The 71,340-nt window shown below is 45.4% G+C and overlaps 2 protein-coding genes, 5 non-coding genes and 1 pseudogene across 9 annotated transcripts; 2 read left to right on the forward strand and 6 right to left on the reverse strand.

The window, feature by feature from the left end:
* The first annotated feature begins 9,282 nt into the window (after positions 1-9,282).
* On the forward strand, positions 9,283-12,255 carry LOC123148317 (triacylglycerol lipase 2). The gene is made up of 9 exons (XM_044567701.1): positions 9,283-9,940; positions 10,052-10,174; positions 10,248-10,388; positions 10,465-10,578; positions 10,670-10,813; positions 10,909-10,949; positions 11,253-11,332; positions 11,433-11,528; positions 11,619-12,255. Exons 1-9 carry the CDS (start codon positions 9,734-9,736, stop codon positions 11,939-11,941), a joined length of 1,269 nt encoding a protein of 422 aa, XP_044423636.1. The 5' UTR covers positions 9,283-9,733; the 3' UTR covers positions 11,942-12,255.
* A 6,351-nt stretch (positions 12,256-18,606) lies between these two features.
* Positions 18,607-23,070, forward strand: LOC123148319 (triacylglycerol lipase 2). Of its 3 annotated transcripts, XM_044567704.1 has the most exons (12): positions 18,607-18,871; positions 18,971-19,018; positions 19,216-19,634; positions 19,746-19,859; positions 19,935-20,075; positions 20,152-20,265; positions 20,355-20,498; positions 20,594-20,634; positions 20,958-21,037; positions 21,155-21,250; positions 21,344-21,564; positions 22,707-23,070. In XM_044567704.1, the coding sequence occupies exons 3-12, from the start codon at positions 19,428-19,430 to the stop codon at positions 22,791-22,793; spliced, it is 1,245 nt and encodes a 414-aa protein (XP_044423639.1). In that variant the 5' UTR covers positions 18,607-18,871; positions 18,971-19,018; positions 19,216-19,427; the 3' UTR covers positions 22,794-23,070. The 3 variants fall into 3 exon arrangements, with proteins under 3 accessions (XP_044423639.1, XP_044423637.1, XP_044423638.1); XM_044567702.1 differs by lacking the exon at positions 22,707-23,070 and having other exon boundaries at positions 18,609-18,871; positions 21,344-21,983; XM_044567703.1 differs by lacking the exons at positions 18,607-18,871; positions 18,971-19,018; positions 22,707-23,070 and having other exon boundaries at positions 19,192-19,634; positions 21,344-21,983.
* Positions 22,703-22,863, reverse strand: LOC123155277 (U1 spliceosomal RNA). The gene has a single exon (XR_006477328.1). It is a non-coding gene; the product is annotated as a U1 spliceosomal RNA (small nuclear RNA).
* A 1,509-nt stretch (positions 23,071-24,579) lies between the features above and the next one.
* On the reverse strand, positions 24,580-24,740 carry LOC123155276 (U1 spliceosomal RNA). Its single transcript, XR_006477327.1, has one exon. It is a non-coding gene; the product is annotated as a U1 spliceosomal RNA (small nuclear RNA).
* Positions 24,741-27,358: 2,618 nt separating this feature from the next.
* Positions 27,359-27,518, reverse strand: LOC123155280 (U1 spliceosomal RNA). The gene has a single exon (XR_006477331.1). It is a non-coding gene; the product is annotated as a U1 spliceosomal RNA (small nuclear RNA).
* A 1,838-nt stretch (positions 27,519-29,356) lies between these two features.
* On the reverse strand, positions 29,357-29,516 carry LOC123155278 (U1 spliceosomal RNA). The gene has a single exon (XR_006477329.1). It is a non-coding gene; the product is annotated as a U1 spliceosomal RNA (small nuclear RNA).
* Positions 29,517-32,143: 2,627 nt separating this feature from the next.
* On the reverse strand, positions 32,144-37,516 carry LOC123153494 (uncharacterized; annotated as a pseudogene).
* Positions 37,517-63,257: 25,741 nt separating this feature from the next.
* On the reverse strand, positions 63,258-63,423 carry LOC123155048 (U1 spliceosomal RNA). Its single transcript, XR_006477181.1, has one exon. It is a non-coding gene; the product is annotated as a U1 spliceosomal RNA (small nuclear RNA).
* Positions 63,424-71,340: the final 7,917 nt, after the last annotated feature.

A 71,340-nucleotide genomic window follows, 5' to 3' on the forward strand; every position in this document is an offset into this window, starting at 1 on the left:
CCATGGTTAGGAAACCTTAACCATCTTTCATCAATGAGCTAGTCAAGTAGAGGCTCACTAGGGACACAGTGTTTGTCTATGTATTCACGCATGTATTTAGGTTTCCAATCAATACAATTCTAGCATGAATAATAAACATTTATCATGAATAAGGAAATATAAAATGACAACTTTATTATTTCATCTAGGGCATATTTCCTTCAAGTGTGAGTTGGACTTCAAACCTCATACTTACCCTTTGGAAGTTACGATGCTTCTTGGGAGATTCTCCAGTTTCAAAAAATGTAGCACTAACTATTCTGAAGTTGTTAGAAATTAAAAAAAACACTTGAGATCATTTTATGACACTATACCAAATTTAATAATTTTTGGATTTTATATTTTTCAATAGTAGAGAAACATGTAACCTATACTTAAGTGTTTGTAGTTTCACGCATAAATGTTTGAATTTTCCATACATTTCTTTGATAACATAATAAAAGTAAAGGGTAACTAAAATGTGATTTTTCTTCTAAACTGTTAGTATATTTTGTTATGCCAGTAGTTCAATGTTTGATTATATGCAGTTGAAAACTAGAAATTCACTAAATGTCTTAAAAGTAGCAAATGGATTCAAAAAATGTGAAATTTGGACCTAAATAATTTAATGTGGTACTATCAATTGAGAATAAATTTGGAGAACTTTTGACCAATAATTTGTTAACATACTTAACATGGTGCCTTAAACTGAAATTTTAGTAAAAGAAAATCCAAATATTCCAAAAAATATGGAAGAATAAGGGTATGTTACTATAAAATAATGTAATATCAAGTTATAGTATGAACTACAAGTTGAAATGAAGAGGTGCCTCATGCTTTCACTTTGAAAGTTACGTTGCTTCGTGGGAGATGATTAACAACAAAGTTATCAAACTCTTCTAGCATTGAGTAGGAGACTTATTATAAGGAATATCCCATTCATCAAATTTATTCCTACACGGAGGGGCACAACCGCACAAGCGACCACAACAGGAAGGGGCAGGCGAGGAAATGGTGTTTTCCTCCACCCTTCTCCATTTTTATCTATGTTTTTAGTTGCATGTAGTATGAATTTGCACTGACTACTGATGAACTTTGATCCTTTTGTCCAGCGATGAACTATGGTCCGGCTGTATCGAATTTTAGCTTGTTCGTTGTGTTTATCAACATAGCATTGTATGGGCTAAATGGATTTTGGGGTTCGGATAAGACGGATGTAGATGTGGGAGCAGACAAATTAGGTGTGTGATAAATGATAACCCACAAGTATAGGTATAGGGGATCAATTGTAGATTTTTTGATAAATAAGAGTGTTGAACCCAATGAGGAGCTAAAGATGGAATTTATATTCTCTTCAAGTTCTATCGACCACCGATACAACTGTATGCACACTTAAAGTTCGCTTTACTTAGAACAAGTATAAAACTATTTTGTGGGGATAAAACTAGAACTACTTTGCAAGAATAAAACTAGGAGCAATTAGCGAGAATAAAATTAGGAGTAATTTTCAAGATAATAAAAGTTAGTTGTTTAGTAGAAAGCTTTTTGTAGAATGATGAGAAAGATTGTTCATAGGCAATTGAATATAACACAACAGATACTTATCATATGCAATGAGGGAGAGGCATGCGCTGATGCTCTCTCTGGACTTGGATCATATGCACTTATGATTCGAACTCTAGCAAGAATCCGCAACTACTAAATATCATTAAGGTAAAACCCAACCATAGCATTAAGTAACAAGTCCTCTTTACTCCCATACGCAACAACCCATTACTCGGGTATAACCCTCTGTCACTCTAGCCACCCACTATAAGCTAATCATGAAGGTATTGCAAAACCCTACAACTGTACTCCCACACGCTTGCGCGACGCGGAGGACACCATAGGACATCACCAGTTTAACATACAACTTATATCAATCACACCATACCACAATTAACCCGTAGGACAAAAAGAATCTACTCAAACATCATAGGATTGCCACACATCCTTGGATAATAATATATAGCGTTAATCATCATGTTTAAGTAGAGATTACAACGCAGAGAAGAGGTGTTACACCGTTGCATAGACGGGGAGAGAGTTGGAGTTGACGGCGGCGAAGTTGTTGGTGTAGATCGCCGTCATGATGGTTGCCCCGGCAGCGTTCCGGCGCCACTGGGAGAGAGGGGGAGAGAGCCCCCTCCTTCTTCTTCCTTGGTCTCCCGCAAGATGGGAGGAGAGTTTACCCTCTAGTTCATGGCGGCCATGGCTCCCGGAGGGCAGGAGCCCCTTCAAGATTGGATTTCTCTCTCTCTCTCTCTCTCTCTCTCTCTCTCTCTCTCTCTCTCTTCGGAGATCCACAACTCCGATTGGGATGAAATTTTGAGGAGATTTTTATCCAGATTTTAGCTTTCTTGCGGCTGAAGGACACCTCGAACTGATTTACAGAGGCGCTACAAGCCCTCTAGGCGCGCCCAAGGTAGGAGGGCGCGTCCCTTGAGCTTGTGGGCTCCTCGAGTATCGTCTCGTGGTGATTCTTTTTAGCAAAAATCACACATATTCCAAAATAAATCTCCGTAAATTTTTATCGTGTTTGGACTTCGTTTGATATGGATTTTCTGCGAAACAAAAAACATGCAACAAACAGGAACTGGCTCTGGGCACCGGATCAATATGTTAGTCCCAATTTTTTTATAAAATGTTGCCAAAAGTATATAAAAGTTGTAGAATATTGGCATAAAATAATCATAAATTATAGATACAATGGAGACGTATCAGGGTGCCCGGTCACTGCCCAATGATGCGCCGTTTGCAGACGTTTGAGGGTCCGAATTTGGTGTTTTGTGGTCGTAGATGCTCTTACATGCTAACAAAAAGCATTTCAAGCTTTCAATAGGGACAAATAAAAAACATTTACACCAGGGATTTTCTTATGACATGCTTCCACTGAGATTTAAACCAAATAGAACTTAAATGTTTACTAAAATTAAGAGATGACATAATAAGAACCATAGAAACTAAATTATAGTATGAGTAACAAGATTTATGACATGATGAAACAATGTATTTGGAATTGTGTTCTTTTTACTCCCTCTATTCCATAATATAAGGCACATAAGTGTTTGTGAGTACTCAACGTCTTAAAGTTTGACAACAAATAATTATCAATGTATATGAATTTAGCATGTAACAATAGCATTGTTCTAATTGTCTTGTAAAGTACTTTTTTGTCATCTATTTTTTTAATACTTGTGTATGAGATTTGCAGTCAAAGTTGTACATTGGGCTTTGAAGAATCAAAGGTACACTATATTTTGGAACCAAGGAGTAACATGGTTTTAGTGCCATCTTGGTCTTTGTTTGATTTGATGTCACTTTTGTGACCCACAGAGACCTCCTATATGACGCCTCCTATGGCGTCAAGTAGTCGAGACTTCACACAGGTGTCTCCGACCGGGACTAGCCCAATAAGTTTGTGAACATTGTTTCTGTAGTGATTGAGTCCTCTTGCGGTACTTTTTTTGTCTTATCTGTTTCGCTTTGGTTTTCTATTTTTCTGTTTTTCATAAATCCACGAAATTTTAAATACAAAAAAAGAATGTGTATTTTTTAAAGTGTTCAATGTATTTTTAAAATTTGTTCACTGTAGATAAAAATGTTGGGTATGTATTTAAATTTTTTTGGCTCTGCATTAAATAAGTTCATGTATATTTAATACATGTCCACTCTGAATTAAAAATGTTTACGTGTATTAAAAAGTGGTTTTCATGTTTAATGAAAATGCATAAGTGTATTAATAATGTCATGATGCTTAAACAATTGTTCAGCGTGTATTTAGAAAAAATAAAAAGGGGAAACAGAAAAATAATCTAATAAATACAGAATGAAAAGGAGAACCAAAACATATAATCGGAAATAAAACAAAAACACCACAAAAATGAAAAAATGCTTCAGGAAACGGAGCAAACGAAACCAGCAGAAACCTGAATTTGGGCTGACCCAATTCACGTCGCACGTGAGCGTTGACGTCCAATAAGATTTGCCTGCTCCACTAGGCCCAGTAAGCACTCATGTTTTCTACATTTTTACTATTGGAGCCAGTAATAAGATTTGCTTGCTCAGTAGGACTTTTGTGTGCTTTTCAATTAGACCCAGTAATATGTTATTGTGTTTGGCTCATTTGATATGATCTTCCTGAAAATCCAATATTGGTTGGCCCTGAGCCCTCGTTCATGTTAGTCCAAACCTGTGGGGCTATATCTCGCGTATTATGAGACATAGCCCCACCTCGCCTTTAGCACTCTGTGTTGCGTAGCCTTAGTGGGCTAATATAGTCAAACGGTTTTCGTAAGGTTGGTTTGTGAAACCATCCACTATCTTTGGAAAGGTACCATCTATTATTCTGTGTTTTATCTTTATAGTTTTTATTATTTTTTCTATATGATTTCCATTTTTTCAAATACATGTCGATTTTTTAATACAAATTATAGATTTTTCTGTATACACGCAGAAAATTTTCTTTAGTACACTTTGAACATTTTTGTGAATACATGATGAGCATTTTTAATAACCCTTTTGAATGTATATTTCATATTTCATATTCTTCTGAATGGTATGAAATATTTTTAAATTACGTGAACATTATTGTTGTTTCCTAAACAGTTTTTAAAGTCACTAACATACTTGAACATTTGTTTAAGGGTCAATACATTATTTTGAATGGTATGAGACATCTTCGAAATTATGTCAATATATTTTTTCATTGCACACAGATTTTTTTCTAAATGTCACAAACATATTTTTGAAATGCGTGGATATTTTTACGACATGTCACAATCATTTCTTTGAATGGTACAACGCATTTTTTTAAAATTGCACAAATACCTTTTTAGATTGCACAAACATTTTCTTAAATGTCACAAACATACTTCTGTTAAATGCTCTAGCATGATTTAAATTACATCAACTTTTTAAAATGGTATGATTTTCTAAAATATATCACATACATTTTATAGAATATCATTAACATTATGACTGAAATGCGTGAAGATTTTTGGAATATCAAGACTTCTTTGAAGGCAATAAACATTTTTAAAAGTTTCCCAAATATTTACATTGTATAAACATTTTATAACGTGTGGTGTATATTTGTTAAAACTGACTAAGTAACTTTTGTAAAACATATTAACTAAAACTATTACACTCATTTTGGAATGGAGGGACTATATTTTAAGATTTTTTGAAATATTATAAAAAATCGAAATATATATTTTTTGAGACAAATATTCGGAATATATAAAAAGAAACAAATAAACTTATATTTTTTAATGAAGCTACATGCAATTAACTTTTGACTTGGCCGGCCAATTTAGTTCGGTCTCGCTACGGGCGATACAACGTGAGAGCTATGTCGCGCTTATAGCAATAGAGAGAATTCCTTATTTAACACCGTGCTTAAATTTTATGTCTTATTTGACATCGATAAATAATTTTTTCCCTATTTAGCAAGAAGTCTAAATTTTATGCCTTTTATAACACTTCTATCCATTTTTAGTTTAAATGGCTTCTAAAAAGACCATTTTGCCCCTCATGTAATATGTTTGTGCGTGAGCGGGTGCGTGCTGCCGTGCGCGTGCACACATTTGTGCTACTGATGTGCGCGTGTGCGTGCATGTGTTGCTGCGTGTTTGTGGGTGCGTGCGTGTGTGCACGCCCGTGCTGCTGTGTGCGCGCACGCGTGTGCGTTGTTGCGTGTGTTGCTCGATGTGTGCTGCCACGTACATTGTGCTGCTGTGTGTGCTGCGTGCGTGCATCTGCTTGCGGTGGTCACTCAGCGGCTCGCCGGACGGCCGGAGATGGTCGTGCCTCACATCTCACGGCCAGATCAGAGGCCAGATTGGAGATCGCCAGCACTGGCCAAAGGATGGGAATACGCTGCGGTGCGGCGGTTGTACCCGGCCATTGGAAAGGCATGTAGGAGATCACGTGATTTAGGCCTTCTTCTTACTGTATGGCCCCGTGGCCCAACTAATTACAAGCAGAATAACAGATGATGCATGAGCCTTTTCTAAAAAAAAAGATGATGCATGAGCCTGTGTAGTCAAATTCCAATTTTCGTTCGTTCACTAGCGTGGTATGCGGGAACGACGTACCAAAATCCTGTGTAGTCAAGCCACTACACGTATAATGTGGCTTCTCCACTGTGTGCTGTTGTGTGTGCGCGCATGCGTGTGTGTTGTTGTGCGTGTATGTGCTACTGCGTGTGTGTGCGTGATACTGCCCCGTACTGATGTTGTGTTTGCTATTGTCCCGCACACGCACATATTACATGAGGGGTAAAAGGGTCTTTTCAAATGTCTTTTATGCTCAAAATAGACGAAAGTATCATAAAGGACATAAAATTTAGACTTGTTGTTATATAGGGAAGAAAAATGTTTTCAGTGTCAAATAAGGAAACAAAATTTAAAGTAGTGTTAAATAAGAAATTCTTTCATAGCAATATGATGGCTGCTGTCTCTTGCCTGAAGGAACTTTGCTCTGGCGTATGGATCGGGCCGGCTCTTTTCCTTCTCCTACTGCCTTGCTCGGATCGATCTGTCCCTACTCGCTCGTTTGTTTGGTCTGTTTTTTTTTCATTTTTTACCGGTTTTCTATTTTCTTGCTTTTCAATTATGTTTTTAACCCGGTTTTTACTGGTTTTTTTGCTTCTTTATGCTTTTCTTTGATTTTTTGTTTTCTCTGTTTTCCATTGATTTTCTTCATTTATTTCTTGGTTTTCACTATTTTTTTCATTTTCTTCTTCTTTTCTTCTATTTTTTATATAATTTTCTTCGGGTTTTCTTGTTCTTTATTTATTTTTTTGTTTTGCGCTGGTTTTTACGGATTTCTTGTTTTCTTTTCTATTTTTCTTTGTTTCCTCATGGACTTTCCCGGTTTTCTTTGGGGTTCCCTTTTTCCTTGTTTCCGAGGCGTTTCTTTTTCTTCCTTCAGCTTTTTGGTTTTCACCGTTTTTTCTTCTGTTATGTTTCTTCTTTCTCATTTTTATTGGGTATTTTCTCTTTGTTTTCACTGTTTTTATACACATTTTTGGTACATATATCTAGTACATTTTTCTAATACAAGTTTAAGGTTTTTCAAATAAAAGATCAAAAAAATTGAATGCATGGTCAACATTTTTTATACATATTTAATATTTTTTGAATACATGGTCAACATTTTTTCTATACACATTTAAAATTTTCAAATGCTTAACTAACATTTTTTCAAATACAAGTTTAACATTATTTGAATACTTGGTCAAAAAAATTATATACACATTTAACAGTTTTCAAATGCTAGATTAATATTTTTCAAATACAGGTTTAGCATTTTAAAAACTTGGTCAACGTTTTTCCTATAGACATTTAAAACATTTTTCAAATGCTCGATTAACATTTTTCAAATACAAGATTAACATGTTTTTGGTATATGGTTAAGATTTTTTCTATATGATTTTAACAATTTCAAATGCTTGATAAACATATTTCAAATACAAGTTTAACATTTTTAATACATTGTCAACATTGTTCTATACAGATTTAACATTTTCAAATACAAGTTTGATATTTTTTAATACATGGTTAACATTTTTTTTCTATACACATTTAAAAAACTTCAAATGCTTGATTAACATTTTTCAAATACAAGTTTGGCATTTTTAAAACATGGTCAACATATTTTCTATACACATTTAAAACATTTTTCAAATACAAGATTAATATGTTTTTAGTACATAATCAAGATTTTTTCTTTATGATTTTAAGAGCTTCAAATGCTTGATTAACATATTTCAAATATAAGTTTAACATTTTTAATACATTGTCAATATTTTTTCTATACACATTTAACATTTTTAAATATAAGGTTGACATTTTTTAATACATGGTTAACATTTTTCTCTATACACATTTAACATTTTTGAAATGCTTGATTAAAATTTAAAATAATTTTTTATTTTTTTTTCAAATGCTTGATTAATATTTTTTAAATACATGATCAACATTTTTATACATATTGTACAGTTTTTGTATACATTTTTCATACACACGATAAGCATTTTGTTTATACACATTTTTTTAAATGCTTGGTAGTTTTTTCAAATGTTTTATGTTAAGTTTTTTTGTAATATATTTATTAAGAATATTTGGAACTATAAACGAAAGTAAGAAAAAAGAAAAAAACGAACAAAAAACATGAAAAACAAAAACAAAAACGAGGCTGTGGCCTCCCGCACGACCAGTCCATTTAGGGAGCCGCCAGACGCGAGAGCAAGCGAGACCTAGCGCTGCCCGGCTTTTGCCGCCTGCGCATTGGCGTCAGCGACCAAGGCCGACCTCGTGCTCAGCACAGCACAGGCAGCAAGCCGTCAACCGGCACCCACCACACAGGCGAACACCTCCCGCGCAGGGCAGGGAAGCAATACTGGAGTTGGAGGGAGCTGGCGAGACGTCCTACTCGACTCCGACGCAGACGCGCGCCATGTGCTCGGCCAAATGCTTCTTCAGACTGCGGGCACAAGCGCGCTTGTCAGTAGAACTTCTTTATTCTCAGAAGCAAATTGAATCGCTCTCGTGATGGCCATTCTCTGTAGATGATGAATATATGAGAACGATACGTCACTGATATCCTGAAATCAGCTGTCCGGTTTGATTTTTGAGGCCTTGATGATAGATGTTCTCTTGTGCGAAGAGGGAAATAGTCTCGATTGTGATGCCCAGGCCTGTCTGCCGCAATTGTGTGTTCATTGCTGCTGAGGTTAGAAAATCATACATCAGTTTTGTCTTCCTCAATTGTACGGTAGTTTCTGCTTTTAGTTTAGAAAAGCATAAAACTGAGTTCTTTTTGCTGTTGACAGACAGTCATCCTACTTCGTAGTAATCCTGTGCCTTTCATATTTGCATACTAATCGCGACCCTTACCTTCAGAATGCTAAATTTTGAATTGCTTTGGCTCTGTAATTTGTTTGAACTGATCATTTAAGAATTTCAGATAAGCGCAACCAGATCTTTTGACCCTTCCGCTAAAAGGTGTAACGTGGTAAATTTGTGGCAACAAGCAGCATGACATTCTTGTGCTTTTCTTGATGAATCCGGTGTATTTGAATGACATGGATCACCCTCTCGGCTGATGTGAACCACATGTTTTGCTGCTTATAAATATATTAAATACAAGTGCGTCCAGATACTTCTTAATGAAGGTTGTCTTTTCTTCTCAGGCATTCCTTTCCTGGTGGTTAGGCGGACTTTGGGGACACAGATTTGGTGTGAAGTGAACCATAGGGCCTTCATTTCTGATCATCAAGATGGCATGGCTGATTTACGTCAGTCATCCTTCTGTTTTACTTAGTTAGTATATGCTCGTGCAATCATACACTTTCGCATATAATAAGGTCACAGGTTTTTCTCCTGTAATAATGCAGCATGTTCATGCTTCTGTCGAGCAAGAACTATTTCCTACCAACAGAGAGAGAAATCCAAAGCACTCTTTTTGGTAATTTTTGTTACATTAGTGTTGAAGAATAGCAACGGCGTCTTGTTAAGAGACCATTTGTCTGGTATTTATACCTGTACACCAGCCACGCAAAGCATCACTGTTCTCTGAAAAGAGAGACTGCACTTTGTATTAACACTATCCTTTGCACCCCTGCAGAAAATTTCACTATTCACGGAAACTATCAGAACAATAGAAACATATGATTCTACATAATTCGATGGCTACGAGTTTATTTCTAATGAGTTTGTTGATGCTTTTGCTTGACTCTAACCCCTGCACAGCTCTCTCATGGAGGAACAATAGTTTAGTGGATGATATTGGTATACCATGTCCAGTTTCTCCGCATCCATTTACTATGTGCAAGTCAGAGGCAGAAGCTTACGGCTATCCATGTGAAGATCACAAGGTATTGGAGCTCTTATGAATGTATTCCTAGACATCATTTTCGCATTTGAATTTATGCTTCCGTGATAAAATGCTGCCCTCTTGTGAAGTATATTGTCTAAATCTATGGCAGGTCACAACTGAAGATGGATATATTCTTAGCTTAAAAAGGATTCCTCATGGTCATGATACTGATAACTCAACCGGGGATCAGAAGACAAGGCAACCAATACTGCTATTCCACGGGCTTTTTGTGGTAAGGGCGTTGTTTGAGAAATCTTGGTCCTCTGAGATTTATGCATAGCTGAATCAAATGTCTGGATTGACAGGATGGCGTTTCTTGGCTACTGGGTACACCAGAACAATCACTTGGCTTTATTTTGGCAGATGGTGGGTTTGATGTTTGGCTAGCGAACACTCGTGGAACTAATACCAGCCGCAAACATACATCGCTGTCCCCAAAAAATCCGGTTTTTGTCTCAAACCTAATAAAGAACTCATATGTCGTTAGATTTTCACCTATAGTATATTGACTAATATTTTTAGGCTTTCTGGGATTGGTCGTGGGACCAAATTGCTGAATATGATCTTCCAGCCGTGCTTGAGTTTGTTTATCACCACACAGGACGTCAAAAAGTCCACTATATCGGTCACTCACTGGTGAGCTCAGATGCCCCTCTTAATATTTTTTGATAGGTTTACACTTGGGACTTGAGAAGTATACTGAAGCAGTTTTTGCTTTACTTTCTAGGGAACCTTGATTATTCTTGCAGCCTTCTCTGAGCACAAGTTACTACACTTAGTCCGATCAGCTGTGTTGCTCTGCCCAATTGCTTATCTGAGCAGAACTAGATCCGATCTCACCCGGCTTGCTGCTCAAATGTTCCTGGCAGAAGTAAAATACTGTTCAGGCTACTAGTGCTTATTGGAAATCACCACATTTGTAAACTATATGGGACTGATTTATCTCTTCCTTTTTGTCTTCCGCAGGCAGTTTACCGTATAGGTATTCATGAGTTCAATCCTGTTGGGTAGGTACCTTTACTACGACTGCTAATGTGTTTAAGTAGGAACAAAAGGCAGTATGTGCGCTTGATTACCAAGTTTGTGCTTGTGGTTTTGCATCTTGCGGCAACTTATTGATTATGAGTAGAGGTGCACATGTTTAAGATTTTCTACGAGGTTGTCGCTGTATGAATTTCAATGTGATATCAATGTTGACAAGTAAGAATCACATGTTTTTAGACTTGCCATTCCGGTAACCAGTCACAGCTCCTAATGTGCTGATTCCAGCCTCAAGTATTGACTGCTACAAATGTGCTGCTACATGACAGAAAAGTTGCAGCTCAACTTCTAGCCAAAGTATGTGGCGACCCTAAAATTGACTGCCACGATGTATTTTCTGCTCTTGCAGGTTTTTCCTTTCATAAAATTTTCTAGATTCCAAACAATATTTTACGTTCAGCTGAAGTTGGCCTTGTATCCTACTAACTGTGATTTGCTGACGGTTGAAGGACCGGACTGTTGCCTCAATAAATCAACTACATGTGCCTTCATGCTGCATGCTCCACAGCCTACGTCTATGAGAAACCTTATTCACTTGTCGCAGAGTAAGAATCGCAATCAGAAGCTTAAGTTTTCGCTTGTTCAAAGCTCAGGAACGATGTTAACTTTTCTCATCCCGATTTGCATGCAACCAGTGGTCAGGAGCGAAGGGGTCAGAAGGTACGACTATGGCAACGCCAAGGAAAACATGAAGCATTACAAGCAGGCACACCCTCCGCTGTACAACCTCTCATCCATTCCGACCCATGTCCCCATGCTCCTGACGCATGGCGGCCAAGACTTCCTCGGCGATGTCCCTGACACCAGGCACCTCCTGAAGACACTGGTCAGAAACCATGACTCCGATAACATCGAGGTGCAATACTTGCCCGACTATGCTCATGCTGACTTTGTGATAGCCTATAATGCTCCACGCCTCGTATATGAACCGATGGTCGACTTCTTTCAACGTCACTGAGGGTTACTACTTCACGTCTCTTCATGATCAGCTTCAGCTGTAATTTGGTTCCAGCCTATGCAACCGAAACTTCAACTTGCAAGTTGTCCATGTATATGGCTAGTCAAGCCATAGTATGTACCTATATTTGTCAGGCTGATCATGCTAGAGAGTAAACTACGATCAAATAGCCAGTTTCATGTAACCAATTTATCCAGCATATCCTATGGAGCAAGTACCAAAAATGTTATATCAGACAATTATTGGAAGATCTCAAACTTCTGAAGAAAATGCTGTTGAACCTTCTCAGCTAATATCTTATTGTTTCCTATTTACACTGGGTTTTGTGGATGCTTATGTCGTCTTTATATCTGAAGGCTTAAAGCTGTTGTGAAAAAAGTACATTACTCTGTTTGGCAAATCATGCTGTAGTGAAAGGCTGTTATAGAGCTGTCAAAAATATAATAAAGTTAGATAGATTACCGTTATACTAATAGGTATGATTTGTATGCTTCTTGAACCCTAGTGCCCTGTGGGCCCACCCCGCGGCGTGGTGAGGCTAACAATGGCCAGTGGGAAGGCTCTTAGGTAGACGCAACGTGCGATGATTATGTCCTTCGTTCTGCCCGGTTAGGATTTACTATGGCACGCTTGTGTCCCTAGCTGCTTGGGTTCTCCCTATCCCATTCTTGGCATTTTATCGGTTGTGGAGATGTGCTCTATGCCTCATTGGCAGATATAGCTACTTTGTTCGACGAAGTGGGCTTTGATTGTACACATTGTGTGCCTTGTGGCAGCGATGCACCGTGCATGTGTGGTATACTATAATCAACATGGTGATTTTACTCCCCAAAAAATCAACATGATGATTAGTCCGATTTTTCCATCCGAAGTTGGTTTAGCGAGCACTGTCACCCTCGAATCTTCTTGTTCTCCACTCCCCTTTCATGGGGATCAAGGGGTTCTGAACTATCTAGGAGACCTCCTACGCTGGATCTGAAGTTTGCAAGACCAGTTATTTGACTTTTTGTCAAATCTCTTTCTGTTTCTAATTATAAGGTAAATGTTTGCTTGTACGACATAAGAAAGAAATGTATGGTGAAATTAGATTGATCAAAAAATTATTTGTTTTGTAAACGCAAATAATGTTTGTAGTTTCCAAGCACATTGCCACAAAAAGTGGCATCCTTCTCATGTCTCATTCTGGTTTCCTTCGACCAAACGAAGTGTCCCTCTTGTTGGGAAATGTTGCACGGAAAACAAAAATATATATTCTACGCACACGCAAAATCTATCCATGAAGATGCATAGCAATGAGAGGGGAGAATGTGTCTACGTACCCTTGTAGACCGTAAGCAGAAGCGTTTATTAACGCGGTTGATGTAGTCAAATTTCTTCGCGATCCAACCGATCGAGTATCAAACGTACGGCACCTCTGTTGGGGAACGTAGTAATTTCAAAAAAAATTCTATGCACACGCAAGATCATGGTGATGCATAGCAACGAGAGGGGAGAGTGTGTCCACGTACCCTCATAGACTGAAAGCGGAAGCGTTAGCACAACGCGGTTGATGTAGTCGTACGTCTTCACGATTCGACCGATCAAGCACCGAACGCACGGCACCTCCGAGTTCTGCACACGTTCAACTCGATGACGTCCCTCGAACTCCGATCCAGCCGAGCTTTGAGGGAGAGTTCTGTCAGCACGACGGCGTGATGACGATGATGATTTTCTACCGACGCAGGGCTTCGCCTAAGCACTGCTATGATATGACCGAGGTGGATTATGGTGTAGGGGGCCACCGCACACGGCTAAAAGATCCAAGAGATCAATTGTTGTGTCTATGGGGTGCCCCCTCCTCCGTATATAAAGGGGGGGAGGAGGAGGGGGCCGGCCAAGAGGAGGAGGCGCGCCCAAGGGGGGGCAATCCTACTCCAAGTAGGTTTTGCCCCCCTTTCCTATTCCAACTAGGAGAAGGGGGAAGGAGGAGGTGGAGAGAAGGAAGGAGAAGGGGGGCCGCCGCCCCCTTCCCTTTCCCAATTCGGATTGGGGCAAGGGGGGCCGCGCGCCACCTCCTGCTGCCTCTCCTCTTCCACCACTTTGGGCCCATGAGGCCCAATAACCCCCGGGGGTTCCGGCAACCCCCCGGTACTCCGGTATATATCCGATAACCCCCGAAACCATTCCGGTGTTCGAATATAGTTGTCCAATATATCAATCTTCATGTCTCGACCATTTCGAGACTCCTCGTCATGTCTGTGATCACATCCGGGACTCTGAACTACCTTCGGTACATCAAAACACATAAACTCGAATGTTAAGCGTGCGGACCCTACGGGTTCGAGAACTATGTAGACATGACCGAGACACGTCTCCGGTCAATAACCAATAGCGGAACCTGGATGCTCGTATTGGCTCCTACATATTCTACGAAGATCTTTTATCGGTCAAACCGCATAACAACATACATTGTTCCTTTTGTCATCGGTATGTTACTTGCCCGAGATTCGATCGTAGGTATCTCAATACCTAGTTCAATCTCGTTATCGACAAGTCTCTTTACTCGTTCCGTAACACATCATCCCACAACTAACTCATTAGTTGTAATCCTTGCAAGGCTTAAGTGATGTGTATTACCGAGTGGGCCCAGAGATACCTCTTCGACAATCGGAGTGACAAATCCTAATCTCGAAATACGCCAACCCAACAAGTACCTTCGGAGACACCTATAGAGCATATTTATAATCACCCAGTTACGTTGTGACGTTTGGTAGCACACAAAGTGTTCCTCCGATAAACGGGAGTTGCATAATCTCATAGTCACAGGAACATGTATAAGTCATGAAGAAAGCAATAGCAACAAACTTAAACGATCAAGTGCTAAGCTAACGGAATGGGTCAAGTCAATCACATCATTCTCCTAATAATGTGATCCCGTTAGTCAAATGACAACTCTTTGTCTATGGCTAGGAAACATAACCATCTTTGATTAACGAGCTAGTCAAGTAGAGGCATACTAGTGACGCTCTGTTTGTCTATGTATTCACACATGTATCACGTTTCCGGTTAATACAATTCTAGCATGAATAATAAACATTTATCATGATATAAGGAAATAGATAATAACTTTATTATTGCCTCCAGGGCATATTTCCTTCAACCTCCGCGTTTAGTACACGTTCAGCTCGGTGACGTCCTGGCCTTCTTGATCCAGCAAGACGGTGAAGTGATGGATGAGTTCCGGCAGCACAAGGGCGTGGTGACGGCGGTGGTCATGCTATCTCCGCAGGGCTTCACCTAAGCACTACGAAAATATGACCAGGGATGAAACAATGGAGGGGGGCACACGGCTAAGAGATTGTCGTGGTCTATGTGTGGCGCCCCCTCCCACATATATATAGGTGGGGGAGAAGGAAGGCAGCCAGGAGGCACCCCAAGTGGGGCTGAATCCCACTTGGCCTCCTGCCCCTAGCTGCGCCCCCTGCCATGTATGTGTGCGGGAGGAAGGCAGGGGGAGGTGGCGCCCCTCCCCCCTTCCTTTCTCATATGAGGAAAGGCGGGAGGGGCCAACCCTCCCCTTTCCTTCTCCTAAGGCAGGCCGGCCAGGGAGAGGGGCGCACCAGCCCCCTTGTGGGATGATGTGTCTCTCCCTTGGCCCATTAGGCCAATAGACCTCCCGGGGGTGTTCGGAACCCCTTCCGGCGATCCGATGACTACCAGGTGCACTCTGAAACTCTTCCGGTGTCCGAATAGTATCGTCCTATATATCAATCTCTACCTCTGGACTATTCTGGAGCTCCTCGTCATGTCAGTAATCTCATCCGGGACTCCGAGCAACATTCAGTCACCAAAACATATAACTCATGTAACACTATATCGTCAACAAACGTTAAGCGTGCGGACCCTACGGATTCGAGAACTATGTAGACATGACCGCGACACCTCTCCGGTCAATAACCAATAGCGGAACCTGGATGCCCATATTGGCTCATACATATTCTATGAAGATCTCTATCGGTCGAACCTTATGACAACATACGTAATTCCCTTTGTCTGTTGGTATGTTACTTGCCTGAGATTCGATCATCGGTATCTTCATACCTAGTTAAATCTCGTTACCGGCAAGTCTCTTTACTCGTTAATAATACACCATCTTGTAACTAACTCCTTAGTCATTTTGCTTGCAGGGCTTCTTATGATGTGTATTACGCAGAGGGCTCAGAGATACCTCTCCGATTCACAGAGTGACAAATCCTAATCTTGATCTATGCCAACTCAACAAACACCTTCGAAGATACCTGTAGAGCATCTTTATGATCACCCAGTTACGTTGTGATGTTTGATAGCACACAAGGTATTCCTTCGGTATCCGGGAGTTGCATAATCTCATAGTCAAAGAAATATGTATTTGGCAATAAGAAAGCAATAGCAATAAAGTGAACGATCAAATGCTAAGCTAACGGATGAGTTTTGTCCATCACAATATTCTCCTAATGATGTGATCCCGTATCAAGTGACAATACATGTCTATGGTTAGGAAACCTTAACCATCTTTGATCAACGAGCTAGTCAAGTAGAGGCTCACTAGGGACACAGTATTTGTTTATGTATTTACATATGTATTTAAGTTTTCGATTAATACAATTCTAGCATGAATAATAAACCTTTATCATGAATAGGGAAATATAAAATAACAACTTTATTATTGCCTCTAGGGCATATTTCCTTCACCTCTCTGTATCTTCAACTTGCAAGTAGACAACTCTTTGTCTTCCTTTCCCTTTTTGCTCATCGTTTGGCAGCATCACTATTGAGACATTGTGTTCGGGATCTTTTCCATCTTTTGTGTCTCCTACGCATGGTTCTAGGAAAAGAAGGATGGCGATGCACTATAATGACGATGAAAAACTTTGTCCCACATGCACTCAAGAATGACGAAAAAGTAACAACCATATGGCTTCGCCTCCACTCTAGCACGAAATCTTCCTATGAACTTTGTATTAATATAGAAGATAAGACTACCCCGTCTCCATTAGTTTTTTCATAGCCTGACGTCTCCTCCCTCATCACAAACTTGCAAGAAGGCAGGGTGGTGTCATCTTTCCCCACAATTTCAGCTTGTCGCTTAGCCCTACTAATGCACACGTGGTCTTCTCCCCATCTATGGAATCTCTATTATGCTCTTGATGATAGAAAAAGGTAGTGTATTGCATGTGCTCTATGGCTTCGCATCTGATTGCACTCAATTGTCGACCATGTGCACACCAGTCTTAGCCGATGGTCTCTAGGATCCAATTATCCTCGCATATGTAAGTATGACAACCTATTTTGGTTCTTCGAATTAATCCCTGTTTGAGCACCTCCTTCCCTTCAGACAAGGCTTGCCAGATTTGGGAAGGATGAGCCTCCTATGATGCATATTTTCCGTCAATATGGGCTAGTGCAATAGTAAGGTTAGGCTGAATATCTCCATGCCCTGAAACCCTAGACCCCTACATTGCCTTCAGTGTTGTCATCATCATTCTTGCCACTCACATTCCTCAATAGCGAATGTATATGCTGGCAGATTCTGTGGATAAGTTTCAAATAAGCCATACAATAAGTAGGTATGACTTATGCAGCTAAATGTTTTCCCTTGACCAACAAAGAGTGCTACATCCTTCCTAGAACGTTTTTCCAAACACAATCACCGAGGCATGTGATATTGCCTTTTTTCTAACTTTGAAGGCATGCCCAAATATCCATTTGAATCTCCAAAATCACCCTGATCTAGTGATCTCTTCCCGCGTAGCACTTGAGCAACTCTTGCCAAAGAAAAGGGGATGAAGACTTCAGAAGATTAGTGTGCTTGCCAGAAGCATCACAATCAAAATTGCAGTGTCTACTTGATACGATCGGCTCTCTCCCCACTTGCTTTCAAAAATAGCAACTATCTTCTGTAGATGATTCACCTATTTAACTTAAAAATGTGTTCCCTAAAACTTAGCAAAATTCATACTTTTATGTTTAAAAAAATTCATGTAGGCAGGTACTTCATTTGTTCCAAAATAATGAAGATTTAGAATAATCCTCGGGGCCGGTCCTGAGATTTTAGGGGCCCAGGGCTAAACTAAACTTTGGGCCTATTAATATTAGTAATAGTATGTGGCTTGCTAGGATTTTTTTTTTCATAATCTGTGTGCTATGGGCTAGTGTGTATATGGCTGGGGAGGGGGGTCCCCTTCCCCCGGCCGACCGTGATTATTCTTTTTGACCAAGTCTATAAAAATATCTACAAAGATCTGCAACTTAAAAATATATAATATGAAAATATGTTTCATAATGCATCTAATGAAGCAAAATTGGTGTTGTAGATGAAGTTTGACTTAGGGCAAATCTATAACTTCAATTATTTTGAAACAGAGAGGGTATTGGACATAAACTTAGCCTTGTACTCACTCCGTAAACAAATATAAAAGCGTTTAGATCACTACTTTATAGTGATCTAAATGCTCTTATTAGCTTACAAGGGGAGTATTTTTTTCATAAAAATAATATGGCAGTGTGACATGTGCGAAAATCATAAATGATTTTTTTTGCGGATTTTTTACACTTTTCGTAAAGCTTTACTGTTTTCGCCAAGACCCAAGTTTTAAAATTAGTTCTTAGGAGCTCCGGTTCCCCAAAACCGCTCTCACAATCCCACGATTTTGGTTGCAGGCTCGTTCATCGCAGGCCAGTCCCGCTTGCCGCCTACGCCTAGCCCCGGCGTCCGCGACCAAGGCCGGCCAGCCGCCGACGGCGTCCACACTGTCGGATGCCCCCCGCTCACGGCAGGCATGGTCGTACGGGAGCATCATTTGAGGTGGAGGGAACCAGGCAACCAGCGGGGCATCCTCCTCGTCTCGGCGGCAGACGCTTGCAATGTGTTCGTGCAAATGCTTCTGTAGGTGTATGCGCTCCGATCTGTCGGTAAGCATTTCTATCTCGGAACGGTCTGAGGTTATGTCGTCAATCTTTCATTTTTCTTGGCGAACTGATGAATGCCGTTGTATCTGAATCCATCTTCAGAAATGAATCATCGGTCCGGGTACATGCTGCTGGTGCTTCAAAAAGAAGGTTGTCTTTCCTTCTCAAGCATTCTTAGTAGTCAAACAGACTTTGGGATCACACTATTGGCGTGAAGTGAACCATAGGGATCTTCATATCTGATCATCAAGATGGCATGATTGACTTTACCTTTTATGTCAGTCGTTCTTCTGTTTTACTTACTCAGCTACCTCGCTTATGCACGTGCAATCTACACTTTTTGACAGAATAAGGATCCAGTAAGTTACGGTTCAAGACAGGACACCGTTTCTTATTTGGAGACCGTTCCTCCAGTATTTATGCCAATACACCAGCGAGGCAGAGACGCAAAAGCAGCGCTGTTCTCTGAAAAGAGAGGCTGCAATTTGTGTCAACACTATTCTTGCTCTTCCGCAGAAAATTGTACCACTTGCAGAAACTATCAGAATCATAGTAACATATGATTCTACATCATCTGATGGCCAGGAATTTATTTGTAGTTAGTTTGTTGATTCTTTCGCTTGTCTTTAACTCATGCACAGCTCACTCATGGAGGAACAATAGTTCTCTGGATGATGTTGGTCCACGTTGTGAACCTTCTTCCCATCCGTTTGGTCTGTGCAAGACAAGAGCAGCAGCTTTTGGCTATCCATGTGAAGATCACATGGTATGTGAGCTCTTATGAATGTACTCCTAGACATTGTTTTAAACTGCAATGTTATGCTTCCATAAGACAATTCTGGCCTTTTGTAAAGCATACAGCCTAAATCTATGGCAGGTCACAACAGAAGATGGTTATATTCTTAGCCTAAAGAGGATTCCTCATGGTGTTTCTAACTCGACCCAGAATACAACGAGGATACCAGTACTACTATTCCACGGGCTCATGGTGGTAAGGATATTGTTGACAAACTTTCTGCCACTGAGTTCCATCCATACCTAAATGAAATATGTGTGTATTGGACAGGATAGCGTTTCTTGGGTACTGGGTACGCCAAAACAATCACTTGGATTTATTTTGGCAGATGGTGGGTTTGATGTTTGGTTTGCCAACACCCGTGGAACTAATTCCAGTCGGAACCATACCTCGCTCACCCCAGATGATCCGGTTTTCATCTCAAGCCTGGTCAAGAATACATTTTTCCTTGGATTTTCACTAACAAAGTATCGACTAATATTTTCAGGAGTACTGGAATTGGACGTGGGACCAACTTGCTGCCTATGATCTTCCTGCCGTGCTTCAGCATGTCTATGATCACACAGGAGGCCAGAAAGTCCACTATATCGGTCACTCCCTGGTGAGCTGAGATATCCCTGTTGAAGATTTCGATGAGTTCAGTTTTGGAACTTGAGAGGTATACTGAAGCAACTTTTACTTCATTTCCAGGGAACCTTGATTATTCTTGCAGCCTTCTCAGAGCACAGGTTACTTCATTTAGTTCGATCGGCTGTGTTGCTCTGCCCAATTGCTTATCTGTATAAGACAAAATCAAAACTCACCCGGCTTGCTACTCAAATCCTCCTTGCAGAAGTAAAAACTGTTCATCATACTTGTTCTTATTATCAACTACCACATGTATAATTTACATGGCGAATGGTTTATTTTCTTTGGTTTGTCTTGCGCAGGCATTTCACTTTCTAGGATATCGTGAGTTCAATCCTGTTGGGTAGGTATCTTTACTACAACTTCTAATGTTAAGAAAATGCAGTATATGCGCTCGATTACCAAGTTCCTGCTTGTAGTTTTGCATCTTGCGGCAACTTATTGATCATGAGTAGAGGTGCACATGCTTAAGCTTTTCTACAAGGTTGTCCTTGCACACAACTATGAATCTCGTTGTGATATCAATGTTGCCAAGAGTCACCACTTCGAGACTTGCCATTCATCTATTGAAAATCTGAAGTTGCGTTGTGTACTGGTACTCTTGGGTAACCAGTGTCCATTCTGTTGTGCTCTATTGACAAGTACAAATGTGCTGCTGCATGTCAGGCCAGTTTCACATGAAATTCTGCTCATAATATGCGGTGACCCTGAAATCGACTGCTACGACCTATTTACGGCTGTTATGGGTATATTTCTTGCATAAAATCCTCCATATTCCAAGAAATATATGATGCTAAGCTAAGACGTGATGTTAAGCTAAAATTGACCTTATATCACTAACTTTAGTTGCCTGATGGTTGAAGGACCGGACTGCTGCCTCAATGCTTCAACTGTATGTAACTTCCTGCAGCATGCTACACAGTCCACCTCTATCAAGAACCTTATTCACATGTCGCAGAGTAAGGATCACAATCAAAAGCTTAAAAAAGCTTTCTATTGTTCAAATCTCAGGAGCCGCACTAACTTTCTTCTCCTGGTTTGCCTGCAATTAGTGATCAGGTACGAAGGGGTCAGAAGGTATGACTATGGCAACGCCAAGGAAAACATGAAGCATTATAGCCAGCCAAGCCCCCCGCTGTACAACCTCTCATCCATCCCCACCCATGTCCCCATGTTCCTCACCCATGGCGGCCAAGACTTCCTCGGCGATGTCCCTGACACCAGGCACCTCCTGAAGACTCTTGTCAGAACCCATGACAGCGACAACATGGAGGTACTGTACGTGCCCGACTACGCCCACGCTGATTTCGTGATAGGATATAATGCTCCGCAACTCGTATATGGGCCGATGGTCGACTTCCTTCAGCGCCACTGAGAGAGTCGCCACTTCAGGTCTCTCTCCGAGCAGGCCTTCAGCAGTAACTTCCTATCAGCCTATGCAACCAACCAAAACTTCAACCACATATTACTTGTCCGTGTATATGGCTTGTGTATGGTCTTAGCATATGTCTGCTCATCAGAGTGAGTAGATGCCAGTTTGATCATGCTAGAGAGTGGACTACTCTGTCAGATGTTCAGTTTCATGTATCCAGTTTACCCGTTCTGTCGAATCCCACGTTATCACTTTATTTAGAAGTCTCAGATTCTGGACCCATTATGCACCTACTACATCAGCGTGTTTTCTTTTGTCGACTGGATAATCTTCATGGTTCACTGTGGTCTACATTGTGAGCAAATTGCTGGCCAAGATCGCCCGCGGATGCGGCGATGCCGATGCCGCAGCACTTTATATGTTCTTCTCTTGGGGAACTTCAGAGCTCCTCGGTCATTCAACTTGCAATTACAAATCTGCAGATGACACGACTGAAATACTGTCAGAACATTTATTTATTTCAGTACTCTTGCTGTTGGAACCATGCTTTCATGTTTGATTATTCTTCATTTCCTCTTTTCCGTATTGCCAAGAGGCGTAGCCAACTGTTCATCAGATTGAGCCATTTTGCTTTATGCCTACGTAGGCTGAAGCATGGAATATCTGAATCTGGCTACCAAAGGGGCCAGAAATTGGCTTTGACCAGTGTTTGGCACAGGACATGTTCTGTTTTCTTTCCCAATAATGCTCTAACTAATTGGTTTGAGAAAGTTTCTGCGCCTGATCTCAATTACACTATTCCAATCAATGACAAGAAAGTTTCAGCCCCTACTTCAGTATGCTTTTGGCCCTTCACCTTTGAAAAATAGAGCCATTCCTGGATCGACATTGTTTCTTCTCTAAATACATATATGGTGGAAATTGCAGTCTGCCAAGTTTCACAGAAAATGCTTCTTTCAATTAAAAAACCAAAATTTAACTTCTTACAAATGCATATTTCAAATAAAGCCAAACTTTTAACTTTTTGTTTTGAAAATTGGCAGGGGCCGCGCGAACACGTACCCCCTCTACCACAAATTACGACGTCCACTCTCCCACTTGGGGAGATGGTAGGCCAACGCACTCACTAGGTGCAATGTGAGCCATTGATCTAGGCCACGAGCCTTCTTGATCACCCGTTGACCCCATCCAGGTAAGTATCCTGCAATGAAGCACCTAGCCATCATAATATAGCCAGCTCTTCCACTCTAATCTCCCTATGGTGGCGATGTGGTACTAAAAGAACCTGAGCGCCTGCAGCTATGGGGTGTTCAGGTCAGGCATGGGCCTATTTTGGGTGGACTTGTAATTTAGGGGTGGGCTCCCTATGGCTGGCCCGGTAGCCGAGTAGTATTCATTCCCCATCAAAGTAATGTTTGTCATCAGTTCTACTAATTTGCCTAAAAAAATCAGATCTACTCATTATGTATTGCTAAGCATGAGCAGATTAAGAAGTTTTTTTTTACGGAAAAGAGGTTTATGTCGTGAAAGTGTAAAAACAATGTTGTGGAGAACTTTCAACGTCTGTTTGATTCGCATGATTTATAAAACATATGCAATTAATAAGAAAAATGTATATTAGAATGTTGTGCACTGTTGACTACTATGGCTTTTTTACAAGATTTTGTGAACATGGAAATATAAATGAAAAAAAATGATTCCGATGCACACTCCAATCCTACAAGATTGAATTTGTCCTAAAGTGTCTTTGATTGAGAAAAAAATCCAAGAGGTTTGAGTCAATCGAATTTATTCCATTGAGATGGCCGTTTTGGCTTTGGATAAACCATAAATTCAAAAAAAAAGTAAGTTCATTTTGATTTTATTTTTGTAGATGTTCATGTTAGTGTAACAAGCGTGCTTGAAAATTTTCAAGTGAAACGAGATAGCAATGCTTCACCGGTGAAAAACAAAATTAAGTGTAACATTTGGCATTCGACTTGTTTTTTCCACACATGTCAGAATGCTTAAGCTTTTCCAGCTAAAATTTGCAGATAGCATTTGGGTGTGACAATAGAAGCATCTAAAATTTTTCAAAAGGCATTCGACATTTGCGAAAAAACATTTTTGACGCCAGCATATGCTCCAAGGAGCCAAATCGGATTTCTGCATTCAGATGTACTAATGTAGTGCAAACGAGTCCTTGAGAAATATTCCCCAAGGATCCAATCCCACGACTTAAACAATCTAAACAGGGAGAATTCCCATGGATTCAGATCTTCCAAAGTTCTATCAAAATTTCTTCAGTTTTTTTTTGCGGGAAATTACTTCAGGTCTAATTGGTCACCTTTTCCATTTTGTACAACTGTTGCCAACATGTGCATGCAAGTTGTCAAGAAAGAAATTACAGATGCATACAATTGGTCCGTCCGGACACCAAGCCACATGCTTTTGTATGTAGCCCTCTTTGTTTGCCACTGCCCCCAAGAGCTATATACTCCAAAATGGGGTCCGGAAACGATTTTGCCTAGTGTTCGTTCACAGTTGGCACCCTCATCAGAGTGAGAGATCACAAAACAGATGTCGATCCAGACTCCCTTCCGTCAGGCAAACCTGTGACTCGTCACCATCATCATTTATGCCCCTTCCGAAATCAAAGCAATTAATCTGCAGATCCAGACAACAGATTATCTTTTTTTCAACTACCCTGTCGCTTTTTGATTCTGGTGACGAAAACCAAAAGTTGCACATTTCCATCCTTGTACTGACTTAGCCAAAATGCTTCTGCACCACAACACATACTATTACAAGGAAAATGGTAAAATCAATGTGAATGAAAGATGATGGTGATCAACCCAAAAAATACCAAGTGAATGAAAGAAATGGCTAAAATTTATTGTTATTTTTTGACCGGTAAAATTTATTGTTATTGTTTAGGCAGGGGCCGCGCGAACGCGTACCCCCTCTATCACAAATTACGACGTCCACTCTCCCATTTGAGGAGATGGTAGACCAACACATTCACCAAGTGCAATGTGAGCCACTGATCTAGGCCACGAGCCTTTTTGATCGCCCGTTGACCCCGTCCAGGTAAATATGTTTCAAGGAAGCACCTAGTCATCCTAATATAGCCAGCTCTCGTGCTCTAATCTTCTTGTGTCATCGATGTGGTACTAAACAAAACCTCAGCGCAGCCTGCAGCAACGGCATGGGCCTGTTTTTTTCGAATTTGCAACTTAGAAGTGGGCTCCTGATGGCTGGCCCGGTAGCTGAATAATATCTCCGCAAATATGTTTATATGCTCAAAAAAAAGGTTATATGTGGCTCTTTTTGTTTGCCTCAGTACTCACAGAGAAGAAGAAGAAACAAGTGATGTAAAGTTCTTTAATTTATCTGTTGATAAGCCATGTGGATCCAGGCTTCATCTGATAAACAAACACCTGACGGTGAGGTGACCTGGGCTCTCAACTCTCATGCTAGGCATCGATCAGACACATGGCACGAACAAGGATATGGCTGACAATAGCTTGCTGCCGCTTGCCGATTCCTTGCTCGTCGGCAACGTGTGACTCATCGCCATCATCATGGACGCCTTCCTGCCCCTTCCGGAATCAAAGAACAGAGGGACTGAAAGCGACATGGTAGTAGCAGAGTTGTGAGCTATTTTCTAACTGAATTTCTAGCGAACGGCCCAGAATAGTTGCAGGTAACCTCTGAATTTCTAGCGAACGGCGCGAGATATTTGGCAATTTCAGGTCTCAGGGGATGTTCTCTGGTTGCCCGCTTACTTCTTACCACTCCAACCTAACGAGAAAGTCATTTCTTTTGGTGGGGGTATGAAACTGTGAAACTATAAAAATCGTGAGGGAAGTGTTGTCAGGATAATTGTTACTGACGGTTGTTCATCAGATTGAGCCACTTTCCTATTTGCCTCCGCGGAGTAACTAAATGTATGGGATATCTGAATCTGCAAGGGGCCAGAAAATGGTTTTGATCAGGGTTTGGCATTGGGCATGTTCCGTTTTCTTTCCCCAGTAATGCTCTGGCCAGTTGGTTTTACCAAATTCCAACGCGTATTTTCGATTACTTAACTCCAATCATTGACAAGTTTCATCCATCCCCTGTTTCTTCAGAATGTTTTTGGCCCACCCCCCTTCAAAACAAATGTAGCCTGGACCTAAGCTCTCCATAGGTAAGTACAATAAGCTTTAGCTTTTCCGGCTAACCCGCTTTACTTTATGATAGTGCGTGCCAATCTCTGCCCCTTCAAGAATCAAAGAAGCGGCATGTCAAATATCAACACAGAAAAGGGTAGAAGAAATATGTGCTACTAGATCAACAACCCCGGTAAGTGGCAACACGTCACTACTCATGCTGGATACAAAACCATTAATCTGAAGACAAAGTATCCTGCCTGGTCGCTTTCGCTTTCTGATTCTGCATGAAGGTGACGAAAACTGAAAGTTGCACGTTTCCATCCTAGTGCTGAGTACTGACTTAGCCAAATGCTTCTGCACCACCGTAAAACATAGGAGTATTACACATGAATGAAATGGCCAAGGAAATTTAACATAGTAAAATCAAGAGCTCATAAATGAATATCTAAAATTTATTATTTTTGTTTTTGTCCAGATCTACCCTGAACTTTTGTCCGAAAGCGGGCATGAAAGCCTTTGTTTCTCCTTTGTCACCTTTGTTTTTCCATAGTCGCAGCCAACCTTTGATGCACGTGGCGTCAGATATTTAGCGACCTCGTGTGTCATGGAGATCTTCTTTAGCGCTTAGCACTTCAATTCTTATGGTTATTATTTTTTGCCGACAGTAAAGTGAATTCTCTGAAACCGTAGTACAATAATGGAATAATGAGATGTTGCCAGAATACTTATTTTTTGTGAGTACGCCTGTTATCAAAACGAACTTTCAGGTTTAAATATTCGCCATTCCCCTTTCCCGTGTCGCCAAGAGTTGCCAATGACTATTCATCAGATTGAGCCATTGCCCCCTAAGGCTCTGGGTATCTGAATCTGGCTACCAAAGGGGGCCAGAGACCGGCTTTGACTAGTGTTGGGCACTGGACATGTTCTATTTTCTTTCCCAATGATGCTCTAATTAATTGGTTTTAGAAATTTTCTACACCTGATTTCGATTACACTATTCCAATCACTTACATGAAAGTTTCAGCCCCAGCTTCTTCAGAATGTTTTTGGCCCTTCCCACATTAAAAAAGAGAGGCATTCCTTGACCCTTCCGGTGATAAAAACAAGTGTTGCCAGGAGCCCAGGACCCAAGCTCCTGTCTAATAACTGATAAGTATGATAAGCTAGCTGCCATGCCTCGTCAATGAAAACAACAGAAATGACTTAGCTTTATCTTTGTCGACTACTCTTTTTACTTGACAACAGTGTGTGTGACTCATCGTTAATCTCTGACCCTTCCAGAATCAAGGATTAAATATGAGCATAAGAAAGATACTCTGTCTGTCTGGATCAACAGACAACAGCCATGGTCACTGACAAGTGACGACACGTTGCGAATGATGTGCCTTGGTCTTCTTGTCCTGGCCGCTCTCTGTTTCTTGTTCTCTTCTCTGAAGTGATGGAAACTGGAAATCGAAGTTTCATATTACCTCATGTCAGATAGTGAACAATGCCACAGGTAAAATACAAAGCTTGCGCATCACAAAAATAAGATGACCAAAATTTATTTTTTTTAATTGGCAGGGGCCGCGCGAACGCGTACCCCCTCTACCACAAATTACGATGTCCACTCTCTCAATTGGGAGATGGTAGACCAACACTCTCACCAAGTGCAATGTGAGCCATTGATCTAGGCCACGAGCCTTCTTGATCGCTTGTTGACCCCGTCCAGGTAAGTATGTTGCAATGAAGCACGTACACATCATAATATAGCCAGCTATCGTGCTCTAATCTTCCTGTGTCATCGGTGTGGTACTAAACAAAACCTGAGCGCTGCGCTGCAGCCTGCAGCAACGGCATGGGCCTATTTTTGGTGTTCTGGCATGGGCCTCTTTTTTGGACGTGTGACTTAAGTGGGCTCCTGATGGCTGGCCCGGTAGCCAAATAGTATCCCCCACAAAAATGTTTTGTGATTCTGAAAAAAACAAACAAATATGTTTTGTATTTATCCGTGGCTCTTTTGGATTCGAAAAAATAATAATATCCATGGCCCTTTTTGTTTGTCACTCCCCCAAGAGCTATCTTTATACCATATACTTCAAAAAGGTTCCGGAAATTAACTAGTGCTTGACATCTGACCTTAGATTTTTTTTTCCTTAACAAATAATAATGCTGTAGTCTATTGGATTTAGACATTTTCACAGGCTATATTATTCCATCTACCGACGAAAGTTTCAGCCGTCGGCGATGCTTTTGGGCCCCTCTCTCCCTTCAAAGAACATAGTCATTCCTTCACGGTTGGCACCCTCGGCCTCAGCCCTCAATAAGAAAAGAAAGAACAAGTGATGCCAAGTTCTTTAATTTATCTGTTGATAAGCCATGTCGATCCAGACTTCCTAGTCGAGATCGATAGCAGAACTTGAGAGAGATAAACAAACACCTGATATCAGAGGTGACCTGAGCTCTCATGCGAGGCATCAATCAGGCATATGACACGAGGAAGGATATGACTGATAATGGCCGTTTGCCGGTTCTTTATTCGTCGGCAACGTGTGACTCATCGCCATCATCATTCCTGCCCCTCGCGGAATCAAAGAACTAGAGGCTGAAAGCGACATGATAGTAGCTTAGTTGGAGCGATTTTCTAACTGAATTTCAAGCGAACCCCGGTAGTTGCAGTTAATCTCCGGTGCTCTCTGGTTCACTGCTTACTGCTTGCCACTCCAACCTAACAAGGAGATTCCTTGCAAAAGAAAAATAAACTAACCAGGAGATGCATTTGTTTCGGTGTTGTCAGGATAATTGATATGTAAACACATTTTCAGGATTATTTATTTTGTATTTTTCTTTTTCATTACGCCAAGAGGTACTAATGATTGTTCATCAGATTAAGCCACTCTCCTATTTGCCTCCGCAGAGCAAATGTATGGGTATCTTAATTTGCAAGGGGCCGGAAAATGGTTTTGGCTCGTATTTCGCATTGGACATGTTCCGTTTTCTTTCCCAGTAATGCTCTAATCAGTTGGCTTTGGAAAATTCTGACACCTATTTTCGACTACTCAATTCCCAATTGTTGCCAAGTTTCATCCCCTATTTCTTCAGAATGTTTTTGGCTCTTTCCACTTTAAAAAAGAGAGCCATCTTTCACACATCCGGTGATAAAAACAAATCTTGCCTGGACACAAACTGAAGCGCGATTACATGATCACATTGTGTCCCTTCAGGAATCAAAGAAGCGTCTGAAAATGGTGATTGAAATTTAAGTGCTGGATCAACAACCGCGGTAAGCGACAACACGTCCCTACTCATCCCGGATACAAAATCATTAACGTGCAGATCCATACGACAAAGTATCTTTTTCAGCTGATCTGGTCGCTTTCTGATTATGCATGAGGGTGACGAAAACTGAAAGTTGCACATTTCCATCCTAGTACCGACTCAGCCAAATACTTCCATGAACATAACAAAGGATCAAATAAAAAATTCACAAGCAAACCAAAGAAAATACCAAGGAAAATTATCAAGATAAAATCAAAAGTTCAAAACTGAATGGCTAAAATTTATTGTTTTAAATTTGACAAGGGCCGCGCGAACACGTACCCCCTCTACCACAAATTACGACGTCCATTCTCCCGCTTGGGGAGATGGTAGACCAACGCACTCACCAAGTGCAATGTGAGCCATTGATCTAGGCCACGAGCCTTATTGATCGCTCGTCGACCCCGTCCAGGTAAGTACCTTGCAACGAAGCACCTAGCCATCATGATATAGCCAGCTCTCCTACTCTAATCTTCCTGTTTTGTCGAGGTGGTACTCAACTAAACAACAGCGCTGCGTAGTTATGTGTTGTTTGGACGTGGGCTTGTTTCGCGTGGAGTTTTGTCACTAAATGGGCTCGGGATGGCTAGGCCCAGTAATGATAATACGAACATAAAATTCGATGTTCACTTAAAAAAAACCTACTTCTAAAAAAAACTTTTAAAAAAACCTGTAAGATTGCTCACTGTTTTGCACTTGCCAAACGTAAAGATCCAATACGGGGTTCCATATCTATTTTGCTGTTCTGCCTCCAAGAGCTGTACCATACGTGATACCTGAGCTCTCAAAAGGGCAAGGAAACGGCGATGACCTGTGCTTGTAGTTAACCGTAGCTTTTCGTCTCCCAGTAATGCTCTAGTCTACTGCATTCAGAAACTTCCGCAGGCTAACCTGAGTTTTTCAGGCTCCATAATCTGATTACACTATTCCAGTTATCGCCGAAGTTTTGGTCCTTTGCGACTTTTTGGGCTCGTCTTCCCCTTCAAAGAAGTAGCCATTTCTTCTTCACGGTCGACGCCCCCACTGTCGCAGGGAAAAGAAAAAAACAAGTGATGTCAAGTTGTTTTTTTATGATATGAGCTATGTCGGCCCAGACTTCCTAGTCAAGTGTGATAGAAGAACCATAGAGACTAGTAAGCTTGCACGTGCAACACACGTCTGGACTGAAAGCATGTTATACAATGAAACATAATTTTTTTTATCATAATTTCATTTCAAAAATACATATTTCTAATTCCCAAGTCATAAAGATAGGATCTATTTTATTGACAGGATTTATCACTACTTTAGCTACTTTAGCAGCTTGACCAATTACACGGAATTCGTGATTATTCTATTTCCTGATGCTCGCTATGTATAGTGGTCAAATAGGATTATTTTCTTTGCGAGACCTTTTACTATTTTTTATCATGTGGGAGTTAGAATTAATTCTTGTTTACTTACTTTTATCCGAGTGAAGCGGCCCCAGGTGTAAGAATGCCCAGATATCATGTGGGAATTGACAGGATTTATCGCTTCACTCGCAGCAAACCATCAGGTTGCATCGATATCATATCTTTATCACCAAAATAAAACATGAATCATGCTACTCATTACCTACAAGTCCTGATCAATGTAGTTCAATGGCCAGCCCTTTCCCCTGCGGTTGTACCAAGCGACGGCCCATACATACTCGTCGACGGAGCCGCTTCGCCCAACTCACAACAGCTGTCGTCGGCTCGCTCATCTCCCTCACAGAACGGCATCGCTTCGCTCGCAGCAAACCATCAGGCTGCATCGATATCATATCTTTATCACCAAAATAAGACATGAATCATATGCTACTCATTACCTACAGGTCCTGACCAATGTAGTTCAATGGCCATCCCTTCCCCCTGCGACTGTACCAAGTGACGGCCCATACATACCCGTCGACGGAGCCGCTTCGCCCGACTCACAACAGTTGTCGTCGGCCCGCTCGCCTCCCTCATAGAACGGCATCGCTTCGCTCGTAGCAAACCATCAGGCTGCATCGATATCATATCTTTATCACCAAAATAAGACATGAATCAACTCATTACCTACAGGTCTGACCAATGTAGTTCATGCCATTCCCCCTGCGGCTGTACCAAGCGACGGCCCATACATATCCGTCGACGGACAATGCGGATGCCCGAGCCAGTGCAACAAGAATAACACTTATTACGTGGAGATCCGGACCAATGTAGTTCATTTGACAACATTTAGTGTTCATTCTTCCATGGTCAGGTCCTGACCAATGGAGGTATAAATTTTTTTTTTGCAATCTATCCATTTTAAATAGCATGCCTCTCCTACAACTTTCAGAAAACGTACTGGCATGTCCTATGCCTAGATAATGGCCATTCCAGGTCCACAAACTAATTAAAAAATACAGGTAGCCGTTTGAGATTGCAAGTCTAATAGTAGCTCTTAGATGACAAATAACAAAATCTAATAGTGACCAGGATGGGCATCCCATCGTGTCTCTAATTTGGGGTTGTACTTGGCACCTTTTTTTGTATGAATTTAGTCGGTTCACTCAAATTTTCATCTAAGCTCAATAAAACTGAGCCATGCATAGCTAGTCTTTCCACGGCCAATAGCAGCTTTACACAAAAATAGCTCATCATGAACCGGCAAAAGCATCAGCTACGCGATGCATGTGAAATCGCATCCCAAGTCCTAAAGGTATATGGCTATTGAATATCAAGAAACAAGCTAGAAAGCAGCAAGGCAATGAAAATGGATGGATTCCATGGCAGCATGATCTCTGTGCCCTCCTATCATAGTGAATCTTAATTAGGGCAGGGAGAAACTGCCGAGTTGCCTTCTTTGGTTCCCGTGTATAGACACCTGCAGCATATAACTTTTTGTAGCAAAATGTAAAATATTAACACTGTTCCAAATGAATTTGCATAGGCCCTACGAAAAAAAGTATAGTCGTGAACCATGGTGCATATATATAACAATGTCTGAATTAAGATGATGAGCATTACAACAGGGGGAGGTAATTGACCTTAAATCACTTACATATGAATATGTATACTCTAAATGTAGGCCTTGGCTGAGAAGCAAGACAGATCTGGACATTCAGTAAGTAAAGCCACAAACTTATCCACCTCTTCATCCCTGAAACAACATATTTCTATAAGATAGTATATCTGTATATGCACTGAACAAAGCCCGCATGTTGGAATAGAATAATGCTCATGAATGTAATCAAATGAACTAAGAATTTGCTAATATGTCTAGCAGGACACATCGCTCATCCTCGTTCCTCCTCGGCACAATTGCATTCCATAGTATGGTTATACATATCCTCAAACATGTAGGAACTAATATTTGTCTTTCTCACGTGCATGAAGAAATAGTTACATTTACGTGCTAGAAAACTAATTGGATGAGAAGTACATATGTCGCTCATTGTTGTTCTTGTATAAAAACAGTACGAAAATGGGATCATAAACTCACCAATCCTTGTTGTCTCTCTTTATTTACAGAGCATTTAACCTCTGCCTCACACAACGTATATATGTCTCAGCATTCGGCATGTACCTTTTGTCAATGTCAACATACTCAAATACGACATCTTCACCAAGTTCCAATGTAACAGGCTGTCAAGAAAAAAGATGCAATACCAAAGGTGAGAATGGCAGTCTATTAGCCAATATATTCTACTGTAATAATTAGTCTAAAGGAGAAAAGATGCACGATATGTGATAAATTAGTACAAATATAAATAAAATTATAGAAATGTGGAACAAACCTTGACCCTAGGAGTTGCAGCAACTATAATCCTTTTACCAGTTTCATAGCTCCAAATTAATGCAACCTAATAGTTTATCCATCCCTTCACCTGGTGACCTCTTGGACTTAAATAGAGATGATTTCTGAAACAAAATGTGAGATGTTTACTCTGGGCCTCACCCAAACACACTTATGTACTTTGTTTTGGAAAATATGTATTCAAATAGCTTGCATAGAAAATGGTGTCAAGAAAGAGCCAACTTAATCAAATGGCCTTGCTACATATAATCGATAACCTTCAAGCTATTTCGAAGTCCATATTTCTTTTATCAAAAACCATAATAAAGTTCTTGTGTCATAACAAATAACCTGCTGGTCAGGATGCAGAACCTGAATGTTTTTTCCATCTGCATAACACATTGCAGTTTATGAGAAACCGCAAAAAATCATATCGCCCAAGAGAGGCAACCTACAAACACACATCAATTACATTGTCCGAAATAAATATTTCTAGCATCAATTGAAACCATGTTTGAACTATAAATGAGTAATGTATGTAGTTAGTGACATACAACGATCCAGCCACTAAAGTTTGTGCTCTTGAGCACCTGCACAGGCACGAAATAAGTAATCATAGGAGAGGGAAATCACTAATGAACATTGCAAGTTTGCAACTAATTTGTAGAGTGTGGTTAATCACAGTCGACCGGACAGAGAAGAAAGCACACATGATCCTACGTACCGCTGAACACCCTCCCGATTATGCACTCCAATGGACTATTGTTCGCGTCATCAATCTGCACAAATTTGCAAGATGAACTTGGATAATGCATTTCAAGTATGAACTGCTAGCTAGGAGAAAACTGAATGTGGAGCACCTGATGAGGGTGACGATGCGCTTGGAGGTGGGAGCGATGCACTGGCCATGGTCGTCAAGGACGAAGCCAGCGGGTGGCTTGGGCATGGCGTCGCCCGACCATGTCCCCCCCAGCGAACCTCCCCCCCCCAGCCTCCTTGTTGTCATAGTCCCTATACCCTGCCTCATCGTCAAAATTCTCATCCATCCGCAGAGCGTCGGGCGAGCGGGCCATGCCTGCCGGCGGCGCGCGTCTGGATTGCTCCCTGGACGGCGGCCGCTCGGCTAAGCCTCTCGGCGGCCCGCGCCCTTGGTGGTGGCGACTGGGTACGCCAGTAGGGCCTTCCCTCCCTGGCGTACCTTGTTCTTCGTCGTCGTCATCGTGGAGCCTGGGCGGCAGCCCATGCTGGCGGGTCTGCGGAGGAGGGCCGCGGTTCCTGGGTGGCAGCCTGGACGACCGCTGCTGCCTCGGCGGTGCAGTCACTCGGACGGAGACACACCTCCCGCAACCCACTCTTAAGCAGATTAAGCCTCGTCCCAGCGGAGAATCGGCTGGCGATGAGACCGTGGGCCACGCTTAAGCAGATGCGAGCGCTCATAGGGGTGTGGCGATGGCATGGGGCGGTGGCGGGGCGGCGGAGTGGAGGAGCGGTGATCGATGACCCTCCAAGCGGTTGGCGGCAGCAATAGAGAAGGGATGGCATGTGGATCGTGGCATCGTGCTCATGTATTCTAGGACGACGAAGGGGTACAGATGGATTAGCATGGGATCGGTGGGTTAGTGGAAACGTGGAGTGGCATTGGTGGGTAATTAAAGTGTAAAACACGTTTGATAGATTGGAGCCATTTGGACCATCAGATTGCAAGTTTCAACGGATAGGATGATTTGGTTCTCCGTCCTCTCGTGCTTTTATAAGGGTAGTAGATAAACAAACACCTGATGGCTTTTAAGGTGAGCTGGGCTCTCATCAACCCAAAGATCAATAGGAAATGACAATAGCTAGCTTGTCGATTCTTTACTTGTGAGCAACATGTGACTCATCATCACCGTCATCGTGGTTCATGGATTTCCGCCCCTTCAGGGATCAAAGAAGCATCTACCCCTCCTGCTCCTATCAGCGGCCAAAGATGACGACAAGTAGAAGAAAACAAGGTGCGTACTACGTGCGCTGCCTACCTGGGATCAACCGACGGCGCGCGTTGGATCTACAATAGAACCTCGCGTCAGATCGAAACGGCAAGGTTTTCTGGCTCAACTGGTCGCTTTCTGGTTCTCCGCTTAGCGCCGGCCACCGAAGCGCGGGCTAGATACTACTAGATCGGATCCCACAGGTGGATTAAAAGAATGGGGTGGTTGCAGAGGGGTCACATGAATGTATGATTGGACTGATTAGCGGTGATCAGATCACCGATCACGGGGTGTGCCGCGCGCGTTCTTTGCCGCGTCGATCGCATGAATGATTGCACTCGGTGATCGGCGGTGATCAGAGCAGTGATCACCCGATCGGTTCGCCGATACTGTTGGTGATCGATCGGCATGAAAGCGTTGCGCGCGCACCAAGATTAAGTGTAGCACCTAGGGTTGCGGTGATCCTCGCCAGGTGGCAGTAATCTCGTTAGCAGCTGCTGATGGATGATGATAAACCGAGTATCTGGGATAAACCGAGTGCCACCGGTGGATCCCAAGAATATAATTCTATGAGAATGATCACGGGCAGAAAAAAAAAGTGAGAGTGATCACAAACAAATGATTGATTTTGTGAACGTCTGCATCTATGCTGTGCTTATAAAATAATCTTTCAAAATAATTTTGTAATTGAGATAAATTGTGATGTGATAGACTACACTGGGAAAATTTGACCAAAACTGAGGAGAAAAAATGAAGAGAAATTATTGTTTCATCTATACTGCATTTCTTATTTCTTTTACTTCTTACCAGCACAGGTCCTATTTCTTGTTCTCATAGTGTAAACTGAATCTGCTTGCGAATTTGTACTGAATTTTTTTCATAAAATTCCAATCATGAAAATGGAATGACATAGTATCAAAAAATGTCTTATATTATGGGACGAAGGGAGTACACATCAATGCATTCCCAAATTTAAATCCTCTAGAAATCCTATAGATTCATTCGAACTATAAGAAGCCTCAAAGACACGAGATGCGAACTAAACAGAAGGTGCAACTGTTACATGAGATTGTTGGGATTCAAAATGTAGGATTGCACTATCTCGTACTCCCTCCGGTCCTTTTTAGTCTGCATATAAATTTTATTTGAAGTCAAAATATCTCTACTTTGACTAAACTTATAGAAAATAGTATCAACATTCACAATGTCAAATTAATATTTTTAGATTCATTATGAAATGTAGTTTCATAGTACGCATGTTTGGTATTGTAGATGTTGATGTTTTGTAATATAAATTTGGTCAAATTTTGCAAAGTTTGACTTGACAGAAATCTAATACGCGAAGTAAAAAGGACCGAAGGGAGTAGGATCTGTTCCTCTCTTTTTCACTAATGAGAAAAATATTCCCACCATCCCAAACAAGGCCTAAGATCAACTTTAGAAGATTCGTCGTATGGCCTTGGTTGGCATAATAACCGTCATTATGATTATTTTGACTGAAAACGCCACCCCAACAAAGCAGACATCTAGCTCTCAACCTGCATAAATTATGGAGTGCAGGGCCGTCGATGAGGGTGGCCAAGGTGGGCGACCACACAGGCCCCCCTAAAAAATTGGGGCCCTCGAAATCATTAATTTCACGTTAATTATATTGCATGTCAGGCACTGTCTCATCAGCCAAATGATTTATTTCCTTCTCTACGCACCCCTGCATGCATGGGATATCTTAGGCTGGTCACAATGGGTAAGAACATAAGCTAGTAACTTCACACTTCCCTAGACTATGTTACTACCTCTATAGTGGGTAGGAACATCTGTGTAGTGTCATGCAATAATGTATTTATTAGGTTATAGACTCATTGTTTCTTGGAGTGTGTGATGTTCCGGTAACTTAGCTAGTTACCACAAACACCTTTCTCTTCATTAAATACGTGCCACATAAGCAAAGTTGTATTGGAGTGTGTGATGTTACTCCTAAGTTCCTCCCCACTGTGACCAGCCTTACCTGTATTATCTCCCTGCATGCGCAGGATTCGTTTCCATCTCTTTCTCTTTCTCCCAAGCAACGTAGTACTACTAGCCATTTATTTCCGGATCTTCCGGCGCTTTAATTAAGGAAATCACCATGCAGATCGCTCTATTCGTGGGGCCATTTTCCTTACCGTATACTCTCAGTGAAAAATGCTTAATATTTTCGAATTCCCAAAAAATTAATACACACCTAATAACATGAAACAAAGAGAGTATGAATTTTTGAAATTGTAAGGCCCTGTTTTATATTCAATGATCATACAATGCAAATGTACAACCTGGATTACTCCACGTGACACGATTCATGACAGCTGATATATGTGACGACGGCACATATTACACGAACTGATAGCCAAACCATACCATAAAGATTTTTTACCACTTCGGGGCCCCAAATTTCTGGAGACGGCCCTGATGAAGTGTGCTTCATATACGCGCCGTGATACTCCATATTTAGAGGCTGGGGCGTGTCATTCGTCAACCGCTCGTGCGCGGGGGAAGATTCAACCTGGCCTTTTCCTTCCACACAAACCTATCAATGAAGATGACATTCGTATGGGCGCCGCTTCCACCACACTCACCCTCTGACCCACCCTGCCATCCTCCGCTCTCTATCCCTCCATCCTTGTCGCCGGCACAATCACCACCATTGACCATGTCGGTGCGGCCGCGCTCTCTCCACGGACTTTCGGTTGTTCAACTCCTAGTTGTTTCATTGAATCCATTTTGTAGATCCAAGTTAAAATCCTAGTGTAAACGGATGTTCAAATCTATTATTAAAAAACTTCCATGTTGAAAAATAAATTTGAGTTGGTGCCTGAATGACAAGTGGGACGCACATGTAATAAAACATATGGATGCGGCGTTATGGCGAATCTGTATTTGCGCACATTTTTCACGGCCTCCATATATCCATATGACGCGCGCTTCATATCCCATATGACGATAATCGATACAACGAACGGCTAGAGCTGCCCTTAGTAGAAGTATTCTTCGTGCGCATGTAGGCCACTGATGGGGTTGTGTACCTAGGGTAGGATCATGGACCTGATCCAAGTAACTTACCCTAGGACATCCTTAGAAGAGGTCGCCTTCCAGTCGATCAACGAGGATTCACTCGACTGGCCTGAAGGACTCGACCACGAAGACTCACTCGACCACCAGGAGGTCAAGAGGCACTCTGCACTGCAACGGCCTGTAATCAAGTAGACTTTATGATAGTAAAGGCACTTTATGTGGGGCGTTACCAGTAACGCCCCAGACTTAACTCACCTTAAACCCTCTCCTGCGTGGGCTGGCTAGGGTCCTGGCGCACTCTATATAAGCCACCCTCCTCCACAGGCAGAAGGGTTCGGCACCTTGTAATTCATACATTCATAATCCACTCGACCGCCTCCGGGCTCCGAGACGTAGGGCTGTTACTTCTTCCGAGAAGGGCCTGAACTCGTACATCCTTTGTGCTTACAACCTCTCCATAGCTAGGACCTTGCCTCTCCGTACCTACCCCCCACTCTACTGTCAGGCTTAGAACCACGACAGTTGGCGCCCACCGTGGGGCCGGTGTTTTAGCGATTTTGTGGAGAAGTTGCGATTCTTCCGATTACTCTCATCATGGTGTCTGTTGGAGTTTTGGTCAAGGGTCAAGAGATCCGTCTCGGCACCCTCACCTTCATCGCCGACGACTCCGCATGGCTCCAGGAGGCTCCACTCGACGTAGACGCGCTCCCCGTCCGCGGTGCGACGCATTTTCGCGCATGTGTCCGCGGCGTTCTGCTGCGGCAACCGTCGACCCAGTATCGGTCGGCTCCTCCATCATCCACCCTCCCGGTCTCCCGCCAGCGCAAGCGCTCAGGCCGGTCGAGGCTTCAGCGATGGGTGAGTCACGCAGTGGCTCGCCAATCGGCCACTACACAAGTTGCGGCAATCGAGCCCAACGAATCTCTCTACGGCTTGTTCGATCAGTCGACTGGCTCCGGAGAGACTGCATCCGAGTGCGGAAGCAGTGATCCAGCGGCGGAAATCTTGATGGTCGACGGGCCCCACAGCCCTCCTGGCTTCGCCCGTGGTGGTGGAGCAGGTGACGGCGGCGACCCTGCACGAGACTACGAAGAATACCAGCCCGAGCCACTCGACTCTCTGCAAAGAGAAGAGCTTCGCCGCAGGAACGAGGATCCCCTGCGTATTCCCATCGCAGGAGAAACCCCCGAGGCTCGTGCCTTGGAGGAGGCGCGTCTGGCCAATTTGGCCGAGCGCACTCGACTGGAGAACCTTCAGCGAGCACTCGACGAGCGCGCGCGGCAACGAGTTCCCGACACCAGTCGACGTCAATTCTTCCCGCCGACTCAGGTATATCGAACCCCAATTCAGAATTTAGCAGCTGCGACCCGTATAGCAGAGTCCATTCAGCCTTCGCAGTCAGAAGCTGGCAGAGGTTTGCTGCAAATCAGGGATCTGCTCCGGGCAGCAGGAGATCAGAATTCAGCCGTGTCTCAGTCGCGCAACAGAATTCACAGTCGATCTGTCACTGTGAATACGGTTCAGTCGGCTCACAGCCCCAAATCGCCTCCGCGGCGCGAAGGGCGTGAGAATCGGCGAGATCAATATGGCGACAGACTCGACCGAGATGATAGGCGTCGAGTGCCCTATTCCCCTCCGAGGGGTGGGTCTTACGCTCCTCGGCAGCCAGATGATAGGCGTCAGTACAGTACAGGGCGTAGGGTTCCAGTTGACCCCAGAGAGCCAGGCTTCGACGCGCGATCCATTATCGTGCAAGGGTTGGTCGACCGGAACAGAGCCCATCGAGGCGCACTCGACAGAGGTGTACCCACGAGCAGTCGAGTACATGTTTCTGGTCCTGAATGTTTCAACAGAGCTATCAGAGCCGCAGTTATCCCCCCCCCCCAATTTCAGGTTGGCAACAGGAGTCAGCAAGTTCACTGGTGAGTCTAAGCCTGAAACTTGGCTTGAAGACTACCGAGTGGCAGTTCAGATCGGTGGTGGGAACGACGAGGTGGCCATGAAGCATTTGCCCCTCATGTTGGAAGGTTCTGCCAGGTCATGGTTGACTCAATTACCTCCTAGCAGCATTTACACTTGGGAAGATCTGTCCCGAGTGTTCGTCAGAACGTTTGAAGGGACTTGCAAGCGACCAGCGGGATTGACAGAGTTGCAAGTCTGCGTGCAGAAAACTAATGAGACTCTCAGAGAGTATATTCAGAGGTGGATCACTTTGCACCACACTGTGGAAAATGTCTCTGATCATCAGGCAGTATGCGCCTTCAAAGACGGCGTCAAGAACAGAGAACTGAGTTTGAAATTTGGTCGAACCGGTGACATGACCTTGAGTCGGATGATGGAGATTGCTACCAAGTACGCCAACGGCGAAGAAGAAGACCGACTCCGAAGCGGCAAGCACAAGCCGAGTCAGTCGGAAAAAGGAAACACCAGTCGGAAACAGAAGCGGAAGGCTGAACCGGCAGCTCCTGGAGAGGCTCTGGCCGTGACTCAAGGAAAGTTTAAGGGGAAACCAAAAGGATCCTGGAACCCCAAGAAGGTAAAGGATAAAGAAGGGAACGACGTGATGGATATGCCGTGTCACATTCACACGAAGAAAGATGAAGAGGGGAATATCATTTACCCAAAGCACACCACTCGCCAATGTCGACTCCTGATCCAGCAGTTTCAGGGAAAACAGTCTAAGGACAAGGAGAAGGAGTCGGACAAGGCCGAAGACAAAGAGGACAGTGAGGGAGGATATCCGCATATCAACTCCACTTTGATGATCTTTGCAGATGTGGAAAGCAGAAGTCGACTGAAAGTGATTAACCGAGAGGTGAACATGGTTGCCCCAGCAAAGGCAAATTATCTGAAGTGGTCTCAAACACCCATCACATTCGACCAATCTGATCACCCGACTCATATTGCCACCCCCGGGAGGCAAGCTTTGGTGGTCGATCCAGTTGTCGAAGGCACTCGACTGACAAAGGTGCTGATGGATGGTGGAAGTGGGCTGAACTTATTGTATGCAGACACATTGAAAGGTATGGGCATTCCGATGTCCCGACTGAGCACTAGTAACATGAGCTTCCATGGAGTTATACCAGGGAAGAAGGCCGAGTCACTCGGCCAGATAGCTTTGGACGTAGTGTTTGGTGATTCGAAGCATTTTCGCAAAGAAAAGTTGACGTTTGAGGTCGTGGATTTTCAAAGTGCATATCATGCCATTTTGGGGAGACCAGCCTATGCACGGTTCATGGCTCGACCATGTTACGTGTACCTCAAATTGAAGATGCCCGGTCCCAAAGGTGTGATCACTGTCACCGGTGATAGGAAAAAGGCAGAGGAGTGCTTTCAGAAGGGCTCCAAGATTGCCGATTCCCAAGTGACAGCGGTCGAGTTCGAAGAATACAAGCAAAACGCGGATCCGAGTGACTTGCTGCGATCCAAGAAGCCCGCCACAGGGTCTGCATTCCAGTCGTCCGGTGAGACGAAGCCTGTTCACATTCACCCAACCGACCCTGAAGCAGCTCCGACCCGCATCTCCACAACACTCGACCCAAAATAGGAAGAAGCGCTCATCCAGTTCCTCCGCGAGAACTGGGACATTTTTGCATGGAAGCCCGCTGACATGCCAGGTGTTCCCAGGGGACTGGCTGAGCATCGCCTAAGAGTCGACTCATCTGCAAAACCAGTCAAAGAGCATCTTCGGCGGTCCGCCGTCCAGAAGAGAAAGGCCATCGGTGAAGAAGTGGCTCGACTGTTGGCGGCAGGATTTATCCGAGAGATATACCACTCCGAGTGGCTCGCTAATGTCGTCATGGTTCCTAAGAAGGACAAGTCGCTCCGAATGTGCATTGATTTCAAGCACATCAACCGGGCCTGCCCGAAAGATCACTTTCCTCTCCCTCGCATAGATCAAATTGTTGACTCGACCGCGGGATGCGAGAGGTTGTCTTTTTTAGATGCTTACTCCGGGTACCACCAGATCCGTCTGTACGGGCCCGATGAGGTAAAAACAGCTTTCATCACTCCATTCGGGTGCTTCTGCTATATCACCATGCCATTCGGCCTCAAGAATGCCGGAGCCACATTTATGCGAATGATTCAGAAGTGTCTACTCACCCAAATCAGTCGGAATGTGGAAGCTTATATGGATGATATTGTTGTCAAGTCACGAAAAGGTTCCGACCTGCTTGCTGACCTCGCCGAAACATTTGCCAACCTCAGAAGGTATGATATCAAGCTCAATCCATCAAAGTGCACATTTGGAGTTCCTGGTGGCAAGTTACTCGGTTTTCTCGTTTCCGAACGGGGAATCGACGCTAACCCAGAGAAGATTGGCACTATTCTCCGAATGAAACGCCCTGTGCGAGTGCACGATGTCCAGAAGCTTACTGGATGCTTGGCCGCATTAAGTCGATTCATCTCACGACTCGGTGAAAAGGCACTGCCTCTTTACCGACTGATGAAGAAGGCTGACAAGTTCGAGTGGACTCCAGAAGCTGATGCAGCGTTTGCCGAGCTAAAAGCTCTGCTCTCCACCCAGCCGGTGCTTGCTGCTCCAATCAGCAAAGAGCCTCTGTTGCTCTACATCGCAGCCACAGGACAAGTCGTCAGTACTGTGCTAACGGTGAGCGGGAAGAAGAAGGAAAAGCTCTCAAAGTTCAGCGCCCAGTGTATTATTTGTCTGAAGTCTTGACTCCATCCAAGCAGAGATATCCTCATTATCAGAAGCTTGTGTATGGAATATACATGACCACAAAGAAGGTTGCTCATTATTTCTCTGACCATTCCATCACAGTCGTCAGCGACGCTCCACTATCAGAGATTTTGCACAACAGAGACGCAACTGGTCGAGTGGCCAAATGGGCGATTGAACTTCTTCCCCTTGATATCAAGTTTGAGGCAAAGAAAGCCATTAAGTCCCAGGCGATAGCAGATTTCCTCGCCGAGTGGATTGAACAACAGCAGCCGACTGAAGTTCACTCGGAGCATTGGACCATGTTTTTCGATGGCTCTAAGATGTTGAATGGTTCCGGTGCTGGGGTTGTCCTGGTTTCCCCCAGAGGAGATAAGCTCAGATATGTGCTCCAGATTCACTTTGATTCCTCCAACAATGAGGCAGAATATGAGGCCCTCCTATATGGGTTGCGCATGGCCATTTCACTCGGCGTCCGTCGCCTAATGGTCTATGGCGACTCGGATTTAGTGGTCAATCAGGTGATGAAAGAGTGGGACGTGAGAAGCCCAGCCATGACTGGATACTGCAGTGCAGTGAGGAAGCTGGAGAAGAAGTTTGAGGGGTTGGAGCTCCATCATATACCCCGACTGAAAAATCAAGCAGCTGATGATCTAGCAAAGATAGGTTCCAAGAGAGAAGCCATTCCGAGTGGTGTGTTCTTGGAGCATATACACACTCCGTCAGTCAAAGAAGATCCTTTCACCGAAGAAACTCCGCAGCCCAAGGGCGCCACAGATCCGACTGAAGTTGAAGTCCCAGCGGTGGTCGACTTGATCATGGAGGTTTTGGTGGTCATTCCCGACTGGACGATTCCGTATGTCGCATATATCTTGAGGAAAGAGCTTCCGGAGGATGAGGAAGAGGCTCGACAGATCGTTCGTCGATCTAAGGCCTTTACCGTAATCAAAGGACAATTATACAGAGAAAGCGCGACTGGAGTCGGTCAGAAGTGCATAACACCAGAAGAAGGTCGACTCATCCTCAATGATATTCACTCGGGGACCTGTGGTCATCATGCGTCCTCTCGGACCATCGTGGCCAAAGCATACCGAGCCGGATTTTACTGGCCCAAGGCGAATGAGATGGCAAAAGAGATAGTAGATAAGTGCGAGGGATGTCAGTTCTACTCGAATATGTCGCACAAGCCTGCGTCAGCTTTGAAGACCATCCCACTCGTCTGGCCTTTTGCAGTTTGGGGGCTGGACATGATCGGTCCTTTGAGAACAGGACGAAGTGGCTTCACGCATGTACTGGTGGCAGTCGACAAGTTCACCAAGTGGATCGAGGCTAAACCAATCAAGAGCCTTGACACCGGTACTGCTGTTAGCTTCATCAGGGAACTAATATTCAGATATGGAGTCCCGCACAGCATCATTACGGATAATGGGTCGAACTTTGACTCAGAGGAATTCAGAGCTTTCTGCGACTCCCAAGGCACACGGGTCGACTACGCATCAGTCGCCCATCCGCAGTCGAATGGACAAGCAGAGCGAGCTAATGGACTGATTCTCAAGGGACTGAAGCCTCGACTGATGCGTGATCTCAAACACGCGGCTGGAGCTTGGGTCGACGAACTTCCATCTGTACTCTGGGGACTGCGGACCACGCCTAATCGGTCGACCGGAAGAACTCCATTCTTCTTGGTCTATGGAGCTGAAGCAGTCTTGCCGAGTGATCTTCTCCACAATGCTCCTCGAGTTGAAATCTACAACGAAGCAGAAGCTGAACAAGCGCGGCAGGACGCAGTCGACCTTTTAGAGGAAGAAAGGGAGATGGCTCTGATCCGATCGACCATCTACCAACAAGTTCTGCGCCGTTTCCACGCCCGAAATGTGAGAGGTCGAGCCTTCCAGGAAGGGGATTTGGTTCTCCGAGTGGATCAGCACAAACCACACAAGCTTGCTCCTTCTTGGGAAGGCCCCTTCATCGTCACCAAGGTTCTCCACAACGGGGCGTACCGTCTCTACAACGTCGAGCATAATATCGACGAGCCCCGAGCTTGGAACGCGGAGCTACTCCGCCCATTTTACACTTAAGTTTTATCACTCAAATGAGTTGCAATAAAGTACTTTTGTAGTTCATGGACCTCAAAATAATAGTGTCATAGTTCCTCCACAATATCTGTCACTTTTTATTTTTATTTTCCAATAAAATTCCCCTCAGTGGGTGACTTAGTTGCGAATCCGTTTCGCCTAAGTTTGTAAAAATCCTACCGAGTGGTGAGCCAGACTCCCACTCAGAGGCTTAGCTGCGAATCCGTTTCGCCTAAGTTATCAAAATCCTACCGAGTGGTAAGCCAGCCTTCCACTCGGAGGCTTAGCTGCAGCCTTGTGCTCGCCTAAGTTATCAAAATCCTACCGAGTGGTAAGCCAGCCTTCCACTCGGAGGCTTAGCTGCAGCCCTGTGCTCGCCTAAGTTACAAAAATCCTACCGAGTGAAGAGCAACCCTCTCACTCGGGGGCTTAGCTGCAGTCCAAGCACTCGCCTAAGTTATAAAAATCCTACCGAGTGGTGAGCCAGGCTCCCACTCGGAGGCTTAGCTGCGAATCCGTTTCGCCTAAGTTATAAAAATCCTACCGAGTGAAGAGCAACCCTCTCACTCGGGGGCTTAGCTGCAGTCCAAGCACTCGCCTAAGTTGTGAAAATCCTACCGAGTGAAGAGCAACCCTCCCACTCGGAGGCTTAGCTGCGAATCCGTTTCGCCTAAGTTATAAAAATCCTACCGAGTGAAGAGCAACCCTCTCACTCGGGGGCTTAGCTGCAGTCCAAGCACTCGCCTAAGTTGTGAAAATCCTACCGAGTGAAGAGCAACCCTCTCACTCGGGGCTTAGCTGCAGTCCAAGCACTCGCCTAAGTTATAAAAATCCTACCGAGTGGTGAGCCAGGCTCCCACTCGGAGGCTTAGCTGCGAATCCGTTTCGCCTAAGTTATAAAAATCCTACCGAGTGAAGAGCAACCCTCTCACTCGGGGGCTTAGCTGCAGTCCAAGCACTCGCCTAAGTTGTGAAAATCCTACCGAGTGAAGAGCAACCCTCTCACTCGGGGGCTTAGCTGCAGTCCAAGCACTCGCCTAAGTTGTGAAAATCCTACCGAGTGAAGAGCAACCCTCTCACTCGGGGGCTTAGCTGCAGCCCTGTGCTCGCCTAAGTTACAAAAATCCTGCCAAGTGGAGAGCAACCCTCTCATTCGGAGGGCTTAGCTGCAGCCCAGTGCTCGTCTAAGTGGACTAAAGAATAAGTCGATTGCAGCACAGGCACCTTGCTTTGAACCTGCAAAAGACATTCCGAGCCGAAGGCAATCGTATTCAAGCAGCAAATCCAAGTTTGAATCGACATCTAAAGGAACCGAAAGTGCTCAGGCGTCAAGCCTGTTCAGGTTTGTCGGTTACAATTTCACTCGGCATACCGAGGCAAATTTAAAACGTCGAGCCAGAAGAAGTTTTTTACCCCTCCTGTGGAGGGCTGGAAGGTGCAACAAATTCATCAAGGTCAATCCCGTCGGCGATCCGAGTGGCAGCTGCAAGGAAAGTTTCCATAAAGGATCTGAAGTCGTGCTTCTTGGTATTGGCCACCCGAAGGGCCGCCAGCTTCTCTTCTCGCGCATCTCGAGTCGATGCGAGATGTGGCGGCCTTCAGCCTTGCGAGATAGTCCACGACAGCTGCAACACGAGACTCCAGTCGGAAAACATCCATGGCAACTTCGTCGTTCACCGGAGAATTGACAGGGTCAAGGTTTGGCTCCAGTCGGCTGGTTTCTTCTTCAAAGTTTTGACAAAATTCTGCAAGGGTGATCACTAAGTCAAGGAGATAGTCGAATGGAAAAAGCCACAATTGGAAATATTTGCCAAACATGGAGGTCTACCTTCAAGCATAAGGAACAACTTCTTGGCAAGGCCACTCAGGAAGGCCTCCAGTTCAGTTTTCTTCTCAGTCAATTTGCTGACTTGGTCGGTCAGGGCAGCTTTGTCAGTTTTCAGTCGACTGACCTCCTTGTTGGCAATCCCAAGAGCAGCTTTCAGATTGGTATTGTCTTGTTCGAGCTTGGTGACTGAAGCTAACTTCTCGTCAGCAAGCTTGATCTTCTCAGCTAGCTCAAGGTCTTTCTTCTGCTGGGCCTCCCTTACCTTACCTGCAAGTTACAGCAAGATCAGATGCTGAAACAAGCAAGGGGAAAAGCAGTCGTCAGGGTCTCACCAAACATACCTTCGGTCTCCTCCTTTGCCTTTGTCAGCTTCTCCTGAACCAGCTTCAAGCTCAGCTCGACTTGAGTATGTTTTTGTTCCAGCTCTGAGTAGCGAGCCACAAGATCACAGGAGTTCTGTGAAGAACCAATCGACTAAATGTCAAATATAATTCACTTCCGAGTGAAAAAGGGGATAAACACACGTTTCTAAGACTACAGCCAAATACAAGCATTCGACCGTAGTCTCGGGGACTACACCCAGTGGGTGCACTCAGCGTGCCCCCACTAATCCTGTTGAAGACAAAGTCGACCAGTCGACCTCAAAAAAAGAAAAATAAAAAAAAGAGAGAGATGCATTCTCTAAGACTGTGATCAATTGCAAGCAGTCGACCACAGTCTCGGGGACTACACCCAGTGGGTGCACTCAGCGTGCCCCCACCGGTTTGTGAAATCCAGTCGACATAGTCGACTGAAAGAAAAATTGACGTCATAAAGCCTAAAGCCGACTGCCAGCAGTCGACCTTAGCCTTGGGGACTACACCCAGTGGGTGCACTCAGCGTGCCCCCACCGGTTTGTGAAGTCCAGTCGACCAGTCGACTGACAGAAAGATTGACATCATAAAGCCTAAGGCCGACTGCCAGCAGTCGACCTTAGCCTTGGGGACTACACCCAGCGGGTGCACTCAGCGTGCCCCCGCTAACACGGAGTTTATTCGACACACCCAGTGGGTGACTAATATAAATTCCGGAAAAGAAAAGTTTTTGGTAGCATATCCAACAGAACAAACAGCGGTCGACTGACCTGGACATTGCTTTGGAGGGCAGAACTGGCGTCATAAGCTGCCTGGCTCGCGTCCCGGATGGTCTTCAGCTGCTCCATCATGAGTCCCGCCTGGCGTATTGCCTCCTTCGCTGCGCCAGCTTGGTCCTCTGGGACGTGGTGCGTCGTAAAGAGGGAGGGCTGCTGAGCACTCGTCAGTGGATTTGCGAAGGACACCGTGTGTCGAGTGGTGTTCCCTTCCTCCACAGTCAGAATCTCAGGCGCCGTCACATCCTGAGGTACCTTACTGGCGGACGCTTTCCGACTCCTCCTGCGTGTCAGTGGTTCTTCATCCTCGTCGTCGTCAGGGAGATTGATAACAGTGTTGGGTGGAGCTGCGGAGAAGGATCGGGATCAGAGATCGCGTGTCAGTCGACTAAGAACGGTGTTAAGAACACAGTACCTGGATTCGAAGTTGCTGCATCCTCCATCTCGTGGTCATCAGCCCGGGCCGAGGTCTCAGAAGTAGCAGCACTGCAACTCCAAAGGATCAGTCGACTAACTTCAGCGTCGACCAGAGATAAAGTTCGCACAGAATAAGAAAATATGAGCAGCACAATTACCCTGATATGGTGGGGATGGACACCTTCATTTTCGGCAGGAGCTTGGTCGGCTTTGGCGGAGCCCCCCTAGGCTGCTTCGGCGCCTTTTCAGTCGGCGCTGGAGAAGTGGTCCTAGGGCGCTTGGTCGACTGCGTCGCAACCCCCTTGCCACGTTCAGTCGAAGGGTCGTGGACGAGCTTCGACCGCCTTTCCGAGCGCGGTGGCATGACCTCCTCCTCTTCCTCCTCGTCTTCGGCATCATCATCATCGCCGTCGTCATCATCGTCGTCGTCGTCGTCCCCTGCAACGTCCGAGTCCCATTCCTCCTCGTCCTGGCTCTCGCCCCCACTCGCCTCACCCTCCTCAGTCGGAGTTTGTGCCCCATTGGGCATCGAGTACAGCTCGGTGAGGGCCTAGCAGATATCAAGACAATGATCAGTCGACCGGTCGGCAGAGTAAACAGAGATGAATGCGACAAGAATGCAGTGGAGAGCAGGGCAAGTGTACCTTATTTGGATCACTGTTGTGGTCGAGTGGAGGAATCCTTCTGGCTCCGCGTGGGTTGTCCTTGTTTCCGGTGACGGCTACCATCCATCTTTCCAGAGTGACATCGTTGACTGCTTCTGGATGGACTCTAGTCTCGTCTTCGGTCCCATAGTACAACCACATGCAGTGGCTCCGGAACTGGAGAGGCTGGATGCGACGCCTGAGGAAAACCTCCAGGAGGTCCATGCCCGTCACTCCCTCCCGAACCAACTGCACCACGCGCTCCATCAACATCTTCACGTCAGCTTTCTCCTCCGGAATCAGCTTCAGAGGGGAAGGCTTGCTCACTCGGTCCATGGTGAACGGAGGGAGTCCACTCGACTGCCCTGGCGTCGACTGGACCTGGCAGTAGAACCAAGTCGACTGCCAGCCTCTGACGGACTCGGGAAAGGTCATGGGCGGGAAGGTGCTCTTATTCCTCACCTGAATCCCCAGGCCTCCGCACATTTGGACGACTCGGGTTCTCTCATCACCTGGGCTCGCCTTCTTCACGGTCTGAGATCGACACGTGAATATATGTTTGAACAAACCCCAGTGCGGTCGGCAGCCCAAGAAACCCTCACACATGGACACGAACGCGGCAAGATAGGCAATGGAGTTTGGGGTAAAGTGGTGGAGCTGCGCTCCGAAGAAGTTCAAAAAGCCACGAAAGAAAACACTCGGTGGCAAGGAAAACCCGCGATCAACATGGGTGGCCAAAAGCACACACTCACCCTCTTCTGGCTGGGGCTGCCACTCCTTCCCCGGAAGCCTCGCAGCTCCGTGGGGGATCAAGCCCTCGTTGGCCATGTCGAGGAGGTCATTCTCCGTGATGGTCGACTGGATCCAGTCTCCTTGGACCCAGCCCTTCGGCAGGCGGGATCTGGACGAGGACCCACCGCGGCTGGTGGACCTTCCTTTCGCCTTCTCCGATGCCGACGCCTTCTTTGCGCGCTCCAGCGCCGCCGTCTTCTCCTTGGCCATGGTCGCCGGCGAGATGCGCAAAGGGAAGTGGTGCGGGGGCGAGAGCGAGCACGCTGAGCAGGGAGGAAGGAAGCAGAGAGAGGGGAAGAATGCTAAGGCGCAGCACAGAAATCCTCGCCGGGCACATTTATAAGGTCCCTTCCGAGTGGATGACAGGCGGGCCCGGGCGATCTAATCATATCTGGAACAGTTATGCAGGCGGGATACGTGGCGAAAAAGGCGGCGCGGAGATCGAGGCGTCCATGCCCCGTCCCATCCGAGCGCCGCGGTCCGCCCCGCTTCGCGCGCGCCCCAAAATTTCGCATCCCGCGGAATCCGCGAGCAACAAATCAGTCTGTCAGGCGCGGTGTTTCCGGCGATCCGTCGCTCGGAGATCGTCGAAGCCTGAAAGATCACTCGACGCAAAAACAGAATGGATCAAGTTGACTGAAGGCAATTTGTTTCCTGTCGACAAAGGGATTCTTTGGTCCAGAACAGCGCACAACCGGAGCGCAAAAGGTTAATCGGAAACGACATCAACTCCTTCTTCACTCGAAGCCTCGATCCATTCGGGGGCTAATGATGGGGTTGTGTACCTAGGGTAGGATCATGGACCTGATCCAAGTAACTTACCCTAGGACATCCTTAGAAGAGGTCGCCTTCCAGTCGACCAACGAGGATTCACTCGACTGGCCTGAAGGACTCGACCACGAAGACTCACTCGACCACCAGGAGGTCAAGAGGCACTCTGCACTGCAACGGCCTGTAATCAAGTAGACTTTATGATAGTAAAGGCACTTTATGTGGGGCGTTACCAGTAACGCCCCAGACTTAACTCACCTTAAACCCTCTCCTGCGTGGGCTGGCTAGGGTCCTGGCGCACTCTATATAAGCCACCCTCCTCCACAGGCAGAAGGGTTCGGCACCTTGTAATTCATACATTCATAATCCACTCGACCGCCTCCGGGCTCCGAGACGTAGGGCTGTTACTTCTTCCGAGAAGGGCCTGAACTCGTACATCCTTTGTGCTTACAACCTCTCCATAGCTAGGACCTTGCCTCTCCGTACCTACCCCCACTCTACTGTCAGGCTTAGAACCACGACAGCCACCACCACCCTCCCCTCCCCTCCCCGAGGCGCTCCCGCGGGCGCCCCCGGGAGAAAACCCTAGCGCTGCCCCCGTCATCCCCTTCACCTCAACCCCTCCCTCGCCGCCGCCTGGGGCGTCGCCGGCCAAAGGCCGTGTGGCGTGGGCGGCGGCGGGGCGGCTCTCTCCCGCACGCAGTTGGGGACTCCGCGGGGCGTTCCCATCTGCCTGGTGGTGTCGGGCATCGGGCCAGCCCTGCCTCGACTCCTTATCCCCCTCCCGGCGTCCCTCGCTAGCGCCGCCTCCTCCCCTCCATGGTGCTGGGTTGTGGGGGATGGATCTGGGATCCCTGCCCAGATCGGGTGGATGGTGGGGTTGGTGTTGGCGTCGGGCTAGGTGTGGTGGCGGCAAGTCTCGCGGCCTCTGGGCATCGTGGAGGTGCCTGATACGTCTCCAACGTATCTATAATTTTTGATTGTTCCATACTATTATATTATCTGTTTTGGATGTTAATGGGCTTATTTATACACTTTTATATTATTTTTGGGACTAACCTACTAACCCAAGTCTCAGTGCAAATTGCTATTTTTTTGCCTATTTCAGTGTTTCACAGAAAAGGAATATCAAACGGAATCCAAACGGAATGAAACCTTCAGGAGAGTTATTTTTGGAACAAACGTGATTCAGGGGACTTGGAGTAGACGTCAAGAAATCAACGAGGAGGCCACGAGGCAGGGAGGCGCGTCTGCCCCCTCTGGGCGCGCCCCACCCTCGTGGGCCCCTCGTAGCTCCACCGAACTACTTCTTCCTCCTATATATGTCCATATACCCCGAAAACATCTAGGAGCACCACGAAACCCTATTTCCACCGCCGCAACCTTCTGTACCCAAGAGATCCCATCTTGGGGCCTTTTCCAGAGCTCCGCCAAAGAGGGAATCGATCACGGAGGGTTTCTACATCAACACCATAGCCTCTCCGATGATGTGTGAGTAGTTTACCACAGACCTTCGGGTCCATAATTTTTAGCTAGATGGCTTCTTCTCTCTCTTTGGATCTAAATACAATGTTCTCCTCGATCTTCTTGGAAATTTATTTGATGTAACTCTCTGTTGGGGAACGTAGCAATAATTCAAAATTTTCCTACGTGTCACCAAGATCAATCTAGGAGATACTAGCAACGAGAGAGAGGGAGTGCATCTTCATACCCTTGAAGATCGCTAAGCGGAAGCGTTCAAGAGAACGGGGTTGATGGAGTCGTACTCGTCGTGATCCAAATCACAGATGATCCTAGCGCCGAACGGACGGCACCTCCGCGTTCAACACACGTACGGAACGGAGAGACGTCTCCTCCTTCTTGATCCAGCAAGGAGGAGAGGTTGATGGAGATCCAGCAGCACGACGGCGTGGTGGTGGAAGCAGCGGGATCTCGGCAAGGCTTCGCCAAGCACCAACAAGAGGGAGAGGTGTCACGGAGGAAGAGGAAGGCGCCAGGGACTTGGGTGCGGCTGCCCTCCCTCCCCCCACTATATATAGGACCCCTAGGGGGGCACCGGCCCTAGGAGATCCAATCTCCAAGGGGGGGCGGCGGCCAAGGGGGGGACTTGCCCCCCAAGTCAGGTGGGGCGCCCCCCACCCCTAGGGTTTCCAACCCTACGCGCAGGGGGGCCCATGGGGGGCGCACCAGCCCACCTGGGGCTGGTTCCCCTCCCACTTCAGCCCATGGGGCCCTCCGGGATAGGTGTCCCCACCCGGTTGACCCCCGGGACCCTTCTGGTGGTTCCGGTACAATACCGATTACCCCCGAAACTTTCCCGATGGCCGAAACTGGACTTTCTATATATAAATCTTCACCTCTGGACCATTCCGGAACTCCTCGTGATGTCCGAGATCTCATCCGGGACTCCGAACAACTTTCGGGTACTGCATACTAATATCTCTACAACCCTAGCGTCACCGAACCTTAAGTGTGTAGACCCTACGGGTTCGGGAGACACACAGACATGACCGAGACGACTCTCCGGTCAATAACCAACAGCGGGATCTGGATACCCATGTTGGCTCCCACATGTTCCACGATGATTTCATCGGATGAACCACGATGTCGAGGATTTAATCAATCCCTTATACAATTCCCTTTGTCTATCGGTACGATACTTGCCCGACATTCGATCGTCGGTATACCGATACCTCGTTCAATCTCATTACCGGCAAGTCTCTTTACTCGTTCCATAATACATCATCCCGTGATCAACTCCTTGGTCACATTGTGCACATTATGATGATGTCCTACCGAGTGGGTCCAGAGATACCTCTCCGTTACACGGAGTGACAAATCTCAGTCTCGATTCGTGCCAACCCAACAGACACTTTCGGAGATACCCGCAGTGCACCTTTATAGCCACCCAGTTACGTTGTGACGTTTGGTACACCCAAAGCATTCCTACGGTATCCGGGAGTTGCACAATCTCATGGTCTAAGGAAATGAAACTTGACATTAGAAAAGCTTTAGCATACGAACTATACGATCTTGTGCTAGGCTTAGGATTGGATCTTGTCCATCACATCATTCTCCTAATGATGTGATCCCGTCATCAAATACATCCAATGTCCATGGTCAGGAAACCGTAACCATCTATTGATCAACGAGCTAGTCAACTAGAGCCTTACTAGGGACATGGTGTTGTCTATGTATCCACACATGTATCTGAGTTTCCTATCAATATAATTCTAGCATGGATAATAAACGATTATCATGAACAAGGAAATATAATAATAACTAATTTATTATTGCCTCTAGGGCATATTTCCAACAGTCTCCCACTTGCACTAGAGTCAATAATCTAGTTCACATCACTATGTGATTGCAGTGAATCCAACACCCATGGGGTTTGTTCATATCTTGCTTGTGAGAGAGGTTTATTAGTCAATGAGTTTGAACCTTTCAGATCCATGTGTGCTTTACAAATCTCTATGTCATCTTGTAGATGCAGCTACCACGCGCTACTTGGAGCTATTCCAAATAACTGTTCTACTATACGAATCCGGTTTACTACTCAGAGTCATCCAGATTAGTGTCAAAGTTTGCATCGACGTAACCCTTTACGACGAACTCTTTTACCACCTCCATAATCGAGAAAATTCCTTAGTTCACTAGTTACTAAGGATAACCTTGACCGTTGTCCTGTGATCCATTCCTAGATCACACTTGTACCCCTTGACTGACTCATGGCTTAGCACACTTCAGGTGCGGTACACAACATTTCATACTTTAGAGCCTACGTCTAAAGCATAGGGGACGACCTTCGTCCTTTCTCTCTATTCTGCCGTGGTCAGGTCTTGAGTTCTACTCAATACTCATACCTTATAACACAACCAAGAACTCCTTCTTTGCCGATCTATTTTTGAACTCCTTCAAAATTTTGTCATGGTATGTGTTCGTTTGAAAGTACTATTAAGCGATTTTTGATCTATCCTTATAGATCTTGATGTTCAATGTTCAAGTAGCTTAATCCAGGTTTTCCATTGAAAAACACTTTTCAAATAACCCTGCATGCTTTCCAGAAATTCTACATCATTACTGATCAACAATATGTGAACAACATATACTCATCAAAAATTCTATAATGCTCCCACTCACTTCTTTGGAAATACAAGTTTCTCATAAACTTTGTATAAACCCAAAATCTTTGATCATCTCATCAAAGCATACATTCCAATTCCGAGATGCTTACTCCAGTCCTTAGAAGGATTGCTGGAGCTTTGCATACTTGTTAGCATCTTTCAGGATTGACAAAACCTTCTGGTTGTATCACATACAACCTTTCCTCAAGAAACGTCGAGGAAACAATGTTTTGACATCCTATCTGCAAGATTTCATAAATAATGCAGTAACTGCTAACATAATTCCAACAGACTCTTAGCATCGCTACGAGTGAGAAAGTCTCATCGTAGTCAAGTCCTTGAACTTGTCGGGAAACATCTTAACGACAAGTCGAGCTTTCTTAATGGTGACACTTACCATCATTGTCCGTCTTCCTTTTAAAATCCATCTGCACCCAACAGCCTTACGACCATCAAGTAGTTCTTTTCAAAGTCTATACTTTGTTTTATACATGGATCCTCTCTCGGATTTTATGGCCTCGAGCCATTCGTCGGAATCCGGGCCCACCATCGCTTCTCCATAGCTCATAAGTTCATTGTTGTCTAGCGACATGATTTCCAAGGCAGGATTACGTACCACTCTGAAGTAGTACACATCCTTGTCGACCTATGAGGTTTGGTAGTGACTTGATCCAAAGTTTCATGACCATTATCATAAGCTTCCACTTCAATTGGTGTAGGTGCCACAGGAACAACTTCCTGTGCCCTGCTACACACTAGTTGAAGTGACGGTTCAATAACCTTATCAAGTCTCCACCATCCTCCCACTCAATTCTTTCGAGAGAAACTTTTCCTCGAGAAAGGACCTGTTTCTAGAGACAATCACTTTTGCTTCCGGATCTAGAATAGGAGGTATACCCAACTATTTTTGGGTATTCTATGAAGATGCATTTATTCACTTTGGGTTCGAGCTTATCAGCCTGAAACCTTTTCACATAAGCATCGCAGCCCAAACTTTTAAGAAACGACAGCTCAGGTTTCTCTAAACCATAGTTCATACGGTGTCGTCTCAACGGAATTGTGTGATGCCCTATTTAAAGTGAATGCGGTTGTCTCTAATGCCTAACCCATAAACGATAGTGGTAATTCGATAAGAGACATCATGGTATGCACCATATCCAATAGGGTGCAGTTATGATGTTCGGACACACCATCACACTATGGTGTTCCAGGCGGTATTAGTTGTGAAACAATTTCCACAATGTCTTAATTGTGTGCCAAACTCGTAACTCAGATATTCATCTCTATGATCATATCATAGACATTTTATCATCTTGTCATGACGATCTTCAACTTCACTCTGAAATTACTTGAACCTTTCAATAATTCAGACTTGTGTTTCATCAAGTAAATATACTCAGTATCTACTCAAATCATCTGTGAAGTAAGAACACAACGATATCCACTGCATGCCTTAGCACTCATTGGACTGCACACATCAAAATGTATTAGTTCCAACAAGTTGCTTTCTTGTTCCATCTTACTGAAAACGAGGTCTTTCAGTCATCTTGCCCATGTGGTATGATTTGCATGTCTCAAGTGATTCAAAATCAAGTGAGTCCAAACGATCCATCTGTATGGAGTTTCTTCATGCATATCTATCAATAGACATGGTTCGCATGTCTCAATCTTTTCAAAAACGAGTGAGTCCAAAGATCCATCAACGTGGAGCTTCTTCATGCATTTTACACCAACATGACTCAAACGGCAGTGCCACAAGTACGTGGTACTATCATTACTATCTTATATCTTTTGGCATGAACATGTGTATTACTACGATCGAGATTCAATAAACCATTCATTTTAGGTGCAAGACCATTGAAGGTATTATTCAAATAAACAGGGTAACCATTATTCTCGTTAAATGAATAACCGTGTGGCGATAAACATAATCCAATCATGTCTATGCTCCACGCAAACAACAAATAACAATTATTTCGGTTTAACACCAATCCCGATGGTAGAGGGAGCGTGCGATGTTTGATCACATCAACCTTGGAAACACTTCCAACATATCGTCATCTCACCTTTAGCTAGTCTCCGTAGCGTTTTATTTCGAGTTACTAACACTTAGCAACCGAACCGGTATTTATTACCCTGGTGCTACTAGGAGTACTAGTAAAGTACACAATAATATAATGTATATTCAAAATACTTCTGTCGACCTTGCCAGCCTTCTCATTTACCAAGTATCTAGGGTAGTTCAGCTTCAGTGACCGTTCCCCTCATTATAGAAGCACTTAGTCTCGGGTTTAGTTCAACCTTGGGTTTCTTCACTAGAGCAGCAACTGATTTGCCGTCTCATGAAGTATCCCTTCTTTCCCTTGCCCTTCTTGAAACTAGTGGTTTTACTAACCATCAACAATTGATGCTCCTACTTGATTTCTACTTTCATGGTGTCAAACATCGCGAATTTCTCAAGGATCATCATGTCTATCCCTGATATGTTATAGTTCATCACTAAGCTCTAATAGCTTGGTTGCAGTGACTATGGAGAACTATCACTTTCTCATCTGGAAGATTAACTCCCACTTGATTCAAGCGATTATAGTACTTAGACAATCTGAGCACATGCTCAACGATTGAGCTTTTCTCCCTTAGTTTGCAGGCTTAAGAAACTTGTCAGAGGTCTCATACCTCTTGACGTGGGCACTAGTCTGAAATCCCAATTTCAGTCTTTGGAACATTTCATATGTTCTGTGACGTTCCAAAAAACGTCTTTGGTGCCACAATTCTAAACCGTTAGTATTACGCACTGAACTATCACGTAGTCATCAAAACGTATATGTCAGATGTTTCCCAACATCTACAGACGACGCTCGAGGTTCAACGCACTGAGAGGTGCATTAAGGACATAGCCCTTCTGTGCAGCAATGAGGGCAATCCTCAGTTCACGGACCCAGTCCGCATAATTACTACTGTCAACTCTCAACTAAATTTTCTCTAGGAACATATCTAAAACAGTAGAACCAAAGCGTGAGCTACAACATAATTTGCAAAGACCTTTTGACTATGTTCATGATAATTAAGTTCATCTAATCAAATTATCCAATGAACTCCCACTTAGATAGACATCCCTCTAGTCATCTAAGTGATACATGATCCGAGTCAACTAGGCCGTGTCCGATCATCACGTGAGACGGACTAGTCATCATCGGTGAACATCTTCATGTTGATCGTATCCACTATATGACTCATGTTCGACCTTTCGGTCTTCCGTGCTCCGAGGCCATGTCTGTACATGCTAGGCTCGTCAATTTAACCTAAGTGTATTGCGTGTGTAAATCTGGCTTACACCCGTTGTATGCGAACGTTAGAACCTATCACACCCAATCATCACGTGGTGCTTCGGAACAACGGACCTTAGCAACGGTGCATAGTTAGTGGGAACACTTTCTTGAAATTATTGCGAGGGATCATCTTATTTATGCTACCGCCGTTCTAAGCAAATAAGATGTAAACATGACAAACATCACATGCAAATCATAAAGTGACATGATATGGCCAATATCATCTTGCGCCTTTGATCTCTATCTTCGAGGCGCGGCATGAACACCATCGTCACCGGCATGACACCATGATCTCCATCATCGTGTCTTCATGAAGTTGCCTCGCCAACTATTACTTCTATTACTATGGCTAACAGTTAGCAATAAAGTAAAGTAATTACATGGCGTTTTCATTGACACGCAGGTCATAAATAAATTAAGACAACTCCTATGGCTCCTGCCGGTTGTCATACTCATCGACATGCAAGTCGTGATTCCTATTACAAGAACATGATCAATCTCATACATCACATATATCATTCATCACATCCTTTTGGCCATATCACATCACATAGCATACCCTGCAAAAACAAGTTAGACGTCATCTAATTGTTGTTGCATGTTTTACGTGGCTGCTATGGGTTTCTAGCAAGAACGTTTCTTACCTACGCAAAACCACAACGTGATATGCCAATTTCTATTTACCCTTCATAAGGACCCTTTTCATCGAATCCGATCCGACTAAAGTGGGAGAGACAGACACCCGCTAGCCACCTTATGCAACTAGTGCATGTCAGTCGGTGGAACCAGTCTCACGTAAGTGTACATGTAAGGTCGGTCCGGGCCGCTTCATCCCACGATGCCGCCGAATCAAGATAAGACTAGTAACGGTAAGCAAATTGAACAAATCATCGCCCACAACCACTTTGTGTTCTACTCGTGCATAGAATCTACGCATAGACCTAGCTCATGATGCCACTGTTGGGGAACGTAGCAATAATTCAAAATTTTCCTACGTGTCACCAAGATCAATCTAGGAGATACTAGCAACGAGAGAGAGAGGGAGTGCATCTTCATACCCTTGAAGATCGCTAAGCGGAAGCGTTCAAGAGAACGGGGTTGATGGAGTCGTACTCGTCGTGATCCAAATCACCGATGATCCTAGCGCCGAACGGACGGCACCTCTGCGTTCAAGACACGTACGGAACGGAGAGACGTCTCCTCCTTCTTGATCCAGCAAGGGGAGAGGAGAGGTTGATGGAGATACAACAGCACGACGGCGTGGTGATGGAAGCAGCGGGATCTCGGCAGGGCTTCGCCAAGCACCAACGAGAGGGAGAGGTGTCACAGAGGGAGAGGGAGGCGCCAGGGACTTCGGTGCGGCTGCCCTCCCCCCCCCCACTATATATAGGACCCCTAGGGGGGGCCCTAGGAGATCCAATCTCCAAGGAGGGGCGGCGGCCAAGGGGGGGACTTGCCCCCCACCCCTAGGGTTTCCAACCCTAGGCGCAGGGGGAGGCCCATGGGGGGCGCACCAGCCCACCTGGGGCTGGTTCCCCTCCCACTTCAGCCCATGGGGCCCTCCGGGATAGGTGGCCCCACCCGGTGGACCCCCGGGACCCTTCCGGTGGTCCCGGTACAATACCGATTACCCCCGAAACTTTCCCGATGGCCAAAACTGGACTTCCTATATATAAATCTTCACCTCTAGACCATTACGGAACTCCTCGTGACGTCCGGGATCTCATGTGGGACTCCAAACAACTTTCGGGTACCGCATACTAATATCTCTACAACCCTAGCGTCACCGAATCTTAAGTGTGTAGACCCTACGGGTTCGGGAGACACGCAGACATGACCGAGATGACTCTCCGGTCAATAACCAACAGCGGGATCTGGATACCCATGTTGGCTCCCACATGTTCCACGATGATCTCATCGGATGAACCACGATGTCGAGGATTTAATCAATCCCTTATACAATTCCCTTTGTCTATCGATACGATACTTGCCCGAGATTCGATCGTCGGTATCCCGATACCTCGTTCAATCTCATTACCGGCAAGTCTCTTTACTTGTTCCGTAATACATCATCCCATGATCAACTCCTTGGTCACATCGTGCACATTATGATGATGCCCTACCGAGTGGGCCCAGAGATACCTCTCCGTTACACGGAGTGACAAATCCCAGTCTCGATTCGTGCCAACCCAATAGACACTTTCGGAGATACCCGCAGTGCACCTTTATAGCCACCCAGTTACGTTGTGACGTTTGGTACACCCAAAGCATTCCTACGGTATCCGGGAGTTGCACAATCTCATGGTCTAAGGAAATGATACTTGACATTAGAAAAGCTTTAGCATACGAACTATATGATCTTGTGCTAGGCCTAGGATTGGGTCTTTTCCATCACATCATTCTCCTAATGATGTGATCCCATCATCAACGACATCCAATGTTCATGGTCAGGAAACCGTAACCATCTATTGATCAACGAGCTAGTCAACTAGCGGCGTACTAGGGACATGGTGTTGTCTATGTATCCACACATGTATCTGAGTTTCCTATCAATACAATTCTAGCATGGATAATAAATGATTATCATGAACAAGTAAATATAATAATAACTAATTTATTATTGCCTCTAGGGTATATTTCCAACACTCTTTTTGCGGTGTGTTTGTCGAGATCCGATGAATTGTGGGTTTATGATCAAGTTTATCTATGAATAATATTTGATTCTTCTCTGAAATCTTTTATGTATGATTGGTTATCTTTGAAAGTCTCTTCAAGTTATCAGTTTGGTTTGGCCTACTAGATTGATCTTTATTGCAATGGGAGAAGTGCTTAGCTTTGGGTTCAATCTTGCGGTGTCCTATCCCAGTGATAGCAGGGGCAGCAAGGCATGTATTTTATTGTTGCCATCTAGGATAAAAAGATGGGGTTTATATCATATTGCTTGAGTTTATTCCTCTACATCATGTTATCTTGCCTAATGCGTCACTCTGTTCTTATGAACTTAATGCTCTAGATGCATGCTGGATAGCGGTCGATGTGTGGAGTAATAGTAGTAGATGCAAAATCGTTTCGTTCTACTTGTCACGGACGTGATGCCTATATACATGATCATAACTAGATATTCTCATAATTATGCACTTTTCTATCAATTGCTCGACAGTAATTTGTTCACCCACCGTAATACTTATGCTATCTTGAGAGAAGCCACTAGTGAAACCTATGGCCCCCGGGTCTATTCTCCATCATATAAGTTTCCGAACTATTTTATCATAAAAATATCAAAAATATTTATCTTATTATTATTATCTCTATCAGATCTCACTCTCGTAAGTGACCGTGAAGGGATTGACAACCCCTTTATCGCGTTGGTTGCGAGGTTTTTATTTGTTTGTGCAGGTACGAGGGACTTGCGTGTAGTCTCCTACTGGATTGATACCTTGGTTCTCAAAAACAGAGGGAAATACTTATACTACTTTGCTGCATCACCCTTTCCTCTTCAAGGGAAAACCAACGCAGTGCTCAAGAGGTAGCAGTGCCGACAGCGGTGAGTGCTTAGCTCGATGGTGGCGGCGGCCGTGCACGGGAGTTGGATTCCTTCGAACAGATCTAGGTGAAAACTTGCTTTCGGCTATAGCCAAGGCCGGCGGTGGCGGCGCTATCTGCATCGTTCCCTTCTTGAAGGCATCGCCATGGAGAAGTTCAAGGCCACTCTCTGCTACCTCCGGGGAAAACCCTAGATCGGATGATCGGATGACGGCGGCGCTCTAGTGTCGTTCCCCCCTTTGGGGCGTCATTCTTGGAGGTGCACACCATTCCTGACAGGCGTCCTGAATGGGCTCGCGACGGATCTCGACGGCATGGCGCTGTGGTGACTCGACGTTCGATGCGGGGAGATGGACTCGGGCGGGAGGGTGACGCGGTCTGGCCTCGTGGTGGCGTCGACGGCAGCTAGACCGGGCAAGGTAGATGCAACAGTACAGTTCTGAAGATGGATTGGTGAAAGGTGGCCACGGCGGCTTCATACCCAGCAAGCGTCCTAGTTGAAGAGTGCGTCGGACCAGTGGGTACCCCATACCCGGCAGGCGTCCTGAATGGGACCTCAGGTCTTAGATGGTAGGTTTGACTGCGAGGTCTGTTTGATATCAGGCCCAGACTATCAGCATCCCTTCATAAATTGGATATGAGTAGTGACAGATATTGCCTAAACGGTGGCTTTAGTATTACTGTTATATTATTTTGTAAGATCTTGTATAAACAACTAATAAAATGGTTGTATGCATCGTTCAGATGCAGAGGTCGGGGATCTTCCTTCATTTTTTTTTAAAGCTGCCCTTAGTTGCAGGCCATGGCACGCATTCAACATTGTTCTTTCACCGGTCGACAATCATGTCTGACACACAATTGTAGTACCAAACCTCAAACCAATCGATCCATCCGCTCAACAGATTATATTATGATGAACTTAAACCTCGTGAAAACGAAAGAACCCCAATAATCGACCTTGGTTATCATTTATCAACCGGACTCCTGATCACTTATCGCCACGTCCGTCGCCACATTGCACACAGACGGGTGCCCTTCAAGCCAACCCAAAAACCAACGAACGGCGAGTTCAAGAGATCCCGACGCGCCGCGCATCATCCAGAGCTACGAAAGGAAGATCTTCGCTCCCGTCGCGCTCCACCTTTTTGAGACACAGGCTCCTCCTGCACGTTGGAGACGGCCAAAGGGCAAAAGGAGACGCCGGGAAGAGACAGGCCGTCGGCGTCCCGTTCCGCGCGCGCGGTAGGACCGATGAACAGGAAGGCTGGCCATGCGATGCCATGTCGCCATTGCCACGACGTACGTACGACGCGTTGGCTCCCGAGAGCGACGTGTGGGAGAGAGAGATCTGCAGCTGTCGCTGCCGTTGGTGTGCGACGTACGCAGGGCGCTCGCCGGGCTTCCGCCCTGCCTGCCCGGGATGCCGATGCCGTCGACCCAAGCGAGTTGAGCGAGATGGACGGATGTTTAGCGCAATAATTCCCGGAGGAAGGAAATTCTTGTTGCGTGCTTGCTTCGGGTGTTGGCGAGATGAGATGCCCGGCGACGCAGGACGGATTCCGAAAGCGGCACCAGGGAATCTCATCCTGTGTCGGTCACGGCGCAGACGGCCGGTCGCGCCGAACAAGGTAACGTCAAGTGTCGTTTGCGAGCAGTGATAAGTTAATGAAAAGATCGCCGAGAAAAATGAAAGAGAAGCACTATCTGACCAGGTAATAAAAACAAGTGTTGCATCCCTATGCTCTCCGTCTAATAACACGACAATCTTTAGCCTTGCCAGCTCCCACACTTTACTTTATGAGTTTGTGTGTCAATCTCCGACCCTTCACGAATCAAAGAAGCGTCCTATCAAATATCAGCACAAAAGTGAAAGAAACATAGATCAATTATCGCGGTAAGCGACAACACGTCGCTACTCATGCCGAGTACAAAACCATCAACCTGCATATCACAACAAAGTATACCCTGGTCGCTTTCTGATTCTGCATGAAGCGACGAAAACTGAAGTTGCACATTTCCATCCTAGTACTGACTTAACCAATGATTTTGGGCCGTGTAAACGCATATCCCCTCTACCATAAATTATGACGTCGTCCATTCTCCCATTTGAGAAGATGGTAGACCAACGCATTTATCAAGTGCAATAATGTAAGCCATTGATCTAGGCCATGAGCCTTGTTGATTGCTCGTCGACCCCGTCCAGGTAAGTATGTTGCAATGAAGCACCTAGTCACTATAATATAGCCTGCTCTCCTAGTCTAATCTTCTTCTTTTTTTAGCATCATTACAGACACAAGCGCTCATATACACACGCATACACTCATCCCTATAAACGCACACACGCACACCCTACCCTTATGAGCACCTCCGAGAGACTGAGCCGGCATATCATCTTGAGATTTACGAAATCACCGTAGGCGCCTCGTCGTTGACGGGAACGTCTCCTTCCACTGAAAGCGCATCGCCGGAAATCCTGAAATAAATTCAGGAATAATGCGAGTACCAGAATTTGAACCCTGGTAGGTTGGAGATACCACTGTCCACCTAACCAACTCAACCACAGGTTGATTCGCCCTAGTCTAATCTTCTTGTGTTGTTGATGTGGTACTAAACTAAACAAGAGCGCTGTGTAGTTATGGGCTGCTCAGACGTGGGACTAATTAGCCTGGTCGCGTGGACTTGCGTTACTGAATGGGCTCTGGATGGCTAGGCCCAGTAGCCAGAATAAAGGTTGCTTACTTTTTCAAAAGAAAAATAAAACAAAAAAAGGTAAAGATTGCTCACTGTTTGCTCTTGCCAAGAAACTGTAAAAGGGGAAAAGGAGGTGATAATTTTTTTGTAGGGAGAAAGGAGTGGCTCAATTTTTTTGCCGCTCGGCTTCCAAGAGCTGTACTATACATGATACTCCTATCTGAGTACTCAAAAGGGCAAGGAAACAGCGTTGACCTGTGTTTGTAGTTGACGGTAGTTTTCCGTCTCCCAATAATGTTCTAGTCTAGTACTGGATTTAGAAACTTTCACAGGCCATTATCTCATTATTACACTATTCCAATTATTGGCGAAAGTTTCGGTCCTCGGTGATATCTCTCCCATTCAAAGAACATATAGCCATTCCTCGCTGGGAAAAGGAAAGAAAAACAAGTGATGTCAAGTTGTTTAATTTATCTGAGTGATAATTTATTGATAAGCCATGTCGACCCAGACTTCCTAGTCAAGCGTGATAGGAGAGCCAGAGAGATAAACAAACACCTGATGGCTGTTGAGGTGAGCTGGGCTCTCATCAACCGAAAGATCAATAGGAAATGACAAAGAGCTAGCTTGCCGATTTTTTACTTGTTCTGCAGCATGTGACTCATCACCGTCATCGTGGTTCGTGGATTCCCGGCCCTTCCGGGATCAAAGAAGCGTCCGTCTATACCTTGAACTGGTCGCTTTCTGGTTCTGCGCTTGGCGCCGGCCACCGAAGCGCGGCCTAGATATTACCAGATCCCACAGGTGGATTAAAAGAATGGAGGCGGTTGCAGAGGGGTCACATGAATGAATGATTGGACTGATTAGCGGTGATCAGATCACCGATCACGGGGCGTGCCGCGCGCGTTCTTCGCCGCGTCGATCGCATGAATGATTGCACTCGGTGATCGGCGGTGATCAGAGCAGTGATCACCAAATCGTTGGCCGATACTGTTGGTGATCGATCGCCATGATGAAAGTGTTGCGCGCGCACCTTGATTGTGGAACCTAGGGTTGCGGAGATCCTCGCCAGGTGGCTGTAATCTCGTTAGCAGCTGCTGACGGATGATGATAAACCGAGTATCTGGGATAAGCCGAGTGCCACCGGTTGATCCCAAGAATATAATTCTATGAGAATGATCACGAGCAGACAAAAAAAGTGAGAGTGATCACCATGCATCTATGCTGTGCTTGTAAAATAATCTTTCAAAATATTCTGTACTCTCTCTGTACATTAATATAAGAATGTTTATAGATAACTAAAGTACTGATCAAACAGAGGGGAAAAGATGAAAAGAAATTCTTGTTTTATCTATACTGCATTTCTTATTTCTTTTACTTCTATCAGCACATGTCCTATTTCTTGTTCTGATAGTGTAAACTGAATCAGCTTGCGAAATTGTACTGAAAAAATCATAAAATTCCAATCATGAAAATGGAATAACATACACATTAATGCATTCCCAAATTTAATTACTCTAGAAATCTTATAAAATTCATTCCAGCTAAAAGAAGCCTCGAAGACACGAGTTGCGTTACTAAGAGCATCTCTAGCAGACCCCGCATCCCGCCCCGACCCGCAAAATAACCGCCAAAATGCGGGTCGGGGCGGGAAAACCTGACCGATCAGACACCGCATTCGCGGCCGACCCGTAAAAGTTTTTGTGGGGCGCGGTAAAAGATCTCCCCCGACCTCTAGATTCACGGGCTAGGAGGACGACTCGAGCTCAGCCCCTATCCACAGCGAGATTTGGCGGGAGGGACATTTCCGCGTGGCCGTCCCCCCCCCCCCACCCACCACCACCATTGCCTCGCCACCTCACGCTCCGGTGCATTCCCCGGCCATTCTTCGCCGCCATGGATGACTCCCTGCTGTCCCCCGTCACCATCGAGGTCGCGCACGCTCAATCCCCTCGGGCGGATCTCGTCGCCGGCCATGTTGGCCCCGCTGTCGCCCAAGGTATCGCCGCGCCTGCCCGCAAGCGGCAGGGCAACGTGGTCGTGCAGGGCGGGAATCCGGCTGCCCCCGCCGTGAAGGCCCGCGCTCCGGCCGCCAACGCCGCTGCGCGATCCCGGCCGGCGGCGGAGAAGGTCGCTAAGGCCACCGGCGTAAAGAGGAAGAGGATTCCAGCTACAAAGAAGTCACCTCCTTCATCCACTGCCTCCGCCCCGGAAAGAGGTTCCCCGGCGATGCCGCTCAACGGTGCTGCTCCCACCGCAAGCGAGGTGTTTGACGAAATGGCCGGAAGGTATGCGTCTTCGGTCATGGCAATTTTCTTTGCTTTTCGCCATTTGCGATAGCTCGTGACTTGTTGTCGTTCACTATAGCGGTGGTTCGAACAATGCAACTGTCGAGTTCGTGAACTTGTTGGACACAAACGCCGTTGACATCGATCAAGCCCCGTTCGCCGCATTCGACTACAATGAAACGGAGGACGACGTGGATGATCATGGTGGTGAGGAAGAAGTGGAGGAGATCGATGACGTAGCGTATGAGCAATCGCAAACAAAAGGTAGGAAAAGTCAGAGATCGAAGAACTACACGATCTTGGAAGATCAAATCCTGATCAGGGCATGGAGTGCGGTGTCTCTTGATGCCTGCACGGGTACTTCTCAAACCGCCAAGAGGTATTGGCAAAGGATCGAAGATTAATACTTTCGCATGATGGCAAAGTACCCCAATAGGACTCCACGCACATTTCGGTTGCTTCAAGGGCGTTGGGATGTGATCAAGCCTATGTGCAGCCGTTGGGCAGCTTGCTTGGAGCAAGTATACAATGCACCTCCAAGTGGAACCGTGGAATCCGACTAGGTGAGTTTGTTTTGCCTTTGTTCAAGTTGTGCATATTATATTGCATCATATTGTGTAGGACAAAATTGCCCAATATAGATACAAAGACATGGAAGTTTCGGAAGGCAAATTCTTCAAACTGGAGCATTGTTGGAACTTGCTCAAAGAGTGCGAGAAGTGGAAGTTGATCGACAAAGAATCCCCACCGAAGAGAGGTTCACTTACAAACATGGATGAAGTTGAGGATAATGGTGGCCCAAGAAATTTGAACAAGCCCGATGACGACAAGAGGACTAAGGATAAGATGAAGAGAGAGCATGAAGTATCGAGCTTGAGGAAGAAGATTGATGCCATGGTGCAATCAAATGAGTTGATGTTGTTGAAGTCGTTGGAGATCAAGAAAGAGTTGGCCGAGAAGAAGGCAAGGGAAAAGCAAGAAAAGTGGCAATTGCTCAAGGAAGAGGGGTTGCGCAAATCGGCCATTGAGGAGAGAAGAGCACGTGCCGCTGAAAACAAAGTCATGTCCAAGTTGCTCGCAAAAGAGAATAAGATCATGACAATGAACCGCAATGACATGGACGACCTCACGAAAGAATGACATGATATGGCAAGGAAAGAAATCTTGAAGAGGAGAATGGTTGCATCGGCCAGTGCGTGTTACAGTGCCGGAAATGTTTTCTCTGCTTCATATGGTGGCAATGTCGATGATTTCAGTGCGGGAGTTGGAACAAGCGCCGGAGGTGGATTCGGTGGTGGCAATGAACTTCAAGATGATCTCGATGGCGCGGAGTGAAGGTCGACCAAAATGATGCGGGACATGGTCGTCACTTTTGCAAGACCCTCTTTTGCGTTTGTCTTACTAAACTAAAGATTTTATTTGCGCGTAAACTGTGCTATGTTGTTTGAATTTAAACTTATTTGTCGGAATAGATGTAAATTTTGAGAATTGGATGTCTTCAATTTACGGGTCGACGCGGCGGTGCCCGAGCAGATCCTGCGAAAAGCCGACCCGTAAAAAAGTATTTCCGTTAATATTTTTTTATACGGGTCCGTTTGGGGAGTCTGCCTCTGCGGCCATCCGCGCCAGCCTGTAAAACTCTTTTCCCATAAATTGCAAACAGGTTTTGCGGGCTGACGGAATGCGAGGTCTACTAGAGATGCTCTAAACAAAAGGTGTAACCGTTGCATGAGATTGTTGGGATTCAAAATATAGGATTGCATTATCTCGTAGGATCCGTTCCTCTTTTTTTTTTCACTAATGGAAAAAATATTCCCACCATCCCAAACCAGGCCTAGGAGTAACTTTAGAAGATTCGTAGTATGGCCTCGGTCGGCTTAATAACTGTCATTATGACGATTTTGACTGAAAACAGTAGCCATCTGGCCCTCGGCCGAATTTTTGTCAAAATAGACCACCTGACAAACGGAATTGTCAAAAAAGACCCCTCCCAGATAAAAGTGACAAAAAGGACCCCCTCGGCCGTGGCGGCAGGCGCGCCAAGCGACATGTGGCACCTGCCGCCACGGCGCGAGGCGGCAGGCCCTGCCGCCACGGCGTCAGGCGGCATGCTGCGCAAAACGGGATACGGCGCTGGCGACGGAACGGACTGGCCTGGTGGGTCCCTGCCGCCTCAGGGGCTGGCGGCAGCCCTGTAGCAGCTGGGCCCGGCCGCCTCAGGGGCTGGCGGCGGCCCTGGACATGCGCTGCTGCAGTGGCGTCGTTTTCCAAAAGAGTTAAAGATCTAGCGCCATTGACTCCGTTCGGACAGATCCATTTTAGAATGTCCCAGTCAAAGCGAAAAGTCCTGGAAAGAAGCGTCTCGAGTTAGGTTCCCCTGCAGCCTAAACGTACCACTGCTCTCGCCTTTGGTTCACATCGAATCAGAGAGACCGATTTGAAGCCGTTCCATGTTGGACTCCTTTTAATGCAAAGCCCAGGCCGCTAGATAGATATAGGTGGTAGCTACACTTGACTGAACTGGTTCCCGTTCCCTAGCCTTTAACTCTTTTGGAACGACGCCGCTGCAGCAGCACATGTCCAGGGCTGCCGCCAGCCGCTGAGGCGGCACGGACCCACCAGACCAGCCCGTTCTGTCGCCAGCGCCGTATCCTGTTTTGCACAGCGTGCCGCCTGACACCGTGGCGGCAGGGCTTGCCGCCTCGCGCCGTGGTGGCAGGCGCCACGTGTCGTCTGGCGCGCCTGCCGCCACGGTCGAGGGGGTCCTTTTTGTCACTTTCATTCGGAGGGAGTCTTTTTTGACAATTCCGTTCGGCTGGTGGTCTATTTCGACAAAAAATCGCCCTCGGCCTGCATAAATTATGGAGCGTGCGCGAGGGAAGATTGTGACATGTCATTGATCAAGCGCTCATGCGCTAGGGAAGATTCAACCTGGCCTCTTCCTCACACAAACCTACTCCCTCCGTTTTTTTAAAAGTGTACTTCCAACTTTGTTGAAAAGTCAAACCTTTTTATATTTGACCGTACTTATACAACAATAGACCAACATTTATGTCATCAAATTAGTAGCATTATATTCATGATAAAATATATTTTCGTCATATACCTATTTGGTTTCACAAGCATTGATATATTTTTCTATAAACACGGTCAAACTTTGAGATAGTTTGACCCTTCAAAAAGTTGGAAGTATACTCTTTCAAGGACGGAGGGAGTATCAATGAAACTACCAGTCGTATGGGCGCAGTTTCCAACCCTGTCGATGCCCCAGTCGCTTATTAATCGGGAATAGCACCAATTAATGGCCACAACTGCCGCATTTCGCATCTGTTTCCGGCCGGAGCACCCCCATTCGACGATATATAAGAGCATCTCCAGCCGCGCCCCAACAGGCCCCCCAGGCCACTTTTGTGGTGCTGGCATCGAAAAAACGCTACAGTCGCATCTCCAGGACGTCGAAAATCGCCGGTTCGGTCCGTTTTTGGGCCCGGCGATCGCAGGCCGAACCCGACGCACTGGGGGGCGATGGGGTCTCCGGCACAAGGGAAATGCGCGGCTGGCCCACACCGTCGGGTGGAAAGTCAAGTTTTTCTTCCCCGACTCGCCTCCAACCCCCCGCGCCCTCAGCCGCCACTAGCTGTATCCTGGCGCTGCCCGCCGCCCTTCACCACTAGATAGCCAATCCCCGCTGAAAAAAGAGCAGAGGTTCGCCGAGGCAGCCCCTCCACCAGCAGCTGGGCGTTTTTGCCGCCGTTTTCGGCCGTGGAGGGGCAGTTTAGTGGCGGGTACATGCCCACCAGGCGCAAGGTGTTCAACGATTTGCCTGCCTCGGCGATGGACTCGAACAACGAGGAAGCGCTTGCCGCGCTGCTGGAGGAGGAAGCCGAGGCCGACGTCCAGGAAGAAGAGCATCTCATGGTGCTCGCCGCCCACGCCCAGCTACTGGCGAGCAATGAAAAGCCGCGGCGAGGTGGCTCAGCGTCGGGGCGGGTGAAAGCAAAGAATCGGCATCGTCTCGAAGGCTACTGCATACTCTACTCCGACTACTTCGCCGATGCTCCACTTCACGGCAACAAAACATTTCGGCGCAGTTATCGGATGAGCCGAAAGCTCTTCCTCAGGATTGTTAATTCCATCCGGGAGTTCGACAACTACTTCAAGTGCAAGATGGATTGCACCGGTAAACTTGGATTCACCTCGATCCAGAAGTGCACGACAGCGATGAGGATGCTTGCATACGGAACTCCCGGTGATTCACTCGACGACTATGGGCGCATCGCCGAGTCCACCACCATTGAGTGTTTCTGCAAGTTCTGTCGGACAGTGGTGGCAGTGTTTGGACCGCAATATTTCAGAACACCCAATGCGGAAGACACTTCTTAGATCCTAGCACAGAATGCAGCAAGAGGATTTTCTGGGATGTTTGGAAGCATCGACAGCATGCATAGGAAATGGCTATTTTTTAAAATAATATATTTTTTATTAATTTGCACAAATATTACGCCCAAAAAATAATTTTCAAAAATAATACACCGTCGGCCCGCAGCAGGCCGACTGGGCCTAGTCAGCCCGCAGTAAGCCGAGTGGGCGCAGTCGGCCAGTAGCCGGCCGACAGCTGGCCCGCCTGGCACGTGTCGACCTCGGATTGGGCTGGCCACGTCGCGAGGGGGAGGGAGGGAGCTGTCGGTGCGGGTGCACCCCTGTCAGCCTACCGCGGGCCGATCGGCCCACTGCTGGTCGACAGGGTGCGGCCCCACCTCACGCGCGGCTGGCCCGGCTCCCTGCGGCCTTATCCTCCCTTTCCTCCACGCTCCACGCGAGAGCTTCTATTCTTCTTCTATTCTTTCTTTCTCCTCTCTCTATACGAAAATGCCTCTAATTTCTACACCTAAATGAGCCAGTTTTTTGCAGTTTTGGCACCGTGAATGGATTCAACTTAGTTAGGCAGCCAAAAGAGGTCTCGATCTACTGATGGGGTAGCTCGTGGTGGTCGTGGTGAGCATTTTGGTGGAGGTGTCGGTGGTGAAGTTGGGGCAGTGTGGTGGAGGTGAAGCTCCGACAGTTTGGTGGCTACCGTTCGTCGTTCGTCGTTCTTCTTTCGCACGCACGCTTCAAGGGTATATTTTAACAAACATTTAGTTTTCGTAGG

This window comes from Triticum aestivum, chromosome 7A (assembly GCF_018294505.1).
Source record: "Triticum aestivum cultivar Chinese Spring chromosome 7A, IWGSC CS RefSeq v2.1, whole genome shotgun sequence".
In the NCBI taxonomy this organism is placed as follows: Eukaryota; Viridiplantae; Streptophyta; class Magnoliopsida; order Poales; family Poaceae; genus Triticum; species Triticum aestivum.

Bases quoted from the DNA above. Each gene is read 5' to 3' on its own strand.
- LOC123148317 (XM_044567701.1), top strand. From the start codon at position 9,734: ATGATTCTACATAATTCGATGGCTACGAGTTTATTTCTAATGAGTTTG. The intron at 10,389-10,464 runs GTTTTTGTCTCA...TAATATTTTTAG, and splicing joins CGCTGTCCCCAAAAAATCCG to GCTTTCTGGGATTGGTCGTG. The intron at 10,579-10,669 runs GTGAGCTCAGAT...TTTACTTTCTAG, and splicing joins ACTATATCGGTCACTCACTG to GGAACCTTGATTATTCTTGC.
- LOC123148319 (XM_044567702.1), top strand. From the start codon at position 19,428: ATGATTCTACATCATCTGATGGCCAGGAATTTATTTGTAGTTAGTTTG. The intron at 19,635-19,745 runs GTATGTGAGCTC...AATCTATGGCAG, and splicing joins ATCCATGTGAAGATCACATG to GTCACAACAGAAGATGGTTA. The intron at 20,499-20,593 runs GTAAAAACTGTT...TGTCTTGCGCAG, and splicing joins CTCAAATCCTCCTTGCAGAA to GCATTTCACTTTCTAGGATA.